We start from the raw sequence: 72,089 nt of genomic DNA on the forward strand, positions 1-72,089 counted from the left end.
ATACTCATATTCCTGATGGAGGTTGGGTTACACAGGTCCTCTGAGCCCCTGAGTCTACTAGAAAGATGGTATTGCCCTTCTGGGGTCCCAGTTTTAAATTTATCAAGGGCTCTTTTCCTGTTTCTGACCCCAGGAGGCAGAGACACTGACACCCCTATTCTGAGCTCTCCTGTAACTGGAAGACTTGGATGCCTTTTTGGCGCCTAGGGCAATCCCTTTTAAAATGTCCTTCTTGTCCACAGGAAAAACAAGCTCTTCCCTTACTTTGTACATTCGGGGGGGATCTTTGCATCCCCGGTTTTGTTAGTGCTCGGGGAGGTCCTCTAGGGTATTGAGTCCTCTGTCCTTTATATTTACCAGCACCGTTTCCATATCTCCCTTGTGGTACCCATGCCCTTCTCTGCCCTGGGACTCGTTCCCTCCCTTGCTTATTCACTTCCTCAACAGTAGCTATCATTAACTGAATCTTCTGCTTTTCCCGTTCTTCGTCTCTCCAAACGTATACTTTCTGAGTTTCCTTCAATAGCTCATTCATATCCTTCTCATTCCAGTCCTCCAACTTTTCTAATTTCTGTCTAATATCCAGCCACGAATGAGTCACAAAAAAATCTTTCAGCAATTGCTGCCCTGTTGTACTGTCCAACTGGACCCCCAAATACTGTTGTATGTTTTTCTTTAATCTTTCTAACCATTCAGATGGCGACTCATCTTTGGTTTGCTTTTCATCAAAAGCCTTAGCCGTATTGTGTTCTCAAGGGACTGCCTCCTTAATTCCTTTAATAATCCAATTATGATAATCAGTCATATTCTGTCTTCCCCCGTCAGAATTCTGGTTCCAATCTGGGCGTGCTATAGGCATTTTTTGTTCTCCGTCCTGTCCATTTATCCCCTGAGGGTGCTCCCAGTCCCAAACATGGATTCCCGTGGTTCTAATCATGTTCCTTTCCTCTACTGAAAGCAATGTTCCCATTATAGATTGCATCTCATCTCATGTGTACATATTTGGGCCTAAAAATTGATCAAATTGTTCAGCGAAACCCAATGGGTCCTCTAAAAATTTTTCATTTCTCTCCGAAATTCTTGTACTTCAGAGCAGGTTAGTGGGGCATTTACATATCCCACACCCCCTTGTACTCCCTGCATTGGAACCTCTCTAAGGGAATAGAGCCTTTCAGGTGCTTCTAACTCCCATTCTCTCCTGGTCCTTTCTCATGTCCAGGGAGGGCTTGGAGGAGGGGTTGTGTCTGGGTTTTGTGCCCCATTGCCTTCATTCTCCTCAGGATTATAGGGAGGAGGATTTTCTGGGAGGTTCTCTAAGGGGTCCCATTTTGGACCTTTCTTTGTCTTCTGGTTTTTATTAAGTCCATTTGTTACAGAGACTGGAAATAGTCCTATAGACTCCACCCAGCATGCAGCATAATCACTTTCCTTTGGATTAAAAGACTCCTTTCCATTTACATAGAGATTCAATGCTCCACAAATCCAACCCTCGAACGAACCAAGTTGAGGCCAATAGAGGTGGTCTTGCCTTATTGGCCTTTTCGTCCATTCGTACATGCAATACTGGATCGTGGTGGCCTTATCCTTTCCCCATGTCTGCCTTGTCTCCCCCCAGGAATCTAACATCCTCCCCAAGGGACTATCATAAGGAATATTGTAGGTCTTTCCCGACATCTTCTCTCCTTTCTTTCCTGCAGCGTCTTTGCTTGCTTTACCGCCTGTCACAAGAATGTTTGACTACTCTCTACCCTCACACAAACATGATGGTACGTCCCCCTTTTGTTTTTTTTGAACACACCTCTCACTGGGACTTTCTAAATCCTGGGCTCTGCCACTGTCAATTTCAAGGGGAGGGAAATTCCACACAGAGCCCCACAGCGCTCCCCTTGCTGTATCGCTGAGTCCCCAAACACCCCCCTTTTGCTCGGCAGCGGAGCAATGTAACGGCTTCCCATACGGGTCACATGTCTTCCCCCGCCTTTGTCCTGCTGGGGGTTCTGCCTAGCCCTCTCCCCCCCCTTCCCCGCTCAACCGCGGAGCGGCGTGGTGGCTTCCCCAGATGGGACCACGTGGGGCGCCACCTTTGTTTTCCCCGGGAAGCCTCTAACTAACCCCCCTTCAGCCACGGAATGGTGCAGGGGTTCCCCTATTCAGTTGGGGTTACCCACAACCCTTGTCCCATCGCCGAGACACATGGAGAATTCTTTTACTTCAGCCCACTTCTTTACCCAAGGAGCATCTCATTCAAATGACACAACAATCGCTTTGTTATTTCTCCGACCAATTCCCTCGTAGGAGGATGGAAACATGGTATTTCAGAACTCCGCTCTCACTCCGTACCCCTGCTATGTCTCAAACACACTCATGCGCACGCCTTTCCCCAACTGCCGGGAAAAATCTTTAAAATAAGTCCTTCCATTCCTCACGGGGTTTTGTGCACAAAGTTTAATGGTTTTCCATAGATTCCGGTCTCCTTTCCTTCCGCTTTCCTTTGTTTCACAGTCCTCTGTTCTGGGGTCTCTTGCCGCGGACGTCCGGGGGGGTGTCTGAGTCCCTGAACTGCTGAAATCATCAGGGCGCACCTCCCAGGGGCAGGGCTCCACCTGACAGAGCGATGGGTACTGGTTCCCCATACGGACCACCAGAATTGTAAGAAATGTCTCGTTATTTAATTTAGAAAGACTCAATTACCTGTGAAACAAGGGAACTGTAACGACAAGGAAAGTTTTATTTGCAGTGTGTGCTGGGTCCACCTCCAGCAATCTCCCAGGGAGGAAAGACCCTTTGTGTTCAAATTTTGTGCGTTTTATAGTTTTACAAAATCCCACCCTTTCAGATCAGTTTAATATATTCATTTTTGCCTACAAAGGTTGTTTCTCTGAAAGGGGGGGGCATTCCCCTCCCCCTGATTGGCTGCAAGGCATCCCCTGTCATAATGATGGATCCTCCTTTGTTCTCAGCGCATGGGGAGAAGCCCCTGTGCTCAAAAATGGCCAAACGGTAAAAAAAGGTTTTCATTTTTAGGAACTTTATATTTGCCTGAAATTCCCTATCCCGGCTGCAAGGAACCCTGGCACCAGGTCCAAGCGGGATTGGGTACCTTACAACTTCGCAATACACCTAAAAGTTTTCTAAAATAATTTGTTTGTAATAAAACCGTATTTTTATTTCTCATAAGATACAAAGACTACAAGGGGTAGAGGGACAGGCAGAAGAATAGAGAGGGGTAGGTGTCGCATGGGGTCTTTATATAACAAAGAAATGGAGTTAGCTCTCCAATGCAATGGTAATCAAAAAGACTTTATTCAAACTCGACGCTCTTTTTATCCCTTAAAACCATGTGACCTTGTGACCAATGAGGTTATCTATTTTGGAGCATGTCCCCTGGGCTTCCCTGCCCCTGAGTACTTCCCCTGCACCCCTGGACACGCCTCCTACATCACCCCCTTCTCAATTGTTTAAGACGGTCACTAAAACAGTGCAAAAACAATAGTGCAAACAACAGAACAGTACATTACAAACTACCAAAGCTTGCAATGACCCAGCACATCGCTTACTTATACATCTATTGTAAACCTTTTAAAACCTTCTTACATTTCTAAAGGGTAGTGCAACTTGGAAAAATAAACTGTATTAACTTAGGGGCCTTAGCCCAACCGTGCATAGACTTATAACCTTTATTAAACTGAGGGTTTAAATAACTGGGGAGTTCAACTTTATTTCAAAAACAGGCTAAGCTTAGTAAACTAAATTCTCTTAAAGTGACCATGTGGCGGAGGTAGTGTTATTTTTGTGAGGTGTTTGGTGTTTAAGACACTTGTCCAGTCAAACAGTTCTCTTATTCATTCGCTCACACATTCACTGATGGTCGTCATTTCATTCATCATATACACACTCATGGATTTTGTATAGACTCTGCATTTGCCACACCGGTCATCCTTAAATGTAAACCTGAAATGTAAACATAACTTTTTTATAACTTCTGCATTTCTCTGGTTCTTACTGCTGTGGTTGTGTACCTAGGTAGGGTCTAACACACCTGGAAGGAATCCATTTCAGCTCCTTTCCTGTAGCCACACAGGCATAGCCTTGCCCCCAAGACACGAGGTCCATCGGTCCCGTCCACTGCCCTGAAATCAGCTCTCTCACCATGACCGGTGGTTTGGGAGAGGCAAAAGCTTGAGGTCCGTGATGCCTTTCATGCCTGATTTTTTCAGCACTGTCACAATTTAAAAAATTTATGACATATGTGGCTTTCCACAGGCAGTCTTGAGAGTTACACACTGATTCCCCCTTTTTTTGTTTAGTTAACATGTCTTTCAGTGTGTGATGTGCCCTTTCAACAATTGCTTGTCCAGTAGGTGAGTGTGGAATACCTGTGGTGTGAGAAATTCCCCAATCTGACAGGAAGTTTCTTACCTTTTCTGAGATGAAAGCTGGCCCATTGTCAATCTTGATCTGTTTTGGGGTACCAAGGGTAGCAAAACAACTGAGCCAGTGTCTTATTACATCCTTGACCTTTTCCCCAGTGTGTGCTGTGGCAGTTATGTATTGTGAATGGGTATCTACTGTTACGTGTACGTATTTTAATGTGCCAAATTCGGCGATGTGTGTGATATCTGTTTGCCAAATCTCATTTACTATTAAGCCTCTGGGGTTAACACCTTCCTGAGATGGTATGGGTGTGATTTTCTGGCAGTCTGGGCATGACATGATGTTATGGGTTATAAATCTGAGAGAGGAATTTTCCCTTCCCCTGCTTTCCCTGTAAGAGAAACAGAGTTCGAAGGGGGGAAGGGAGTCGATTAGCCTTACAAAGGAACTGGCCGATCTGCTTAATGGGCCTTTAACTGCTGGGGTGATGGTGGAATGTTTGAGACAGAGACGGGGAGGACACGGGAGAGGGCAGAGTGTTCGGACCAGGACAGGGACGGGGACTGTTTTCAGGCATCTCTAGAGGAAAGTCTGGGAACCAGCTCTCTTCCCTGGTTTTTTTTCTGTCCTGGTGAGGCCTGACTACCGACCCTGCACTGCCAGTGTCGTGTGATTCCCGCCGGGGCCGGGACTACTCCCTCCAGACCCCTCTGCCCACGTGGTGGTTACCGGAGCCCACAGTGCCCCCTGCCAACCACGACCAGGTACTGCAGGTCCTGTACTTTCCAGTGATCCCACAGCGCCCCCTGCAGGCCACAACAGGGCACTGCAGACCCTGCACCTTCCAGCGATCCAACAACATCCCCAGCATGTCACAATTAGGACTGTGTTAACGGACAGAGGAGTATCCATTTAGACTTCTTGTTATTGTTGTTTCTTGTTCCTGTTTTTGCTAACATACATATATCTTTTAATAAAGGGTTGTTATTTCTTCTGTTTTTCCACATTTTCCTCGAGTAAAGCCCCTTAATTTGACATTACAATTGCAAAGAGAGAGGAGTTTGGTCTACCTCATAACTCATCCTCTTTAGCAAACAGTCCAGTCTCACTACGACTGCGACACATGATTATGTCTCGAGTTTGACTGTTATTTGAAATTGTCTCTTCAGTGAACATGTGTTCTGGTGGAAGAATGAATGAGACAATTTTTCTTGCTCTAAGATTTTAGGTACGGTGTTAAACATTGCTGCTTTGTCAACCTCTCGGGTCCCATCAGCTATTGGTCCTGGCATTTTAGTGTGTGACCTTGTGTGCATTATCTAAAAATCAAACTTTCTATGATTGACAAGAAACCATACAGAACGCATTTCAAACAACATACAACATCTCGAAGAAATGAACTTTCGAGACGGGACACTAACCCTGCAGCATAACAATATTCACAGGCTGTTCAGAAAATTTTCCCAAGGCAATACGTATGGTAACCAGTTCCAGAACCTGTACAGAACCCTGGTTCATGGTCTGTACCTCTCGTTCCCATTGTCCTGTGTCAGGGTTTACCCATGCCACTGCAGTTTTTCGTGTCCGTCCAGATGCATCTGTGAAGACCGTAAGGTCTTTCACTGGTTCGCGTTTGCATCTGGTTGTGGCTTTTAAAGGTAAACTACTGACTTCTGCCCACAATCTGTGCTTAGGGAGATGAATTGAAATGTCACCGTCAAAGCCTGCCAAGGTAGCCTGGAATCCTGCATCCTCAGCTAGCATCCAGTTGAGGTTGTCCTTTGTAGCTGGGATTTAGATGGTTGCAGGATCTCTCCCATCCAGTTCCTGCAGCCGTCCTCTGCCTTTAATGACAAACTTGGCAAACATTTCATTAGTAGTCCACACAGTTTTAGGTGGTGTGTGGGGCAGAAACAACCACTCTAGAATTTGCAGTGGGTCTTTTTCAGTCTGATCCCACTGAAACAAAGCTGCAAATGTCTGGTACCTGCTGGGTACGAGGGCAAGGTAGATTTGCAGTTCAGGATTTCTCCTTCTGCCTTGCCTGCCTTTTATTGCCTTGGCACAAATGTCTAATGCCTGCTTTGCCTCTGTTGTCAGAGACCTGCTAGACGTTAGGTCTGAGTCCCCCTTAAGCAGCTCAAATAGAGGGTGTAGCTCCTCTGTGGTTATGCCTAAAATAGGCCTTAACCAATTGATGGCTCCCAGAAGTTTTTGCAACTTGTGTAAAGTTAAATTGTTTTTTACCTCAAGCTGCAGTGGTTGTGGGGAAATTTCCTGCTGCGTGATTTTCCATCCAAGGTATGTCCAGGGTTGTGATCGCTGGATTTTCTCTGGAGCAACCTGTAACTCTGCATCTTGGACAGCATCAATTAGGGCAGTAACAACAATTTGCAGTTCATGTTCTGTGGTCGTGGTAATTAATATGTCATCTATATAATGATATATGATGGTTGAGGGAAAGCACCTTCTCATGGGATGAATAGTGTTTACCACTACCGTTTGACATGTTGTTGGACTATTTTTCATCCCCTGAGGAAGGACAACCCAGTGATACCTTTGCATGGACTGTGCATTGTTCAAGGCGGGGATGGAGAAAGCAAACCTTGGCGCATCCTCAGGGTGTAGGAAGATGGTAAAAAAGCAGTCCTTTAAGTCAGTTACCATTAGTGACCAATTTGCTGGAAGTATAGCAGGTGAGGGGAGTCCAGGCTGCAATGCTCCCATGGGTTCTATGACTGCATTTACTGCCCTTAAGTCCTGCAACATCCTCCATTTCCCACTTTTTTTGGGGACGCAGAATGCAGGGGTATTCCTGGGACTGGTTGTTGGCACATTATGACTTGCCTCAAGCTGCTTCCTCTCTTGCTTGCGAAAGCGGGTGGCAAAGAAGAGGAGGACAGCAAGCAGCACGGAGGTAAGCAGTGCAGTGCTCATGGCATGGCCCCTGCCTTGCCCACGGTACCCTTGGTACAACCCGGTCCGTTCCCCGCTGCTTAGGTACTTGTGGGATGTTGCTACTAAGGGTCTCCAAGGGCAATCCCTTTGAAAGTGGTCAGGGGCATCACATCTAAAGCAACTCGCTCTAGGTCTGGCCTCTTCCTGCTCTCCTAGTTGGGAGCTTAGGGCTGTGGCTAAAGAGGCAGACCGGTGCTCCACAGAACCAACTCCTTGGCAGGGTCGAACCAGTTCAGCAATGCTACAGTTCTCCCTTTTAGGAAGGACCTGCAAAGCTCTTTTACAGTCTGGGTTCACCTTCTCATAAACCAGTTGCCTATAAAACATCTCTCTGGTTTCATTGTACTCAACTTGCTTGTTTAAAGCAGATTTCAGCCAATCTAAGGATTGTGAATATGGTTCAGTAGAACCTGGTAACATTTTTGTGGATGACAGGTTGCTATCTCGATGTGTAGTGGGAAACTTTCTTATGGCTTTCAGGGTTTGTTTGGCTATTACTTCGTATATTTCTCTACGGTACCCAGACTGAGCATCTATTGAGTTGTAGTTCCCCTCCCTGGTTAGTTGGTGTGCTGTTATGCCTGCTTGTGGGTCGTCAGCATATGCAGAGCAATTCTCCTGAAAATCGGTTAACCGCACATTGTACTGAGTATTCGTAAGAGTTATTTTCAGTAAGGTTTTCCAATCGTGTGGTATAAAGACGAAGGTGGAACTTAGTGTCTCTAAATACTCAAGGGTATTAGCTGAGGACATGCCAGTTTCCCTTACCAATTGCCTCAATTCTTTTGTCAGCTCATGTGGCAGAGGCTGGAATTGAGGGGACTGACGTTGACGAAAAATGACTGGGCATGCTTGTATAACTTGCAAATCTCCCACTCGAATTGCCTCCTCCCGACATAGTCCCCACCTATCAACTGATGCCTTACGGCTCTATTAGTTTCTTATTTTTCTAATTTTGTAAGCTTTATAAGTTTTATAAGAAGTAGAAGCAGCAGCCCTTGTTCCCTACTCTGTAGTAGAAGTAGTTGACACATTCCTTAACCCTCTCACCCCATTCTATGCTCCCCATATCAAATCTACCCCTGAATTCAGTAGAAATGTTTAGTCTTTTGTCAAGGTAAGGTCTATGCTGTTTAGAGAACACTCATATCTTGGTCTGAACAACAGAACAGAGTCAAGAATTGGGTGACTGTGTACCCTTTGTGCTCTGAAGATGGTGATGGTGATGAAGAGGTGGTCCCAAAAACCCACAGACCCAATTCCCAGGGGGTGGACCAAGGGGTGGACCAGAGCAAAAGCAACGGGATGGACAAAACTTGGATTGGTCAAGCAGTATTACAAAATGTAACATCTCAGGCACAACCGACGTGCGTCCTGTAACATCTATTCCTTAGTACAAATTAAACCCTTTCCTTATCTCACCCTCAATTAACTGCTCCTGAGGTTTTTTCCTTAGCATAAGCTGCACAGGCATCACAACCGACCTTCCCCCATTTGCCTCCTCATTCCCTCCTGGTGGAACCATCCCTGGTCCCTCCTCCTCATCTCCCCATGCCTCCCCCGCTGTGGTCCCAGTAAACCCTATTCCTGGTGGAGGGGTGGTGGTGGGTGATGGACACGGCACGGGGGAGGGACCAGAAGAGACGGATTGACTTCTGGTCCATGTCAGTACACGTGACCGCTGATCATCTACAGTGCAGGGTGGCAAATTGGCTGGGTCCCCCCACCATGGGTCGGGATCCCGCATTACAGGCTCCGTTCCCTCCCGGCGACCCGTGTTCCCGTGGTCATCGACACGCGATCCGTAACTTAACTCACGAGCAGATCCCTCCCCTCCCGGTAAACCGCGTGTGTTTGTGTTTTTACACGTAGGAGTTGGACTGTGGCTAGTAGTGTGGGTGGGGGGTGGTGTGTTGGTGTTGGATGCTTGTACCGTCCGCTCGTGGGCTCTGTGTAGTGCAGACATTATGATTTGCCAGGCTGAAATGGCATTGTTAGCTTGGGGGTCTCCCCCTTGAGCTTTCAGTTTCATGAGGTCTCCTATCCTGTCCCATATTTCTATGTGCAGAGTTTCCACCAACGGCAGCTCGGCAACTGCTGTTTTAATGATACGCACAAGTTCTGTTAGTTCAACCCTTGTGGTTTGTATGTGGTAAGGTCTTAGCAGTAATGTTTCAGTGTCTTGTGGAATCTCGGTGGAGAAAAAACTTCCCATGTTTTTTACCTTACTCTTGCCGCTGTGGGCACACGTGTGCGGAGGGTCTTTTGTTTTGTGGCTGCTGAGTTTTATTTTCGGTTTCTGGATCGGTTGTTTTTCTTTTCTTCTCTCTTTTTCTTCTCTGTTCCTGTGCACTTTTCCCTAATATTTTTGAGCTCTCTATACTAACTGCGTTTCACAGATTTGGCTGAGATAACGACTTAAAGACGTCTAGGGTTTTTTCGGTGAAAAATTCCCATACTATAAAAATTAATCTGATAACCGGAATTTACCGATATTCCCCTGATTCAGGATATTCTAATCTACTTAATGTAGGTTCTAAGCCTCAGTTCGGGTGGCCATGTGTCACGTGGGGTCTTTATATAATAAAGAAATGGAGTCAGCTCTCCTATGCGATGGTAATCAAAAAGATTATTCAAACTCGGCGCTCTTTTTATCCCTTAAAACCATGTGACCTTGTGACCAATGAAGTTATCTATTTCAACGCATGTCCCCTGGGTTTCCCCGCCCCTGAGTGCTTCCCCTGCACCCCTGGACATGCCTCCTGCAGGTGGGGATAAGCAAGATAGAATTGCCAAGACTGAACAGACCAAGTGTCCTCAGATGCTTCTCATACAACTTCCCCTCAAGGCCCTTCACCATCTTCATTGTCCTTTGACTTTTTTTTCCTTTTTAGTAAAATTCTTATTTTTTCTTCATTCAGACTCCTCATCATTTTTTACTCTCTCTCTCTCTTTTTCTTTATGTTGGGAGGGAGGAACTGATAATATTGCCATTAAACTGTTTTAGTTTAACAAGATTACAACTTAGAAATTAAGAGATTTCAGGTGGAAGTGTGGAAAAGGAAAAGAAACAGCTTTTTATTAACAAAATCTGAATAAACAACAAATGGTGCAATCAAAACCTTTCAGAAGAAACAAAGCAAAGTCTCAAATCCCCAGATTGGGGGGGGAGAAACCTGTGGTAACCCAGGGAGGGGGTGGGGGAAAGGCAGGACTGTCCCGGCAGTTCAAAAACCACATGTGTCCGCAACCAGAAATGAAGGAGTTGTTTTTTTCCCACAGACAGTCTTGAAAGCATAATACCTCACTCTGAGATGGGTCGGTCTCTCTCTCTCCATCGTTCTCTGCGAGGTGTCCCATGGGGAAAAAAAACTTCCTCTCGGGAAAAGAAAAAAAGAGACACCGAAACCGGGTTCCCGCTCTGTCCGGTCTGCAGACAAAGCCCCGGGAACCTGACTCACAGCCCTCGCCGCAGCCACCGTGTTTCCCCCTGAGAGGTTGCCCTCCCCCCCCACTCCCGTGCTGCCCAACATGTGAGGCTTACCTCTGGCTCCACCCCCATCCTGGAAGAAACAGATGGGGGGGGCGAGATTGGGAAAAAATTCCAACATCTCTTTTCAAACCTATGACATACACCAAGACACCTTGTCATAGAAGGAAATCGGGTTTGATGAGTAGGAGTTTTCCCTCATGAAGTTGTGCTGGTTGTGACTGATGACAGCATTGTCCTTCAGGTGTTTTTCAATACCTCCCAGAATAACCTTCTACATAACTTTACCAGACACTGAAGAGAGAATGACAGGCCTGTAGTTTCCAGGGTCCTCCTTCTTTCCATTCTTGAAAATTGGAACAACATTTGCCAGTTTCCAGTCAGCTGGGACCTCTCTGGATTCCCAAGACTGCTCAGAAATCATAAAACAAGGTTTTGTGATGACATTAGCCAGTTCTTTGAGGATTCTTGGATGAATCCCCATACATTTGTAGGGATCCAGTCAGAGGAACTGTAGTGGGTTTTTGTGGCTGGGTTTTGGTAGCAGGGGGGGCTACAGGGGTGGTTTCTGTTAGAAGCTGCTAGAAGTTTTCCCTGTCCGGTGGAACCAATGCCAACCAGCTCCAGGACAGGCTTCCTGCTGCTGGTCAAGGTCAAACCAATCAGGAGTGATAGTAATGCCTCTGTGATAACATATTTAAGAACAGAAGGTATTGCAGAGAAAGAATTCCAGCCAGGGAAGAGCAGAGTGAGAACATGGGAACAACAAGGTAGACACCAAGGTCAGTGCAGAAGGAGGGGGAGGAGGTGCTCCAGGTGCTGGAACTGAGGCCCCTGCAGCCCATGGTGAAGACCATGGTGAAGCAGGTTGTCCCCCTGCAGCCCATGGAGGACCATCGGGGTGAAGAGACCCACCTGCAACCCATGGAGGAGCCCATGCTGGAGCAGGTGGATGCATGAAGGAGGCTGTGACCCCGTGGGAGGTCCAAGATGGAGTAGGGTCCCGCCGGAGACCTGCAGCCCTTGGAGAGGGAAGCCCATGCTGGAGCAGATTTTTCCCAGGTAGGACTTGTGGTCCCTGTAGGGGACCCACATCAGTTCAACTCATTCGTGAAGGACTGCATCCCATGGAGGAGTGACCCACAGGACAGCAGTTTGGGAAGAGCTGCTGCCCAAGGGATGGACTCACGCTGGAGAGGTCCATCAAGAACTGTCTCCTGTGGGAGGGACCCCACAGGAGCAGAGGAAGGACTCCTCTCTCTGAGCAGCGGCAGAAACAACAACAGACTGTAACCCCCATTCCCCATCCCCCTGCACCGCTGGGGGGGGAGGAGGGAGAACATGGAAGGAAAAAGGGGTGGGGAGAAGATGTTTTTAGGATTGTTTTATTTCTCACTCTTTGGTTTTTATCCTGTTAGTAATAAATTTAAATACTATCCCCACTTTGAGTCAGTTTTGTCTGTGAAGGTAACCAGTAACTGACCTCTCCAGGCTGTTAACTCATGAATCCTTAGCTGGTTTTTTTCTCTCTCCTCTGTCCAGTTGCAGAAGGAGAGTGAGAGAGTGGCTTTAGTGGGTACCTGGCATCTGGTCAGGGTCAACTCACAACAGGAGCAGATCCCACACAATTTCAGGGTCGACTGGGAGTTGATCATTCTTGTAGTCATGGTCCTCTAGCTCAGGGCATTGAGACCCCCTTGGTCTGTCATTCGTGTTGAAGACAGAAGCAAAGAACATTCTGCCTTGTCTCTGTCCCTGTTTGTGAGGTGACCATCCTCATCCTGGAAGAGGTTGATGATATTTTTAGACTACCTATTGCCATTAATATATTAGAAAAAACTCTTTGCATTGTCCCCCACATTTCTGCCCAGTTTCAACTCCAGTTGAGCTTTGGTCGCATGCATTTTCTCCCTACAGCGGCAAGCAGCATTTCTGAATTCTTCCCATGTCACCTGACCTTACTTCCACTGGGCATACGCCTTCCTTTTTTGTCTTATCGCCAAGAGAAGATCCCTGTTCAACCAAGTCGGCCTTCTACCTTGTCTGCTTGACTTCCGACATTTGGGAATTGCCTTCTCCTGTGCCCTTAGGAGGCGATGTTTAAAAAGTGATCAGTACTGATGGACCCCAGGACCTGGAAAAACATTTTCCCAGGGGACCTGACTAATTCCCTGAGCAACCTGAAGTCTGCTCTCCTCATGTCCCGAGTTGAGGTTTTGCTGGTGCTTTTCCTCCTGTCAACAGAGATTTTAAACTCGATCACTTTGTGGTCACTGTGGCCAAGACGGCCACCAAACTCCCCTTTCCTCACAAGATCCGCTCTGTTGACAAGTAGCAGATCAAGGAGAGCATCTTTCCGAGTCATCTCCCTTAGGACCTGTTCCATAAACTTGTCATCCAGGTTTTTTAGGAATCTTCTGTCCCAGGTTGTACTAGCTGTGTGATGCTCCCAGTTAATTTCTGGCAAGTTGAAGTCCCCCATGAGGACAAGGGCAGTTGATTTGGAAGTGTCTCTTAGTTCCTCAAAGTATAATTCATCAGTGCCATCATCCTTGTTAAAAGGTCTATAGTAGACTCCCACGATAACATCCGCATTATTTGTTTGCCCCTCAATTCTTACCCAGAGGTTCTCAACTGTGCCATTGCCAACTGTGAGCTCCATACATTCTAACCCTTCTATTACATACAGTGCCACCCCTCCGGTGGGTGAGAGAGCAGAAGAGATAATGGATGAGACTGAGAGGAGAGAGTAGGGGAGAAAGAGTGGATTGTTAGGTGGATTAGGAATTGGTTGGATGATCTCATCCAGAGGGTAGTGGTCAACAACTCAGAGTCCCAGTGGGCATCAGTGATGAGTGGTGTCCCGCAAGGGTCCGTATTGGGACCACTGTTATTTAATATCTTCATTACTGACACAGACAGAGGGATCAAGTGCACCCACAGCAAGTTTGCATATAACGAGTGATGTGGTTGACACACCTGAAGGACAGGATGCCATCCAGAGGGATCTGGACAGGCTCAAGAAGTGGGCCCACGGGAATCTCATGAGTTTTAACAAGACCAAGTGCAAGGTCCTTGCACCTGGGTTGGGGCAACCCCCGGTATCAATACAGGCTGGGGAATGAACAGATGGAGAGCAGCCCTGCCGAGAAGGACTTCGGGGTGCTGGTGGATGAGAGGTTGGACATGAGCCGGCAATGTGTGCTTGCAGCCCAGAAAGCCAACCGTGTCCTGGGTTGCATCAAAAGCAGCATGACCAGCAAGTCAAGGGAGGGGATTCTGCCCCTCTGCTCTCATGAGACCCCACCTGGAGTGCTGCATCCAGCTCTGGGGTCCCCAGCACAGGAAGGACATTGACCTGTTGGAGCGAGTCCAGAGGAGGCCACCAAGATGACTAGAAGGATGGAGTACCTCTCCTATGAGGAAAGATTGAGAGAATTGGGATTGTTCAGCCTGGAAAAGAGAAGGCTTTGGGGTGACCTAATTGTTGCCTTCTAGCACCTGAAGGGAACTTACAGGAAAGGCAAGGTTACTATTTACAAGGGTATGTAGTGACAGGACAAGGGAGAATGGATTCAAATTAAAAGAGAGTAGGTTTAGATTAGATATTAGGAAGAAATTCTTTACTGTGAGGGTGGTGAGGCACTGGAACAGTTTGCCCAGAGAAGTTGTGGATGCTCCATCCCTGGAGGGGTTCAAGGCCAGATTGGATGGAGCTCTGAGCAACCTGGTCCAGTTGAAGGAGTCCTTGCCCATGGCAGGGAGGTTGGAACTAGATGATCTTCAAGGTCCCCTTTCAACCCAAAGCATTCTCATCATCATCATGGCTAGGCTTCGCGAACGAAGATTTGGGAAGGGCTCTACCCACATTTGTTGCAAGCGCGCTGGTGGCTAAAAAGGCCAATACGAGATAGGCATGACCGGTTGCAAAAGGCACAGCAGAAAGACTCCTTAGATGGTGTATTCTGCAAGGCACGATTCTTTCTGCGTTGTCTTTTCTCCTCAAGGGTGATCCTGCATGCTTTCTCAAAAGCATCCGCAGCGTTATAGATGGTGTGTCTCCAGGCCTCCCGATTGCTCCTTTTTTGCATCTTCTCGTTTTACTTTTCTGCTCATAGTATCGAAAGCCTTGGTGAGGTCGACAAAGGTTACATAGAGACCTTTGTTCTGTTCCCTACACTTCTCTCGCAGTTGTCTGAGAACAAATACCATGTCTATGATTCTATGATTTTTAAGATTCTATGAAATAGAGGGGAGCAGGAATGTAGATGATGAGACAGAGGTCGAGAGAGCACGGGGCAGTGGAGGGGGGGAGCAAAACATAGTTGTGCAAGAGCAAGACTGAGAAACAGAGAGATTGAGGCAGGGGAGGACAGAGAGGGGGTGAGGGCAAAAGAGAGATTGAGAGAGGTAGAGACTGAGATCGAGAGAAAGAGAAGTCCAAAGGCAAGGAGACAGAGACCAGAAAGATGCTGAGATATTGAGGCATGCTGAGAGATAGAGCAAGAGGGGCAGGGAAGAGTTGAGAGACAGAGGGTAAAACTGAGTGAGGGACCACAAGAGTCAGAGATTGAAAGAGGGCAAGAGAGACCAAGAGCAAGTGAGAGATTGAAACCTGCTGAGAGAAAGAGAGGAGGGTCAGGAGGCACAGGGGGAGATGATGGAGGGGGCATGGGGGGAGCAGAGAGAGAGAGAGGTGAAAATTGCATACTCAGTCTTCTTTGCAGCAGTCCCCTAAGGCAATCAGTGACGTTGGTAGTGCCTCTGCGATAACATGTTTAAGAAAGGGTAAAAAAAGATCAGCAGCTGTGAGAGTGGAGTGAGAGAAAGAAACCTGCAGACACCAAGGTCAGTGAAGGAGGGGGAGGAGGTGCTACAGGCAGTAGAACAGAGATTCCCCTGCAGCCTGTGGAGAAGACCGTGGTGACACAGGTCATCCCCCTGCAACCCACAGAGCACCACACCAGAGCAAATATCCACACTGCAACCCTTGGAGGACCATGCACGGCAGCAGGTGGATGTGCCTTGAAGGAAGCTGCAGCCCATGGAGAGGAGTCCACGCTGGAGCATGTTTGCTGGCAGGACTTGTTACCCCATGGAAAGGACCCATGCTGGAGCAGATCATGAAGGACTGTATCCTGTGGGAGGGACTCCACACTGGAGCAGGGGAAGAGTGTGAGGAGGAAGGAGTAGCAGAGACGAACAGTTATGAACGGATCGCAATCCCCACTCACTGTCTCCCTGTGCTGCTCAGGGAGGGAAAAGGAGGAAGAAGAGTTCATATAATCATTGAATCATAGAATATCCTGAGTTGAAAGGGACTCACAGTGATGATCGAGTCAAACTCCTGGCTCTGCACAGGACAACTCCAAAAATCACATGTTGAGCATTGTTCAAACATTTCTTGAACTCAAAGAGGCTTGGTGCCATGACCACCTTTCCTGGGGAGCCTGTTCCAGTCTCTGTTCACCCTCTGGGAGAAGAACCTTTTCCTAATATCCAACCTAAATCTCTCCTGAGAGAGATTCATGCCATTCCCTCAGGTCCTATCACCGATCACCTGTCCAGGGTCCTGGGGGCACCACCAGGGATTTGTGGGGATACCTTTTTATAGATAGCTTTTCCCCACCCTGGAGATAAGTTTCCCACTTTCTATGAAAATTAGTTATCATGTGCAGTTCGTTCTTTCAGACCTTTCTGGAAATGGGTCAGAGGGCTTCGGGGGTCTTGGGTCATCTTGATCTCCCCCTACATTCCATGCCCACTTCTCAGTCTCATTCCTGTGCTTGTGCTGTACTGTGTTGTGTTTATCTCCAGGAACTAGAACAAGATTTGTCCTGGAAAAGTGCTGCCCTACCTCCGTATGGCCCCTTCTCCAGTCACATCCTGTTCTTTCTCACGGCATGTTATTACACACAATCCTTGGTTGGCTCCACAACCATCCAGTTACTGGTGTTTGAGATATACACATTAGCCCCTTATCTTCTGGGCTTCTACAGTTGGGATGGCTATTAGCTACTGGTCTTAGAGCTCTCGACTGTGAGGTTATAGCATTGCAGAGCAAAGTGAGAGAGTTGGAAAAGGAAGTCGGGACTTTACAAGATGCAAAGGCAATCGTGCAAGAAGTAATTACTACTCAATCAGAGCGGCACTATGAGCAGCAATGCACTGTAGAATGGCTGGTGGCATGTATTGCTAACAAACAAAGGCACAGAGGTGGGAAAAGTAAGGTTTCAATTTCCCAAGTTCGTGCTCTCACTATGAAATCTTGATGGGATCTCAAGGAGCGGGATGGAAATATCTGGAGTGAGTCCTCGGACTCCGAGATTGAGTTTAAGCCAGATTTAGCAGAGAGGGAGGTGGTAGAAGCATGAACCCTCATAGAAGTGGAGGGGCAGAGGGATCTGCCAGACAGAGGAGTACAGATCACATGCACTTATAGTCCGAAAGACTTAAGGGAATTTTTAGAGGTCTACCAGGAGAAGAGTGGGGAAAGCATACCGGCATGGATTTTGCGAGCTTTGCATAGTGGCACTGCATCTCTCCACTTATTAATGTGTGAAAAAGATCGATTAAGTCCTACAACCAGTGAGGATCAGATACAACAGGGATATGTTCGATTACAAAATATCAGGGGCCCCGATGGGCAGGATGCTGCTGCATCAACATTATATAAATGGCTATGTGCAGCAGTTTTAACAGCATATGCAGATGCTGCTGAATTAGTGCAGAAGACTGTTGAGGAGGACTGTAAATTGCTCAAGTGACCTTGCAGCTGGGAATAACCCTTTATAAACCAGTGTCAACAGCAAGCCAGTGATCCTCCAGCATGGACTGAGTGTAATGGTGCTTGCGTCTCTGCTCATGTGCCTCTGCCTGGACGTTGCTTTGGAGATCCCTCAGTTAGCGAGTTAACGGGAAAAAAATTACTCTTTGTGTTTTAGTCATGTATTTGTGGTTGTCCCAGCTCCCTTCCTGTGCTGACTCACACATAGGTGCTTCATTCTGAGAGACATGTGGACATGTTGGAGACAGTTCAACCAAGGGCCATGAAGATGATTAAGGGACTAGAGCACCTCTCCTATGAGGAAAGGTTGAGAGAGATGGGACTGTTTATTCTAGAGAAGAGGAGGTTCAGGGGGGATCTCATTAATGTATATAAATACCTGAAGGGAGGGTGAAAACAAGATGGAGACAGGCTCTTTTCAGTGGTGCTCAGTGACAGGAGAAGAGGCAATGGGCATAAGTTGAAACACAGGAGGTTCTGTCTGAGAATCAGGAAACACTTTTTCACCGTGAGGGTGACTGAGTTCTGGAACAAGTTGCTCAGTGGGGTTGTAGAGATGTTCAAAAGCCACCTGGACATGATCCTGGGTAACCAGCTCTAGGAGGCGCTGCTTGATCAGGCAGATTGGACCAGGGCACCTCCAGACATCCCTGCCAACCTCAACCATTCCACAATTCTGTGAACAGACAGGGGACCCAAGACAGAAATGCATGCACATGTAGACGCTTGGCTCTTGAGGCAAGCTAGTGTTTGTAAGAAATCTGTGAGTAACAGTCCACACCCTTAAATAACACACCCAAGATAGGTTAAAAAAAGGTTCTCATTTCTTTCAAAGACAGAGGGAGAGAGACAAGTTAGAGGTACTGTCAAAGCTCACAGTTCTTCCAGCCTTACTGCATGTCAGATGAGCAATCATGATGGCCCCTTTTGTGTAGAATGACTATGAGAACATTACCTTTGTGCACTGAGCCCAGACTGCTGACAAAGGCTAACAACATTATAGAAGTGAGAGAACCAAGAAACTCCTGTGGGAAGAAACTACCCAGTGAAAGTAGTGACAGCTATAAAGGCTTTCTACTGAGCACTTCAGTAGGTCTGACAGTCTACAGAACCAGTTATAATACTAATAATATGGCCACTTCCTGGCCACCTCATTTGACCTCCAAGTCCCCAGAGATGTTTAAGTTAAAATGTAATTTCATTTTGTCCCATGTTCCACCCACTTCATGCAAATGTCTGGTTCTGGCACAGTACCAAACAGATGAAAAATCTGGTTAAATCAGAAGAGTTGCAAATAATCTGAATTACACCATACATACTAAACATAAGTACTCACAGGCACCTAAAGCAGGACTTGTTTCCCAACAGTTTCAAAAAAGTTCATATCTCTTCCCATTTCTATACATGAATACGTCCTTATCTCCCCAGAAGGGAACATTTTTGCAGCACTTGTAAGTTCAATATCAGTATCACACTAAGGACAGCTACAGGGTTTTCAGTCAGCACAGAATGCAGGTAAAAGACCAAGTTGATCCAAGGCTCATTGGTCTCCAGAGCTAACAGACACACAAAGGTCGACATCCTCACATGGGTAAAGTCTCATTTGCCATCTTGCAAGACAGCCTAAGGGCACATGGGCACCCTACCTTCGCCTGTAAAATTCAACACAACTTCCATACTCCATAACGCAACATACAAATACTTGGTTGATTAAACAGAGGAAGCAGAAGCAAGCCACGTCTGAGCCCTGAGGTGCAAATTCATAGGAGAGTACACCAAATTCCAGATGTGTTCTTTTCATAGATGTAGTCTCTCTGCAAAGATTGTCACAGGTTTTTCCACATTTTTGGGAAAACAAACTTCTCTCACACAAATGCACAATATTCTACAGTCTTCATGTGAATGTCAGGTAAGCTGAATGCTAGGGACCTCTTTTCTGAGGCGGTGGTCTTAAGGCAGGAAAATATGTAATATCCCCTCTAGGTCTCCCTTGAAAAATTTTCAAAGACTATTTTCAGTATAGCCCACAGCATTACGAAATTAATCATCAGTAATTTAAAACTAACAAAAATATAATTCTGGGAAACATTCTTTTACTGAAGAACACTTCCCTGTAAATACTCATCAGCAGAGTGCTGGAACAACACTGTCCCAGTCACTGTTCGGCATTATTTCTAAGCTAACAAAATCTAACACACACGTGATTCTTAGAGAAGTTAATGCAGTGACTAAATTTAATTTTAAATGCAAGCCAGTTGATACTCAGATTCTGATAATAAGCATGGACAATAAGAGTTCGCTGGCTTTCCAAGTAAAAGCACAATGTAGTTTGCAAACTCTGCAATGTAAATGTCCTCGGTAAACCAACTATATAAAGATTTCAAATAAAAAATTAATATTTATTAAGATACTATTTTTAACCGCATCTTTTCTAGAAATTCAATGCATCATTGCTATGTGCACTGCACCGAATATGCACTTTTAAAAAAGTGTTGTGAAGGACAGTTTAATTCCAGAATTTCTTCTACAGATATCTGGATAATACACCATCACCAAAGGATCAACTGAATAACAGCCCTTAAAATACTTTATTGAATGGAGTCTTTCTGTAATGTGCAGAAGATATGTCCTAAAAGACTGAAGTCTGAATTTTTGGTTTTTTTTTAATATCCTCAAAATCCATTAAAAATTAATCTTTATTGAGGGTAACTCCTGAGATAAACAGAAGACTAGTGTAAAAATTTCCCCTAAAACATTTTCTGTTGCAGATACTATAAGAAAAACAATGCTAATATACTACTAAATGGAAACAATTGGAAGTTGAGAATTGAGAAAATGAGAATGGAACTTAAATATCAACCTATGGGGTAACTTCTTTTGTTGCTGTTATCTTAGATTAACATACATATCACAGTTCTCTTAGGAACATCATCAGGTTTTCAAGCCTAATTTTCAGAAGTTGTATGCTTTTTTATCCTTATAAGCTAACTTTACATTCCAAATAACTAGTCTTGCTGTCCCTTGCTTTGGGACTATTATAGTAATCCATAAAAAACCCCTTATCGGATTAACACTATAGGCAAATAGAATGACTCAATTAAAGAGGTTTTATTTTTTATGTCAGAAATATAACCCAAAACTCCAATAAATAAAGGTTGATAGGAAGTTAGCATTAAGAATCCAAATTGTAACATATGGAGATATCTGGGACATCAAATCCTCAAGCTCTCCTAATACTAAGGAGTGTCTGTAAACTATGAATACATAAATAACTCAAAATTATAAGGACTATGAACTCTTAAAACTAAAACAACACAATCCAGGTTAACACCTCCCCACCACCACTGGATCATTTACATCTAAATAGGGTATATTTAACACAACAAATAAAGTTTTAAAGAAAGTTGAACAAAATTTGGTGTTAGGGCACACAGAAGCCAAGCCCTTTGTGATAGATTCCAGTAGTGGCCCTTGTTTTTTGTCTCCTACAGATGACTACAAAGTTCAATTCCCTCTGGATATGATGTCTAACAGGGTAACACAGCAGTCACAATACAGCAAAATGTCACACTGTAAGCAAAAATATATCCCACTGCAGAGTTTTCATTAATACGCAGGGAGAGCACATGTTACTCAAAGGCTACTTCACAGCCGCAAACTGCTAGTGAGCATTAATCTTTTTTTGGTCACATTACCTTTGAATAATAGGAAAGCTTTGGTGTTTTATAGTTTTACTTCTTGTACTTACATTTTTATAAATGACAAGGTCACTAAAAACTCATGCACACTGAAAAAAAATCATGCAGTAGTTAAGGTAAACCATCCAAGCAAGTTTTATTCATTAATATTCATAAATACACACAGCAGCTTCATTAGAGATTTTTTCATTTTTTCCTCTTCAGTTTGAATGTGGAGTATTAGGAGAGCTTTTTTGCACGTCAAGCTACAGGACACAGAGCTTTTTTTCTCTGCACTTCAACCTATATTTACCTGCTAAAAGTAAAAATTGGTTAAGTGGAAATGATTATCGTATATATCTTTTCCCTCTTCCTTTGAATGTACACAATGTAACAAGAGTGACAGACCTGAAATTACAATCACCAAAACAAACCCAAGATAGTTGTCCACTTTCATTGGCAAATACAGCACAGAGGACATCACCTGCAAAGTGGGATGCCATCAAAGAGGAGGCTCATTTCCTTTATTCTCTTTTAAATTTAGGTTTTCTAAAGCAACATCTAGAGGCATAATATCTACACAACCCATAGCACCAAAATCAGCAATCTCTCCCCGTTCATCCTCATCTGAGGAGGAACTTTCTTCCTGCATCAAAGTGGACAGTAGAAGCTCTTGAACAAACAAACTGCGATCTGCCTGTTCACTTTCTTTTGACTGACGTTCTGCTTCTGACATCTTAGGATCATTCAACCTGCATAGCATCACAGAAAGAGAGAAGATGGGCTTAGAAGTATCATCAATAAAATGGGCTTTCACTAATTGCCTAAACAGCTGGACTGATGCATGCTGAATAACATCTGAAAGCCATTCCTTTGAGAAACAACCTAGGTACTGCTGCACTTCTTTTGACATGTACAGATCTGACAATATCTGACACTCCTGATGCAAGAATACAAACATTTAACAAACTTGTTCCTAGATGCTTAAAAAAACACCACTTCATAAAAATACATTCTAAGGTTGAAGGGGAAAAATAGCTATTTCTCAAATTTGTTTCCCCTCAGAGGCATTATGTTTTAAGGAGCATTAAAATTCTCTACTCATCTCTTAAGTGCTCATTTTGTGCCCAGGACAACTTCTAAATGCAAGCATGACACAAAATACATTACTAAACACATAATGCCCAGAGATTCCCAAAGCGCAGTAGACCATTCCCTTCACTTATCAGTGCATGCACCACCACCATAGAAGCAAGAGAATTGCTTGTTTCAGTTCTATCCTAGCTCACAAGATCAGTGGCTGACATTTGCAGATACTTTCCTTAAAGTTATGATTTTCAAAAAGCTTTGGATTGAGATATCACAAGTTTTGATAGAAATCAGCATAACAGCAATAACTTGTCCCAAACCCAGTTTCTAGACACAGAAACTGTTTAAATGTTTTTGTTCTTTCTCAACATGCAGCTGAAAAACATCCTCCCCCTTGAATCCAGAAAATCAATATTCTAAACCTCTGAAAAGAGCTGGAATGAGAGTGGGTAACTCTTCTATAGTAGAATGGACTAGATGATCATTGTAGGCCCCTTCCAACTGAACTATTCTATTCTATAGATCTTCAGGATGTAACTATACTTTCTGAAACAGATATGCATACTGTTTATTAAGAGCACAATTGTTCTTTGCTTTTTTCATACAAAATACTTTATATATAAATCTCTATTGAACCTTCAGCCTTCATTAAAGATTCATTTCCTATTGAATAAAAATACCTTTTAAGTTCTCTCCCTTCACATTATCAGCATAAAAGTTTAAAACATATTATTGTAAAGGTTCTTGTTTTATCAGAAGTAGTAGGGTAAACAAGCACAGTTTAACAAGGCAATATCCCTTATGTTTCTCTTCAAATTGAGAAACAGCAAGTAATATTTATTCATTGCCTAGGAACAAACACTCACCAGGGTTGAAAAGGAGATGTTACCAATGCAAACAAAAGCATAGTATCTCAACTACAAACTTAATTTAGTGATCTGGCAGTAGTTTCACTGAACTCTATGATCACAACAGGACCAAGGAAAACAGAAATGGCAGAGGAGTTAAAACCACAAACCGAATTACCTCATAAGAAGAAACTGGGAATTCTGTATAGTCTGATGATTGTTTTCTGTGTTAGATGTATTGGTTGCTGCTATAGATTGTGTAAGAGTGGTGGGGATGCTGCTTGTGTTAGTGCGTCTAGTTGCATTGCGTGCAGTTTCCAGTTGTTGTCTTGCTGCCTGTGCATGCTGTCTCTCCAACTGCAGTTGCATCTGCAGTTGCTGTAACTGAGAAGCAGAAGGACCAGAAGAATTGAGCTGGCCTGCAGAACGTCTCACGCCTGATAACTGAGATAAAAGCTCTGCCAGAAAAGAGAGAAGTTTCTACAGTGAAATCTGCTTAAATACATATCACACAACAGCATAATTATGTTCTCAATACCAGTATATAAATTCCTTTGCTTTCTAATACCTTTAATCAATGAAATTCATGAACAAATTGTATTGATTTGAAAAGCTTCATGGGCTATCCATTACAAGCACCCCATGTCTCAAAGCCCATGGGAAGATTAGAAATCATCTAAAGAACTATGCATAAAAAAGAGAGTCAAAGCTTAAAGCTTTTTAAACTAATAAGAACCAACCTATGGGGAATACCATATAAGCAATATCCTGTGCAAGAATTCTCTAAAATTTTATCTTCAACTTAAAATAGTTTTGACCACTTCAATTCTGACTGCAGTTGATGGTTTTATGCACCTTAAATGCATATTCCAGAGGGAAACTGTGTTGCAGAAAAGACAAATAATTACAGCATAATTTCAGACATTTTTAGAAAATATTCCATTCAGAAAGGCTTTTAAAATGCTGTATTATATGAAAAATATTTGACTATAGGAGGGATTTTTTTGTGAGACTTTTGACCTTTGCTGGAAAAAGAGAAATTATAATGATAAAAAAAGTTAGATAAATCTAGCCAGGATTCCTTTCCTCCAAAGTTCAAGACTGTGACAAATTCTGTCCATGCTAAACATTTCCCAAAATAAACATTAATAATAAGTTATTGCCTGGTGATTTACTACAGATTATATTCCACACAAAGTTGTGAGTACTACTTTGTTGTGTATTATGCAAGGAGGGCAGAAGTAGTAGATTAGCTTTTTCCCCTATCCATCCAATCCTCGTTAAAGCTGCAAGTCATTATTATAGGTCATGAAAATTTTCCTTCCATCTTACTTTCATGATATAATTATTTGAAACTAGGCTTTTCTTAGGGGAATAAAGCACAATGTGGTAGCTCTTTGCATCAGGAACACTTGGAATACCAACAGTAAATGTTCAAGTAATTTTTAATCAGCACAGCTAATCATTATCTACCAAAAATATTTTATTTCACTAATTACTGATAACCACCACAAGGAGAAAAATAAATAAATAATGTTTACATGTCTGTTACAAGCACAAGTTCTAACTTCTGGTAGTATATACTAATTATTACCCCAATACAAAGGAAGACTTATAACACTGCCAGGTAAGACAGATGTATTTTTCCTTCCTATTTGTAAGATCACTTTGAGTACAGCTTAACAGAACCCTGGTAGCAGATGTGAATTCGTAAATTTGAGACACAGGATTGGCATGACACAGACACCCAACCAGGTTGCACTACATTCTCTGAATGCAAAAAACATTGACACAAAAAAAAAAGCCAAAATCCCCCCCAAAACCCCCAAGACTCAAAGGAATACCATTTTATTACACATGCTTCTAAATGGGAAGGCCTTGTGAGGCTGAAACAAACCAAGGCAACCACTTCATGTTTAACTCAGCTAAACTAACACCCAGCACGTTGGTAAGAGGAAGTATTGCATTCCAGGACACACAAACATCCTCCCTTCTTGCAACAACTCTAGTGCTTTCATGACCTAAGTCATTAAGATGACAGAAAATTTTTCATCCTCTTTTGCTGGGATGTTTTTAGTAGCAGGAGTGCATCCAGCAGGTCCCAGGAAGTGATTTTCCCCCCCTCTATTTGACACTGGCAAAACCACATCCAGAGTTGTGTCCAGTTTTAGGCTCCCCAGGACAAGAGACACATGGACATAATGGAGTAAGTCCAGCAGAGGGCCACCAAGATGATCAGGAGGCTGGAACACAGTCCAGGAGGGGAGAACTGGTTTTGTTCAGACTGGAAAAGAATACTTTGGAAGATATTGCTATCTGAATCTACCCACTTGGAAGATACAGGGAAGACTAAGCTAGACTCTTCTCAGAGGCATACAGCAATAGGACAAGAGTCAGACAAAGAAACATGGGAAATTTCAATTCCATCCAAAAGGTTTTATATTTTTGTATCCCACTCACTTCCCTCCCCCCCCTCCATCCCCTTTTAAAGCATAAAGGTTTTTGAATACTAGAACAGGTTGTCCAGAGATGTTGTAGGACCTCTGTCCTTGGAGGCATTCACAACTCAACTGAATAAGGCCTTGAGCAACCAGATCTAAATAGATCTCCTTTGAGAAAGGGGTTGGTCAATTTCAAACTAATTTTTTCTATCCTTTTTCTGCCATTTCAATGAGTTAAATCAGCTCACAGAGGGCCTGAAAGGCAGACAACACAACAGAGGCAAAGGAATTATGCCTGTGGGTGGGTGGAGCTGCAACTTCCTCTTTCAAAAGCAAGACACTCTTAAGTTGGTTCACTGCCAAAGAATCATATCCGAACAATAAGTTCCAGTTGAAACATTCCCTTCCAGGATCTGAAGCAAAGACAAATAATAGCAGGAACTTAGATAAGTGTAGGAAGTTCTGAAGTTTCCCTGACACTTATCATTTTTCACTATAAAAGTGTAAAATTGATATCTCTAAGATTTTACATTAGACCATCTAGTCCAACCTCCCTGCCATGGGCAGGGACATCTTTCACTAGATCAGGTTGTTCAAAGCCCCATCCAAGTTGACTTTGAACACTTCCAATGATGGGGCATCCCCAACTTCCCTAGGCAATCTGTCCCAGGTATGATGAGTTACCTTCATCATAAAAAAAATTCTTCATTACATCCAATCTAAACCTATCCTCTTTAGGTTCAAAACTTTTGCCCATTGTCCAGTCACTATGGGCCCTGATAAAACAAACAAACAAACAAACAACCAAACTCTTTGTCTTTCTTATAAGCCCCCTTTATATCTTGAAAGGCTGCAATAAGGTGCCCCCAGAGTCTTCTCCAGGATAAACAACCCCAACTCTCTCAACCTTTCTTCATAGGAGAGGTGTTCCAGCACTCTTATCATTTATGTGACCCTTCTCTGGACCCACTCTAACAGGTCTGTGTCTTTTTTGTACTGCTGACCCCAGAACTGGATGCACACTGGATGCAGGACCTTACACTTGGCCTTGTTGAACTTCATGAGGTTCCCACGACCTCACTCCTCAAATCTCTCAAGGTCCCTCTGGGTGGCATCCCTTCCCTCTAGGGAATCAACTGCTCTACTCAGTTTGGTGTTGTCTGCAAACTTGCTGAGGATGTACTCAATTCCACTGTCTGCATCATTGATAAAGATATTAAATAGTACTTGTCCCAGTACAGACCCTTGAGGGACACCACTCGTTAATGATTTCCACTTGGACATTTAGCCATTGACTGAAAATTCTTTGGATGCAGTCATCCAGTCAGTTCCTTACCCATCTAACAGTACTTTTGTCAAACCCATCTCTCTCCAATTTAGTGGCAATAATGTGGGAGACTATATCAAAGTCCTTACAGAAGTCCAGATAGATGACATCCGTAGCTCTTCCCCTGTCCCTGATGCATTCCCTCTGAGATAGAAGGTCAGTACATTAGTCAGGCATGATTTGCCCTTGCCTAGGGCATGTTGTCTGTCTCTAATCCCTGCCTTCCATATGCCTTGACATAGAATCATAGAATCAGACAGGTTGGAAAAGACCTCTGAGATCATCAAGTCCAACCCTTGATCCATTACCACCGTGGTTACTAGACCATGGCACTAAGTGCCACATCCAGTCTCATCTTAAAAACCTCCAGGGATGGAGAATCCACCACTTCCCTGGGCAGTCCAGTCCAATGCCTGATTACCCTCTCTGTAAAGAATTTCTTCCTAATATCTAACCTAAACCTCCCCTGGCAGAGCTTAAGACCATGCCTTTTTGTCTTACTGATAGTTGCCTGGGAGAAGAGACCAACCCCCACCTGGTTACAACCTCCTTTCAGGTAGTTGTAGAGAGTGATGAGGTCTCCTCTGAGCCTCCTCTTCTCCAGGCTGAACAACCCCAACTCCCTCAGCCTCTCCTCATAGGACTTGTGTTCGAGTGTCTTCACCAGCCTTGTTGCTCTTCTCTGGACCTGCTCCAGCACCTCAATATCCTTCCTGAACTGAGGGACCCAGAACTGGACACAGTACTCGAGGTGTGGCCTCACCAGCGCTGAGTACAGGGGAAGAATCACTTCCCTGGACCTGTTGGCCACACTGTTCCTGATACAGGCCTTCTTGGCCACCTGGGCACACTGCTGGCTCATGTTCAGCTTCTTGTCAATCCAAACTCCCAGGTCCTTTTCTGCCTTTCCAGGAGTATCTGTTCCATGACCTTACCAGGCACAGAGATGAGGTTGACTGGTCAGGAGTTCCCAGGGTCCTCGTTTTTTTTTTAAATTTAATTGGTTGCATATTTTAACATGTACTATAAGATTTTTCCTAAAGAAGCATTACATAATACATGGGTACTGTAAAAAGATCTGATTAGTTAAAAGCAACAAGCATTAACACAGATACATATAAAACTCAACCTAGTTGGACTGAGCGCTGAACTTGCAATGAACTATGGGTAATGAGCCTTCACAGGGAAAAACATGAGAATTAAAATGTATGTAACTTGTTACACAGATTACCTGCAAATAGTTTCTCTCCTTTGGACACCTGGAATTAGATGCAGTTCCAACCATATATGAGTTTCTATTCTAAACTAAGAGAAAGGTCTGTTACCATGAAGTGTGATGTGGATAGTGTGGGGACGTGAGCTCTGAAGTGCAGGTCTCAGATGCTCATGGAAGATGGGTGGATTTTGACAGCTGGAGATGGAATTTTTTTTTTAAATTTCGTTTTAAACACAGAAGAGGACCTGTGTGTTTGAAGGCCTAAGTGTGATATTTGTTTGTGAAGGACTGTGCTCAATCCCTCCCTTTCCCCTCATCAGTTGCAACTCTCCACAGAAGTCTTCATTCAGTCAGTCTTGTCTAGTTTGATGGATTCAGGGAATTCATCATAAAGTTACACTTCAGTTTCCTGTTTAAGTGCATGCAATTGTCTGTAAAGGGTGTTCCACATTAATGGTCTCCTTGGCACTGTTTTCAAAGTAGGGGATGTTGTTTTTACTGCAGCACTAGGCTTGCACCTGTTTTGTGGTGACTTGTCTGTTTTCTAGATCAATCTTGTTTCCCAGCACAAAAAAAGGAAAGTTCTCAGGATCCCTTGGATTGGTCTGAATGAGGAATTCATCCCTTGTGCTGTCTAGGGTTTTGAATGTGTTGGAGGCCGTGACATCAAACACCAGGATGCAGCAGTCTGCTCCCTTGTAGAAGGCAACTCCCAGAGACTGAAATTGTCCTGTATCCTATATCTGTATTGTCACTAGCCTGTCATCTACCATGACCTCTTTTGTCAGGAAGTCTGCACCTATCATAGCCTTGTACTGGTTACTGAATTTCTTGTTCACATACTGTTTCATGTGTGATGTCCTTCCCATCCTAGAGTCTCCAAGGATGATGACTTTCAGTAACACTTTCTTCCTAGAAGTCATCTTTTACACCGGTGTGTGTGCTGCAGCGTCCAGCCCGAGACTTGCTTTTACCCTTCTAAAAAATGGGTGTGATGTTTCCCTTTTTCCAATCACTGGGGACTTCACCTGACTGCCATGACTTTCCAAATATGATGGAGAGTGCCTTGGCAATTACATCAGCCAATTCCCTCAGAACTCTGGGATGCATCTCATTGGGTCCCATAGACTTATGTACATTCAGGTTCCTCAGGTGGTTATGAACCTGGTCTTTACTTACAGTGGGAGGGACTTTTCTCTCCAAGTCCCCATCCTGCTGTCCATCCACTCAAAAATTAAAAAATACATGCATACATATCATATGAGGAGAGGCTAAGAGACCTGTGACTCTTCAGCCTGGAAAAGAAAAGGCTCAAGGGGGAGGAATTTTAACAGTGTATATAAATACCTGATGGGAAAAAAAAAAGGAAAGGGACCCAGACTGTACTGCCCACTGACAGGGCAAGAGGCAGAAATTAAAACAAATGAAATCCATCTGAATACAAGAAATCACTTTTTACTGTGAGGGCGATCAAACACTGTAACAGGTTGCTCAGAGAGGTTGTGGAGTCCATCTGTAGGAATATTCAAAACCTGACTGGACATGGACCTGAGTAACCTGCTCTAAGTGGTCTTGCTTGGGGGCATGGGGGGGAGGGAAGTTGGATGGGGTTGTACTAGATGATCTTGAAAGGTCCTTTCAAACATCAACCATTCTTTGATTACCACCTGTGAACAGGTCAGTCGTGGGAATGAGCCTAGAAGTCTCTAAATTTAAAAGCACAAGCTAAAGGGGCAGTGTTTTTCATTTCAGTAGTTCCAGGTTCGATCCCTGTAGACAATCCAATTAAGGATACTTTTCATCAGTAAATACCCATCAATTAAAACATTAGAAAGTATTTTTTTATTTTTAAAGACAGAAAAACAAGACAACTATTATCATCTTGGATTTTGTTTCAAAGTCTATTTAAGGACTCTGAGCTAAAATCAGTGGTTACAGCTCTTACCAGCTATAGGATCCATGGTTTCTCTATTGCTTGGAGAATATGAACTCTGAGAAGATGAAAGGCCACCACTGGAACTGCTAGTAAAGTGCATGTTTGATCTACGTGCACGGGGGCCTCCCAAACCCCGGCCTGGGTGAAACATTCTACGTACGTGCCGGACACCACTAGATTCATCATAACCAAGCAGTTAAGAAAAGTCTTTTGCTATCAAGTATTAAACAGCAAGAACATTTACTAGATTGAATAATTGGGCAACACACTATTCCTCATTCATAAAACAATGATTCAACTTTATAAGTGCCATGCAATCATAGCTATGGTGCCAGTCAGACCTATAGATGTGAACCCAAGGCTCCTTGCACTAAATTCATCTTTCCCAGGCTTTTTATCATGTCTAAAAAATGTCAGGATGGATTTTCTGCCTTATGGATTAAAGTTTCTACTAGGTAATGCTACAACTGATGATGCATATTCAGCAGAACACATTACTCGATAGACATAAGGATTTTAGCATAAAAATTGGGAAAGAAGGGTATTTAAATACTGAAAATAATCTACAAAGTTTTATTGCTATTCTTACCACACAAACGTGTGAGTTTTACTCACTGAGGTCTTGCTGGGAAAACTAGGCCTAGAAAAAACCCAATGTGAGAGAAAAATCTTTCCCATGAATAGTGCTATCTATTTCTCTGCCTGTCTGTTTAAGAAGTTAACTTCCCTTTTGCAAGAAGAGATTAAGTTCTCACAGACATGCCTGAGGCCTCTGCTAGGAGAGAGTGAGACCATAAAGCACAGGGGAGAACACAGCCTTGAAGTTATGCGCACGCAAAAGATGTTGTTATAAAAGCACCGGAATGGGTTTCCTGGGCTGCTCTTTTGCCTGCTGCATGATTTAACAGTGCATTTAGGGTTTCTGATATTGGAATAAACTTTTCCTTAATACCCTAGTCATGGTTTGGTCATCTGCATATCAATTCTTATGGGGGGGGGGTAATCTCCTTTGAGACAGAATATAGTTGTCTAGCAGAGATTGGTTTGTTCCTCCTTTGTATCTGTTGATACTGGATACTGGAAGTGATAGAACATTGTCACTAATATTTTACTGATTGACTACTGCTCTCATGCAGTTTGGGAAGCTTTCTATAGCTACATCTGACAGAAAAATGCCCCCATTCTGAGCCTTTTTTTAAAGTAAACTTGGAAAATAAGATAACTAGACATCCTTAATATAAATCCTTTGAAAAATTCCAGCCTTGGTCTGATTTAGAAAAGGGTCATAGTAGTTTGCTAGTTGCACCTTTCAAAGTGTTTTTAAGAAAAGCAACATTATTTAAATATACTAGTTAAGAGTATATTGATGTCTCACCCAACTATGATGGGGTTAAAAAAGCATTTAGAACTCTTAACTCATTGCAAACATATACTGAAAACAACCAAGTTAGAACCATTTACAAGGTCAAGACTAAAGCCATATTTTAAACAGTAAAACAGTTGAAAATTGTTTAAGAAAGAAACTGGAATTCAAAGAGCTGTCCAGAGTCTCCAGGGATAAAGGTGGTATCTTGCAGTGTCTGCACAGGATTCTTCACAAGAAATATGTGCAGCCATTTAAAACAGCTTAAAACACCCTTCTGACTGTTACACACAAGACCATATCCTTTCCTAAACTGATAGCAACTGAACAGAGGGAAATCTCTCCCCCATTTCTTCCTTTTAGTCTTAGCTGTCAGAAGACATGAAATAGTACTCAACATGGAAAAACTAGTCCAGAAACTCTATCAAGTTTTGTGGACTTGGCAACACTGATTGCTAAAGTAATGTTGTACAGAGACTTTCACATGCATTTCCTATAATTATTTATAAAGACTCCCCCCATCAGTTTTGTGATGACTGACACTGTGGCCTTACACAGAAACTGAAAAGATTATTCTGATTTCTCTAGTTCTTATGTAGCTAGTAATAAACAGACATTTTACAATTAAAAGTTATCTGACATCACCGATGTGGGAGGGGAAGGAAAAACTTCAGAAGCATGAATTCTAATCCAACACCTCATCCACTTCAATAGGAAGTCAATTTCACTGTGTAATTCAGACTGACAATTTAAATGCTAACAAATTTAAATACAGACCACAACCAAGGTGAAACCATTTCCTCTCATGTTGCTAGCAGTAGATATAATGAGTTTGAGTTGTTAGGCCTGTTTTTTTTTTTTTTTAAGAAGTCCTGAACAAAAAAAGGCACTATTAAATTACGCCAGAAGTGTATTTTTTTAAATGAGATACAGAAAGATAAATCATTTCAAGATCACTTAATGAGTTTTTCATGATAGCCTGTACTTCCATGAAGAGTATCTTCTGAAATTATGTTGCAAGTATTTGTACAGCAAAAAAAGTGCTACATTACTATTCCTAAGACCAAGTAACAGAAAAAAGATTGTACTTAAAAGTGAAAAGAAACTGACAGTTTGAGCTCTTCAGTCATTGAGAGTAGTTATATCCCTACAATTTGCAGATAACAAAGATAGTCCTAATCCCTAGGAAGTCTCCTGATAGGTCTTCTAGTTATATCTTTAAAAAAGTCAATAAATCACAAGCTGAAACTACCCTATTGAAATACAGTAATAAAACTAATCAAACACTTAAGATCCCTCAGTTTCAAAGTTCAAAGCATTCTCTAACAAACATATATGCTTTTGGTGAAATCTGCTTTCAGTCTTGTGATTATCTATAAAACACTATCGTATCTGGATTGCTGCTTTCCCATACACAAAATGACATCAGAACTAATAAGGGTAAAAAATGCAGAAAGAAGCAGCTGGGTGTCAGAAACATCTTTACAAGGTTTCACTATCAGGAATAAAACAAAACCACACATCCACATTGTCAAGCAACACCCAAAGCCCATTCACAGTTTGATAGATATAAATATATATACATATAAGCAATTCAGACTTATAGTTCTCCTATAACTAAACACCAGTTCTAAAAAATAAGCAAAACTGATGTAGCCATTTGACTACAGAAGTCAGAACAAGCAGTTACAGCTATCATAAGGAACAGTCTATCCCTTTTCCCTCAACTTAAGAAAGGATATTAAATCTCTAGGAGCTCTGTGTTCCAGTGTAAGATGAGCTGCAAAGTCATCTGTGACATGATTAGGATCCCCTCCAGGCAATGCTGCACATATTGGACAGATCTGAAACAACAAAGTGAGAAGAAAAAAAACCCACAACCAACTTTACACAAATCACAAAACACAATTCAGAGTTGATCACTTGACATGGATTCTTATACTTACTTACAATTACTTTTCCTTGTAATTATGCTTTTAATAATATCATGGAAACCAAAAAGTAAAATTTTAAAATCCTATCTGCAATGTTTCAGTTTTCAAATTTGTCTATGTCAATTCCAACACAGACAGTAGGTCTAGTTACACAGGATTACTGCTTGAATGTACCTACATATAACATTATCAAGTTCATTGTCATAAGTTTGAAAAGAGATGTTGGAATTTTTTCCCAATGTCTGCCCCCCCATCTGTTTCTTCCGGGATGGGGGGGGAACAGAGCAAAGCCGCACGTGCTGAGCAGCGCGGGGGTTGGGGGGGGGAGAGTGAGTTCTCTCGGGAAAAGGAGGTTGCCAAGGGGAGTGCTGGGAGTCTGTTTGGGGGCTTTGGGGTTTTGTCCGCAGCCCGGTTTTCGGCCGCCTCCTTTTCTTTTCCTGAGAGGAAGTTTTTTTTCCCCATGGGACACCTCGCGGAGGACGACTGAGAGAGACCGACCCATCTCAGAGCGAGGTATTCTGCTTTCAAGACTGTCTGTGGGAAAAAGGACTTTCTTTTCATTGCTGGCTGCGAGCAACCCCCCCGGGTTGCTACGGGTTTCTCCCCCCCCCCCCCCCGGGGAATTGGAACTTTGTTTTGTTTCTCCTGAAAGTTTTTGATTTGTTGTTTATTCAGATTTTGTTAGTAAAAAGCTGGGTTTTTTTCCTTTTCCACACTTCCACCTGAAGTTTTTTAATTTCTAAATTGTAATCTTGTTAAACTAAGACATTCATTTACTGCTCTTTGAATCCCCAAGTGACTTCTTATTCATCTCACCAGTGAAGTGTAGGAAGGAGAATGAAACTAGATGTGAATATTCATTCAAGTATCACAACTGAGACCATCCACTGTGGTAACACACAAGTAGAGATTTGGCAAAGAGAAACTCCTCATTCCTATCAAGTATTTTAGGAGATGGCATTATGGTTTTCTTTTTTTCTTAAGCCTAAACACATATTTTAAAAAAGTCTAGGGACACTTACTGCCTTAGCAACCTTCATTTATTATTTTGATTTTTCCTGCCAATGACTTTGCAACCACTTGAGAGAAGTGTGCCTTAAAAGTCCTTTGCAACAGTTTTGCAGGCCAGCCTTAAAGTTTGACAGATCACATGTTAAAAAGCCAGAAAGGAGAAACTTCAACACAGTATATGTTGGGTCTTAACTATTCTTCCAGGAATATCAACCTGGACTTTACAACTGATAAGACTGTAAATTAGGGGGGACACCCCAGACTGGGAGGGGTGAGGGAATCAATAGAACCATGCAGACCTATGAAGAAAAATGCAAGGAGAAGGGAGAGCAGGGAGGAACAACAGGGAGGGTAGACAGAAATGGGTATAAAGTGGACTGGTCACACTTAAGACAGAGCTGGTCAGTATGTTTGTCTGACTGAGCCTGATCACCACAGTCTGTCCTGTCTTCCTATATCTTCTTATTAAATCTTAACAATCTCTGTATAATCTCACTGTCTATCCCATGTGTATGTATGCTGCAAGGACTAAGTGCCAGCTACTGGTGAGACCTGTGTATGTATGAACAAAATTTGATGCCAGATACTGGAGTCAGACTGGGGCTGTAGGTGTCCCTGTGGCTTGTGGTGTCAGCTACTGCTACAAGTGAGGTTCCTAGCATCAGTAGTTGGAGGGACCATAGCTCTCTAGACCTAGGGTGGGTCCTACAAAGTTTGCGTCTGGAGTGCCCGCTACTGGGGGAACTGTCATATGTGGATTTGGTGCCAGTTATTCCAGTCAGGCCAGGGGTGCCTGTGGTGTTGGCTACTGGACTGAGTGGGGTCTTAACATCAGCTACCGGAGTGAGTTGTGGTCTCTGCCTTCAGCCACTGGAGCAGAAACAGTATGTATTCCCAAACACAGCTAATTGGAGGGAAATCAGCATGAGTTAGGGGTCCAGCACTGGTAGGTGAAGCAGGACCACCAGTCACAGCCCATGTGGTGCCTGGTGCCAGCTACTGGGGGAAAGGGGGAGTGGTTGTCTGCAACTTCCCCAAACCTGGTGTGCATGCATATTGGCTAGTAAACTTCAATCTGGACTAGCAAATGAGTACAGAGGAGCCTTGAGTCTAGACAGAAGTATGAAGCAGGCAAAGGTCTGTGCTGGTATGCCCAGGGGAACATGCAAATGTGGAGTGCTTGTGAGATGAGTGCATGAGTGTTTGCTAGTGAGCATCAAGCTGGACTAGCTGGCAAACAGGAGACCAATGAAGCAAGTAAGAGTGCCTGGGATCCAGGCAGGGGTACTGGACAAAGAGGGTCATGCCAGTACTCGAGGAATCACAGTGAACATGTGTGTGCTTATGAATCTAGAGAGTATCATGTGTACCTTCACTATAGCAACAACCTTCTATCTCTACCAGGTGAAGAGGAAGGAGGGAACGTCTGCCCTATATTTATGTTTTATGCAAGTCCTACATGTAGGTGCTGCTGAAGGCAGCACTATGTTGGTGGTTATCTGTGATGGGCCATGTGTCAGAGTCCTCCGTGTGTGTACAGGTCTCCGAAATATGTGCTCGGCTTCACTACTGGTTGAACCTGCAAACAGGAAAGTGGCAACTGCATCCCTAGGCAGAGGTCCTGGGTCCCCAGACTGGGCTTCAGTAGCTGAGCAGAAGGGATTCCTGGTCTGGATAAAGCAACCATGCTCTTAACATCCCTTAAAATTAAAAAATCACCATATTACTTGGAATGAAATCCAGGATATTACTAAAAAACCTTAAGCCAGTTAAGCTCCAAACATCACAGTTGACTTAGTTTCTAGATTTGTTCCCTTATTACCATCACCTCCCCATGTATACAAGTATACTGATTTTGGCTAGGATAGAGTTAAATTTCTTCATAGTAGCCCATATAGTGCTATGCTTTGGCTTTGTGACCAAAAGTGTGTTGATAACACACCAATGTTTTAGCTATTGCTGAACAGCTCTTACACATCAAGACCTTCTCTGTCTCTCACACTGCCCCAACAGCAGGTAGACTGGGGATGTACAAGTAGTTGTGAGGGGACGCAGCTGAGACAGCTGATCCCAACTTACCAAAGGGATATTCCATACCATATGCCATCACGCTCAGCAATAAAAAACACAGGGAAGAAAGGAGGATGGTTCAGAGTTATGGTGTTTGTCCTTCCCAAGAAATCATTACATGTGATGGAACCCTGCTTTCTTGGAGATGGCTAAACATCTGCCTGCCAATGGAAAGGAAGGAATGAATTCCTTATTTTGCTTTGCTTGCATAGGCAGATTTTGCTTTCCCTATTATCTCAACCTGCAAGTTTTTGCACTTTTACCTTTCTTATTCTCCCCTCCATCCTATCCTATCCCATTCCACTAGGGCCAGGGGACAAGTGAGCAAGCAGCTGTGTGGTGCTTAGTTGCCATGAGCACTGGACCATGACCAGTATTTTTGGCATGCAACCTAGAACTCAAAGGGTTTGAGATAATGACAGATTTGACCAGAGCATATTAGAGGGAACATATAATTATTACATTTGCTTAACCATTGCTGACCACGATATTAACTTATCTGTTCTCAATATTAGTTTATCCGATCTGTGCCATGCTCCTTCTTTTCTGTACATGTTAAAGACTTTTTGGCTTGAAAAGACAACAGAAGCTGTCCCTATAGCCAAGAGAGCCTGTTCCAATCAACTCCAAGACAGACTTGCCCCTGGCTAAAGCTGAGCCAATCAGTAATGGTGGTAGCACCTCTGTGATAATATATTTAAGAAAGAGTAAAAAAGCTGCACAGCAGCAGCTGTGAGAGGAGTGAGGAAATGCAGAAAAATAACCCTGCAGACACCAAGGTCAATGAAGAAGGAGGGGGAGGAGGTACTCTAAGCAGTAGAGCAGATTCCCCTGTAGCCCATGGAGAAGACCATGGTGACACAGGTTGTCCCCCCTGCAGTCCTTGAAGGACCCCACACCAGAGCAGGTGGATGTGCTCTGAAGAAAGCTGCAGTCTATGTTGAGGAGCCCAAGCAGGAGAAGATTTTCTGTCAGAACTGTGACCCTGTGGGGGACCCATACAAGAGCAATCTATTCCTGAATAACTGCAGTCTGTGGGAAGAACCCATGCTGGAGTGGATCATTAAGGACTGTATCCCATGGGAGGGACCCCATATTGGAGTAGGGTAAGAGTGTGAGGAGGAAGGAGTGGCAGAGATGAAGCATTGTGAACTGACTGCAAGCCCCATTCCCTATCCCCCTGTGCTGCTCAGGGAGGGAAAAGGTGGTAGAAGAGTTGAGAGTGAAGTTGAGCCAGAGAAAAAGGGAGAGAAAGGTGTTTTAAAACTTGTTCTTATTTCTCATTGTCATACTCTGTTCAATTGGCAATAAATTTAGTTTCCCCAAGTTGAATTACTTTTGTCCATGATAGTAACTGATGAGCAATGCCCCTCCTTATCCTGACCAATGAGCATTTTTCCATATTTTCTACCCATCCTGTTGCTGGGGAGGGAGGTGAGATAGAGCAGCTTGATGGGCACCTGGCAACCAGCAAAGGTTGACCCACCCCACCCGGTCCTTTCACTTCAGTCTAGTTGCTGCATTACTAAATACAAAATTAATCCACTAAGTGTGACTGAGTAGCAGAAAACTGATGTATTCATTCTGAAACTTGATTCAAAGATGATATCTGATTGCATTTCTTACAATTTTCAGAGCTACAACCCTAAAAAAACCCCCAAACTTCTACCTAAATGCTGTTTTTGAAACCCAATAGCAACAGTAACAATCATCATAATGTCAGTCACATATATCTGTTGCCCGGTATTGCTGACCATTACCCTTGATCATTTGATGGAGAAATAATAATTACTGTGCTTTCAACTCTAAAAATGAAGAAATATACACCAATAGTTCATATGTTTTTAGGAAAAACCAGGACAATTTTGAGTCTCAGAACAGGTTGACCAGGTTTACCTCCTCTGCTACTCCTTGATATAAGGCCCTTAGCAGGCTCTAAGAAGAGAGATTGTCCTTCTCCCACATAATTTCTCAAAAAAATTTTCTTCAAGCATGCACATTTTTATAGGAATCTACAACAAAAATAACTAGACAACATTTCCCTGAATGTCCTTCTGTAATCATACGTTCCTCAGGCATGCACAGTATTCACACACAAATATGAATATATTCCTCACTGCTGGAAAGATACCCAAACTTCTTAGTCAAGAATTTAACATAGGATTGCTAACACACATAACTGTTGAATTAGTGGACTTTAGAAAGAAATACAAAACATACCTGCACCATGAAGATAAATCTAAAAACAGGGCTACAGACTTTTCTAAAAAGAAAATTGTCTGAACACTAAGCAATGCAAGGATGTAGTTTCTCAACACTGTAATGAGGGTTGAGAACAAAATATTTCTAATAGTATCAAAATCCAAGTTATTTATTATTTTATTGTTTCCATAGCAAGGAATTCACTTGCATTTCAGAAAAATTTCAGACCTTCTGCCACAAGCAACAGTAACATCTAGATATAAAGACTTGAGGAAAACACTTACTGACAAAAGCAGAAGCAAAACAATTGTTGCAGTAGGCTATTATATGGTATGTAATTGCTCTTCACCAATTGCCACTGTTGAAATCATCAGAAAAATCAAGTGGGAAACAGCAAGAGCCACTTTATTAAAAAAAAGGTCAATATATTTAAAAGTTATTTATTTTTACAAGGGTTTAATCCTCTCTGTAACACCAGGATTTAGTGGGTTGCACACCAAGGATCCAAGGACTCAGCTGTATAACCTTGACTCAGACTGATGGGAGAATGCTGTGAGAAACTCTGCAGAGAGGTAAAGGTGATGATGTAGGCAGATGTAAACTGTTGAATTAGGCACTGTTAGTAGCTCAAGGAGTCAACAGGGAAAACACCAACATAGTGTCTATGTATGTATGGTACATACCTTCCTAGTCAACATTTAAATTAACACATACTTCAAGGAAAAAAGATACTAATTTCCTGGAAATTTTCATAAACTTTCATTGTAATTGAAAAACAATGCTGAAGTGGCTTACCACCTCTGTTGATGTTTCTGCGTGTTCAGAAGCGACATGTTCTTGAAGAGATGTTTCTGTATAACCCATCTTTCCACAATAAGGACAAGTAAAGGACTGTGGCTGCTCTACAGAGAAAGCTTCTCCACCATAATACAAATCTGGAAAAAGATGATGTTTTAGGAAGGGTTACTTTCAAGCAGCATAGTTCATTATTTTATTTATATGACCTCTTTATATATACCTATGTGCATGTAATCACTGTCAAATTAATTCATTAATTAATCAAAATAAACATTTTACTTCTCCACAGTATATATGCCAATACTATAAAGTTGTTCAATGACTCAACTTTCAAAGGAATAGACAGACTACCTAATTTTTACACTAGCAAACAACATTGTTCTTCCTGAATATTAGAAAGTTAAGTCTGATGGTGCTGCTGAACCCATCACTTTTCCCCCATCGTTGTTTTTACCTTAGGTGAGCTTGTATTACAGGTAAGATCACTGTAGATGTACTGTGGTCTCACAGCAAATCTATGTTAAATATTGTAATTTAAAATGTCTCAGTGACACCATCAGTCCATATGTTGATACTGATGTCATAGTTGAACCAGTATTTAACAATAAGGGGAAATTTTAGCAAAGCAAAAGGAATGAGATGTTACGTACCATTTTCAATACTTCAGCACTTCTTGACTACCAAAGTAGCAACCTTCCTTGAGCTACTAATGTAGCAATTAACATGAGCCAAACTGATCATGAAAATTAAAAAAACCATGCTAAATTCATACTAAATTACATTACTCCAGGAAAAGCTTCCTTCACTGCTTATACAGGAAGAGTACTAAGATGATGTTTAGGTTCAGAACACTCTCTAAAGGGGACTCGATGGCATACTAAATTAGATTTCAAGCCTAAGGGTATTTATAAACTGTAGTGTTTCCTAAGGAAATGGCTTTAGGACATCTGACAATCCCAGTGGGGAAGAAAAAGAACAATTTTGCTTCATCAACCACAGAGCTAGCACATTCTTCTCTCTGGTTGCAAACCTCCTGGCACTCATTCAGAAATTCACTAGCATTCCTCAGACAAAACCAGTATTTTGAGGAACCAATTAAGAACTCAATGTAACAATTTGTTCTTGTAGACTGAGGAGACATATTACTTTAAAAAGGTACACGGAAGGCAGGAATTTTAACAACACATCTTCATACAAGTGCAACTTCATTTCAATTTAATATATATAAACTAAAAATGTTGACACCATACTGTCATTGTTGGGATGGACGCCACACTGGGATTTCATGCAGAAAAGCCTCTATTTCATACAAACATTGTTAATTTATAGTCTCCCCTAGCCAGCGTGTTTCACCATCATTGGTGCCCTTACTACATAAACATGTCAAGATTGGTTGCTCTATAGCTTCTGCAACTCATGGTGACTCAGCAGTTTAGGATGTCCGGCTGCCTCTGTGGTTCAGTAGTTCCATCTTCTTTGTTTATCTTCTTCTCACTTCGATGTTCACATTCCTTTACAATCTCACAGCTGCAACCGCTCAAACTCAAGGTCCAAGCTGTCCACAGCCCAGTCGCCTCCCACAATTCCCCCTCTTTTTGTTTTTAAACTGAAAAACAAAGACCTGGGAGAAATTCTGACCAATCACTCATTGAACACAGGACATCAAACAGGGAACACATAATAAAATGCACAAAACTCTGAATAATGTTACAATGACTATCTTTCCAAATCTAGCACTAACATTAAAAACATTTAAGCAATCAAAAAGGACTATCAAACATTTGTTCGATATCTAAATTAAACAACCATGGATTCATATAAAACATGTTTACTTAAACAACTTACTTAACTTATTCGCATTATTCTCTATCAGAAATTAGTCTTATTTAAGTTATCCTTTTAACACTTTATTAAAACTGACTTATACGTAAATGGTTTTGAACTAAAACTTAATAACTTGATCACTTTAGGGTTTGTGCTCTTTAACTTTTGCCTAAGGGTGTTTCTAAAATAGGGTTTGTTCTTGAGAGCTTTGATCCAATCTAAAAACACTTCTGCAAATGGAACTTCATTCAATTTAGGGTTATGTGTTTTCTGTTATTTATTTAAGGGTGTTTGTGTATTTGTGAGCAAAACCAAAACATACACACACACACAAACTCTCACAGTGGCCACTGTCAAACATACTTTCACACAGACATACTTCTAAGTTTCATGTCAGTGTTTTACAAACTAAGAAATTATCATTCTTGTGTTTTGCCCTCAGATGAGTAAGATCTAATTATGCATTTCTTGTTTTTATGAAAGTATAACTTGGAAAACACAAACATATTTCTACTTCATGTTCAATTCAAAACCCAAATACATACAAACATTCTTTATAGTTTAAAGATAAATATATACTCCTTTTAAAGTAAAACCACACACTTCCCCCGCTAATGGGCTTTTAGATATCAAAGAAAGCCTATCAGTAGTCACTACAAAAACTTTTAAAACTCTACTTTTCCATTACATTTATGCATATATCTTAAAACAATTTTGGCTATTTAGGCAAGCAACTTCAAGAAACAGTTATTAAGACCATCTCATGAACCTGTCTTTCCTCACTCCCCCCTCCTTTTTTTTTTTTTTTTCCAGGAGTCTGTCTTAACATCATCTTCTTTTTCACTTTTTCTTTCAAATGTTTTTGGAGGGTTGTCAACTAATAGTAAAAAAACAATTAATCTCAATTTATACAAGATGGTTGTTTCAGGGATGAAGTTCTTGTTTATCAGTGTTTGCATCATCTAATTAAGCACAAATACATTCCCACCGCATGGTCTGTGGTTGGACCATGCCATTGTTGAACAACTTAAACAGCATATTGATGAAAAACAAGGAAAATAACATAAAATATTCACAACAAATGAGTAATAGCAAAAGTGTAGATGATAATATCTTTGTAATCATATCTATCTTTAGTGAAGAGATCGGAATAGGTTCTAGCTGTTCTTGCTTCGTTGGGTCAGCTAGGGTCACCTGCATGCTATGCTGTGGTTGTGGGTAATAATAATCTTTTTGCAGTCAGTATACAGGGGGTCAGCATCCTACTTTTGAACATAGACTGAGTCTCCAAGTTGGAACAGATGAATAGGAGCGCTTAATCTCACAGGTCCGGACTACAGAATGAATCTGTGGAATTTCTGCAAAGTAGAGCTTAGACTATTAAACAATTTTCACAAAAGAACTTCAAACTTCAGAATTTTTGTAACTTGGCTATATGAGGCTTCATAGTATGAAATGGTTGGCTGCCAGTTACTAATAAAAGGCTGCAGAGAATCATGTAGAACAAAGCAGGTAGTGTGATATAATCAGGCACCAGGCGTTGTCACTGCTTGTGTTAAATGCTCAAAGCCTGTGTACTGTGAAGAACCCAAGAGCATTAAGAGCATGAAGAATATCCAGGACATGATCAAAATTCACTCAATTAAGGCATTCAGTAAAGCAATGCACAAGTTAGACAAAGCACTCAACTTAAACAAACCATCATGCTATGATGTTAGCAGTCTATCAAAAGATTGCAGGCATGATGTGAGCTAGGGTCTATGGGGGGAGGGGGGGAGTGTCCGAAAAACATCAGTCCTTCATTTACAGCCTTGCTAACTAGCCACTTTCTTGCTTTCTAGCACTGTTGGGCTCTTTTTCTGTGAGGCTCAGCACTTCATGCATTGTTATTTATAATCTTGTGTGGATTTGTAAACTAAAAGGTTTCTTTCATATGTTGTAGCAGTCAGAGAGGAGAGAGAGATATTCCAAACAGTTCTTGCCACTCCCTATAAAACTATTGGGACAAAACGTATACAAACAATACCAATTTTCATGAAAGACAATAGAAATATAATATCAATAACTATAGTATTGTCTGGTAATTTGACAGTATTATTCAAACTATACTAGCAATCCACTCCTTTAAAGTTTTTCTAGTTTGGATATGATATAGAATTTTGAGTTTGTTTTCAAATTCCAGCCAAATTCATAACACAAATTCGATCATATTATGACCTTCTATATTGGAGCTAATTTCTTTCTCCAACCAGAAGGTTGCAAAGTTGCAGTTTCTATAAAGCAGGAGGGTTCCACCCCCTCCCCAGCCCCGAGAAACTGGTATTTTAAACTTTCTTAGGTTTGGCTGGGGGAGGTATAAGCCTCCCGCTTGGTTGCTAAGCAACAAACTATCTCTATTGTGTGAACACACCTTTATCTCTCCCCCTGCTAAGGCTAAGGCAAGGGGGGTTTTTTACCTTTCTTTTTCTTTTCTCTCCTGGCAAAAACTTTGTCAGGGGTTTACTTGTTGCCAAAATTCTGCTTTTTTTCTGCTGAATATGCTATTTTGGAAGAAGGTTTTTACAGGGGTAAGATACAACTAAGAATAAGGCATTTCACCAAAACTTTCACACAAAGATCCATTCCTCGGGAACCTCCTAAAACTTTCTGCATACCTGTTTTTAGTAAAACACAATTCTTTGGTTTTAAGTTACCCACAAGCGATTAAAAGGAGTAATGAGAGAGAGACCTTGCTTCTCTTTCCTGATCACTCACGTACAGTCTCCGCGGGCCCCCTCCCGAGCTTGTCCCCCATCCCCTTTCTCTAAAGTTATCAAAATCAAAGTTATAGATACTTAAATTATTAAATAGGTCTAATGGTTTCACTGCTGTGCATTTACTCTGCAGAAGATTCATGTACTTAAATTCTCCTCACTTCTCTCTCTTCCCCCGCATTCAAGTTATCCCCCTCTGCCATGCCATGGTTCTGTTGGCATGCGTGAGGGTTCGGAGACCTTTTATCTTATGCTGCCGCAGCCAGCATCGGGTCCTCGCTGCCTTCCGTATCCTCCGCATGGCAGCTTGGCCCCGATCCGGCGGGGTGGCCCCCGGCCCCGACGCGCGACCCCCACACGCCGGACTCAGGCAGCAGGTTGAGCAATCCCAAAGCAAATTCCTATGCTCCTGCGTCCATCTGAGGCACCTCTCCCGTGTAGCAGGAAAATGGGCACCTTGTGAACAATCCATATTGCTAGCTCTGAGGAACAGTAGGCCTCACTTGACATAACTTTGGAGGTTATTAAAAGACTAGTTTATAGTTGCAAACTGTGTGAAACTCTGTGTGTTTATACTTGCAAGTTGTGTGAAAACTGTGTGTTTATAGTTGAAAGTTGTGGGAAACTGGAGATAAAGAGAAAATTGGAAAGTCCTGGGAAAGTCCCTAAAGGCAGAGGGACTTTGGGCGGCACGAATGACGTCAGGACGCGTGGACAGAGCATCGGGACCAATGAGCTAAAGGCATGAGACGCGTGCACAGACTGAGTTATCCAGTCGCTTTGTTGTAATCACGTACCCGGAAAAAGCTAACTGTATTAAAGTTAACTCGTTTAAATAATAAATGGGACATCGTTCGATCACATTGATCGTCTGTGCGGTGTTTCGGAACTCCTGCCGTCCATACTCCCGGACCCTCATCCCTGGGTTTTAACAGTTACTAACAAACTCATGCGCGCTTTTCCACACACACACACAACCCCCAACACACACACAACACACACACACACTAGCACGGTACCGTTAGCAACACTGTGAGCTCACAACAACACATTGGACACACAACACAATTAACACGAGTTAACAAAAATACGGTAAGGCAGGTACACTATCTAGCCTGCTCCCTCTCTCAACGAGAAGTAGCATTTCTACGGGGCTGCTCCATTCCTGTTTCCTTCTGGGGCCACTCCATTCCTGTTTCCCTCTGGGGCCGCTCCATTCCTGTTTCCCTCTGGGGCCGCTCTGTTCCTGGTTTTTTTTTTTTTGCACTGCTGCCGCCAGGCTGCTCTCTTGCTGGCGCTCAGGCGCTCTTGCCTTACTCGCGCGGCGCTGCCTCGCTCTGCTCTGCTACACCATTAGGGTCTTCCGGTCATAGTGGCTCTCTGGTGTTCGTCTGCACCACGACTCCACACGGTTCGAATTCACACAGTTCGGTCGGTGCAGTGTGTGCCGGGCAGCGATGCACTTCCCCCTTCAGCAGGGCGACTGCTGGGCTGAAAAGTCTCGTAGTAGTGGCGGGGGATGGGGGGGGGGGGGGGCTGGCTTCTTCTTTCACTGCCTCCGGGGATGACTTACTAGGTTTTTCTTAATTTTCTGGCTTGGAGGGAGGTGACCTTTTAGAATCACGATCTTTTAAAGTTTTAAAGACAGTTCGCCACAGTTTCAGAATGCTGGCAGCCTGCTTGAGAGGCTCAGTGGCTGCATCAAGCACTGTGACAAGAGGTTTCTCCTTCATGGCTATCTGCGCCCCCATTATTTATTGTTCCCAGCAACTCACCTTCTTCCAGGTGTCGGTAAGGTAAGGTCGGACCTCTGGGTCTCAGGTCTGTCGTCTTTATAGCTTTACTGGGTTCCGTGGAGCTCCGCTGCTCCACAGACTCTTCTCAATGGCTCACCTATCCGGGTGTCTTGCGTCTGGCCGGCCTGGCAACTCCCCGTTGCTTTCAAGCTTCATTGAGCTCCGTCCCCACCGTACATCACCCTACAGTTCAAACTCTCTCTCTAGGAGATCACTTCAAACTCTTTCTCTAGGAGATCACTTCGACGCAATATCATATCGGCGTCACCAAATGTCGTTGTCGGGACGGACACCACACTGGGATTTCATGCAGAAAAGCCTCTATTTCATACATTGTTATAGTCTCCCCTAGCCAGCGTGTTTCACCATCATTGGTGCCCTTACTATATAAACATGTCAAGATTGGTTGCTCTATAGCTTCTGCAACTCACGGTGACTCAGTAGTTTAGGATGTCCGGCTGCCTCTGTGGTTCAGTAGTTCCATCTTCTTTGTTTATCTTCTTCTCACTTCGATGTTCACATTCCTTTACAACCTCGCAGCTGCAACCGCTCAAACTCAAGGTCCAAGCTGTCCACAGCCCAGTCGCCTCCCACACCATACAAGTAATATGCTGATTTCACACTAATATTTGAATTAAAAAGTTGAAGAAACTGGATGCTGACAAGCTTCCCCCCCAGGTGGTACTTCAACACTAATCAATAAACTTCATTAAATCAGAACCCTTAAAGCTTCCTTAAATTTATGTTTTGCTTCACATTTTCTAGCCAAAAAGCTTCCCGAGCCCTCCAGCTAGGTACCCTGCCAAAAGCATAAATAAACAATACATTCCTGTTTAGATCTCCCCTTGCTTTGTAAACAATCAGATAAAGACATATAATAATGTACTACATCATTTATATAGACTAACATTTTTTCAAACATCATTTTTTTTGTCCCACTTTACTGAATGGAGTGATCTAATCCCAGCAGTTAGAATTTCTAGTTACCTTATTTGGAACTCTCTAACAGAAACCTCCCTTTTCAATAAAAATACAGCACAAGAGCCACGCTTTCTAGAGTAAAATGTAAGTTTGACAGAGTCTGGAAAAAGTTGCAAATTGCTTCCATATAGCACATCAATATGTCAACCTTTTTGAAATATCTCACAGTATAGCCATGTCCAGTAGCAAGAAACAGCACGTTCTCTGTTTTTCTTCATACAAATTCATCAGTTTCTCAGTGTTCAGCTACAGAGCTAAGTAGTGCTTGCTGGGCTAACCACTCGAGAATCAGAAACACTCTTCTGGGTCTAACAGAGACACAGTGTCAGGGATTCAGTTAATTCATCCAGCACTAGCTGGATGATTTTTTTTGTTGATACCAAATACCAAAGCCATGAATACACACAAGTGATGATGCAGATTACAAAAGATTTGATGCCCAGTTGTCAACACCTAACACCGCCAACACAGCTGTCACTACTTGACATGCAAGACTAAATGAATCATCTTCTAATAGTAAAGCCTCAAGCTGAAATCTAGTCAATCTATCCAGACCTCAGTATCTCCTGAATTACAACACTCGTGTTATAAATATGATGATAGAATCACAGAATCAAGTAGGTTGGAAAAGACCTCTGAGATCATCGAGTCCAACCTATGATCGAACACTACCTTGTCAACTAGACCATGGCACTGAGTGCCACATCCATTCTTTTCTTAAACACCTCCAGGGACGGTGACTCCACCACCTCCCTGGGGAGCCCATTCCAATGCCCAACCACTCTTTCTGTGTAGAATTTTTTCCTAATGTAGGAATAGATACATTTCCAGAAGAATTCATAACAGGAAGTTAGGACTCGTTTCCCTAGGAAGGCTTTCTGCCTAGGTGATGGCTCTTTCTCAAAGGCAGTTTCAATGTTTCCCCCTCCTTCCCCCTCCTCCCCCCCTCCCTTGCCACAGCAAGAAAAGTTCTCAGCCTTACTTTCCTTGCTTTCTGGTATGCAGAGAGATAAAATGTTTGCAGACATGTACATGTACAAGGACTCCTTGGGTCAGAGAGAGTGGGGGAGGAGAGAGAGAAGATACAAAAAGCCTTTTGCCCCTGGGGCCTGATGCGTGCACCATCAAAAAAGTGGTCCTTGCATCTGAAATAAATCTTTTTTTTAATCCTTCCACTGCCGTGGCATTCTTGAGAAGAATATTTGCGTATGTTTACCTTACATTTTTGGTGTAGAATCAGCAGATCCCCAGAATAATCATGCAGTGGTTGTGGAGAAGATCAAGGACTGGGGGGGCTGTGTCAATGACCCCCATGTTGTCAGATGGCCGGACAACGACCCTTGGGGCCCTGTGGCTGCCTTTTTTGTGATGATGACTCCCCATGACACCTGGTTCAAAGTGAGGTCTGTGACAGAGGCTGGCCCGCAAATGATTGAGGCAGTTCCACGTTTACTGCCATGGGGTCCAGCATGTAAATCTGCTTGGGTGCTGGCGGGCCAGGTGGGATGGTTTCTGCTGACCAGACTCAGAGCCCTTGACCAGGAGATTGTGGCCTTGAGGGGCCAAGTGGCAGCCCTGGAAGTGCAGGTGGGTGATCTGAGGCGGGTGTGAAGCTTGGAGCGGGCAGTGTTGGCGGCTCATGAACAGCACAGTTGGGAGCTGCAATGGCTTTTGCACCATTTGGTGTCCCACATTGCTGATATATAGCCAATGGAACAGGCGAAGGGGCGGGCTCCGCAGAGCTGGGGCCCCATGACACAGGAGGCCTTGCCCCCGCTCTCCGCCCCCGCTCTCCAGTGCTGTGTTACCTTGGTGTTGAGGGGTCCTGGCTTTCCTGTATTGATGGGGTGTGCTGACCCCCTGGAAAGTTTTGTTTCAAATGTTCTGTTAGAAAGATGGTTATCTATGGGTTTCTCATTTCGGTCAGCGGGGGGGAGGCTAACACCAGTGCTTGGCTGACAGGTAGTGATGCCTTGGTCATTCCTGCAGATTTTGTTAAGCCTGCTCAAAGTTCATATAGTGTTTGGGGGGCAGCCGTTGTGTATAACACTGGGGGCACAGTCCCCCATTTGCTCCTAGCTGCGATATCAGCTGTATTTACCTCACCACCTGCTGATGCAGGGTGGGTGCAAGGCCCTGCTAGCTTATACAGATTCTTGGGGTACTGGCTTCGCCCCTGGCAGCTTTACTGAGTGGTCTGCTAGGGTTGGCCAGAATGACAGCTGTTTGGCTGTGGGCCAAACACTGGCAAGGGGCTTTGTACCATTGTAGACTGGCATTCATGGCATCTGCACGACTGTATTTTATTGTATTTGAAGGAATTATGTGACCCTTGGAGGATGTTATGGGGGGTCAGTAGGTTTGCTCCTTGGCAGATGCCTGCCTTGACAGCCCCCCCCCCCCCTTCTGTCGGGAATACTTCTCATGCATTCTTTGCTAACATTTGCTTCTCAAGTTTCCTGTGTTTCAGGTGTTTTCCACAAGCCCCTGGGCCTTCTCCAGGAGGGGAGGGGATCGACCTGTGTTTTGGGCTTCGGGCTTGCACTCCAATTGACTTCCTGCTGAGCACAACTGACACAGAGCACCTGTGATGTATGTATCTGAGTACTTTCCCAGTTCAGCCTTCTGCCTCACTGCTGTGTGCTGTTCGAGCCTAATGGCTTGTACTGCTCCCACATAACTGCCAAACTGGCTGCATTGAGATGGACTCTGACATCAGCAGGACTCCATATGACGGTTAAGGCACCTTGCTGCCTGAATGGTTTAATACCACAGCAGAAGGACTGAGACATTTGCCTCCATGTGCCTTTTTACACTGTTACGTTCTATGTTTTTGATCCTGGTGAGGCAGCCTTCCTAAATGAAGGGGTGGAGTGTAGGAATAGATACATTTCCAAAAGAATTTGTATCTGTCTAGGTGATGGCTCTTTCTCAAAGGCTGTTTCAATGCTTTCCCCTCTCCCCCCCCCTTCCCCCCCCCGCCACAGCAAGAAAAGTTCTCAACCTTGCTCTCTGGTATGCAGAGAGACAAAATGTTTGCAGACATGTACATGTACAAGGCCTCCTTGGGCCAGAGAAAGTGGGGGAGGAGAGAGAGAAGATACAAAAAGCCTTGGAGGAGGAGGGGCTTTGCCTTTTGCCCCTGGGGCCCAATGCGTGCACCATCATAAAAAGTGGTCCTTGCATCTGAAATAAACCTTTTTTTTAATCCTTCCACTGCCTTGGTATTCTTGTTAAACGTACCTGTGTATATTTACCTTACACTAATGTCCAACATAAACCTCCCCTGGCGCAACTTAAGACTGTGCCCTCTTGTCCTGTTGCTAGTTGCCTGGGAGAAGAGACCAACCCCCACCTTGCTACAACCTCCTTTCATGTGGTTGTATGGAGTGATGACGTCTCATCTGAGCCTCTTCTTCTCCAGGCTAAACAACCCCAGCTCCCTTAGCCACTCCTCATAGGACTTGTGCTCCAGACCCTTCACCAGCCTCATTGCCCTTCTTAGGACATGCTCCAGTACCTCAACATCCTTTCTAAACTGAGGGAATGACTCAGGGAAAACAGCAATTAAGAGGACTACTTCCTAGCCCTTGCCACTAGTCTTCCACATTCAGTACAGCCTACCATCCCTGCTGCATTAACATCCCTTGATGTAACTACAAAACAACATTTTCCCCAAACTCTCACTGCTATTTCTCTTCTTCACCATGGTACTTTCTGGTACAACATATTGGGAGAAGGAGGGGTGGGTGCATGCATTTTTGTGGCACTTTTTGAATTGGAAGTTAATTTACGAGTGAACTTTTTATCATATATCTATTTAATAGTCTGATAATTTGCTGTGTGGGCACGGCCCGCCCGGCTCGGCGAATCATTGGCGAATCACTGGCTAATCATTGGCAAATCAGTGTTCAGTTCAGTCCAGCAGTTTAATTACCTAGGTAGCCTCATCTCCTCGGATGGTAAGATTGACGGAGAGATAGAAAACAGGTTAGCAAAGGCATATAGTGCCTTCGGAAAGCTTCATAAAAGAGTTTGGTGAAATAAACACTTGAAGAAAAGTACAAAGATCAGTGTTTACAGAGCCATAGTGCTGTCTACTCTCTTATATGGATCTGAATCATGGGTCATCTATTGCCACCACCTGTGACTCCTAGAACGCTTCCATCAACGCTGTCTCTGCACAATCCTAAACATCCACTGGTCAGATTATGTGACTAATACATCTGTTCTAGAACAAGCAGCAGTCACAAGCATTGAGGTCATGTTGCTGAGAACACAGCTGCGTTGGGCAGGGCATGTCTCAAGGATGAAGGACCACCGCCTCCCTAAGATCTTGTTTTATGGTGAACTTGCCACCGGCTGCCGCATGAGAGGAGCCCCAAAGAGAAGATACAAGGACTCCCTGAAACAACATCTCAGCCTTGGTCATATTGATCAACATAACTGGTCTACTCTGGCCTCCAACCGGGAGGTCTGGAGACACACGCTGTTGATGCCTTTGAGAAAGCACGCAGGATCACCCTTGAGGAGAAAAGGCAACGCAGAAAGAATCATGCCTTGCAGAATTTACCACCTAAGGAGTCTTTCTGTTGTGCCTTTTGCAATCGGACATGCCTATCTCGTATTGGCCTTTTTAGCCACCAGCACGCTTGTGACAAACGTGGGTAGAGACCTTTCCCAAATCTTCATTCGCGAAGCCCAGCCATGATAATTTGCTGTGTGCCAAAACACTTAACCTAAAAGAATAAAGTATATTTCATATGCTAGAACCAAAGACAGAACAAGCTTTTTATCAAGAGACAGGAACTTGTTATGATTTTCAGCATGCTATTTGGAGGGAAAAAAGTTCCCAAGTGGTGAAATAAAATACAAGTTTTTAACTACTGCAAACAGCTCTAATATAAATTAAATTATTACTTACCAAAATCTACTCTTGTTAGTATGCACTGCATTGGATGGTCAGTTGTATGCCTCGTTGTCGTTGCACCACTCTCATAACAAGTTGCACACAAATCGTAATCGTAGCAAATTAAACACTTGTATCTGCGACCTCGAAAATTTCCTTTTAAACATGCGTCACAGCTGACACCTGTGAACAAAGAAAATTGCTTGAAAACAATTATTTCACATTGGTTTAATGATACAGATTTGTTGCTATGGCCCCCAACAACGAAAGGAATTCAACCAAGAAGCTTTTATGGAGCTTATGCACAATAAGACTCAATTTTAAGCATATTTATATCTTCAAAAAGGCAATAATCATCCAAAGTGAAAGTCAAACTCAAAGTAAAATAAAAAAACAGTCAAGCACTCAAAATGATAATTTGTTAGGATATAAATTCTTTTTAATCACTTTTTTCCACTGTTTGAAAGCTTGGTTCAAAACACTCTCGAGGTTAAAATAGTACAGTTTGTGAAAAAAACAAAACAAAGAAAAAGTCCACAGCAGACCATCCCGCAAGTCACACAAAACCACACACCACCACCACCACCACCACATAACACCACCTCTCCCTGGATTTTGTGTTTATTTTTATACTTTCTCATAGTTAAATTCTGAAGAATGCCACAACCATTTTTCACAACATAAACATATCTGAGAGCAGAAATTTAGGTCTTCTCTTTTGAAGTACAGAACAACTTTGAATACATCTTAATTTTACATTGCATCATCTCTTCAGTTTCTTCCTTTTGTTCAATCTTTGCACTGAAAATCAATCAGTCATACTGCCTGGGTCAGGAAAAAACTTCATTATCTTCTCAAGGTTTTTGCAATTTTCTTTATTTCAGTTCTCTGCTGTTAATTTAGATAAGGGCAAAGGAAGCATCATCCAGGCCCACAAAAACTTCCTTTGCTTGCAATAGTAAATTAAAGGCCTTCATGACAATAACTAGTGTGTACAACATGCGATATTTTGATCAAAGTCCTCTTTTATGATCAATTTAAAAAAGCTTTTCTTAGTTCAGTGCAAATGCAGAAAATGTCCTAGAAGCAATATTATTGGAAGAAAGCACCAACATTGACTCCAAGAGGATTAGTAGAGAAAGATCATCAAGATCTCAAAACTGCAAATATCCCAATGGTCATTTCCTAATTATAAACGTTATTATCAGATAAAAATCCAGTATTAACACAAGTCACCACTACTACCCATGATGTCAGGTCCAGAGAACAAAATTAAATTACATAGAATTCTCACAACATCTCTCCAAGCCAGTATTTCTTCATATCATTCTAAAATACCGTTTTCATTTTGATAACCTAACAGCAGGTGGCATAACATACTACTTTCATAGCCTTTAATGTAACAGGAGAGAAAAACATCAAGAAAAAAAATCCTCATAAATTCAGCTCTGTTCTTTTTAACCTATACATTTCGTTAATTAAAATTTTAGGAGTTTGCCTCTCTGCACCTTAAAAACAAAAAAATATAACCCCCCCCCCCCAAAACACTGGAAGATAACAGAATGACAAACTGAACGGAATGCATCCTTTGAGGAAAAACACACACTTGTGAGGGGTTCAATTATAGGCAGGGAACAGAGAACAAACGAATAAAAAAGTTGTGAAAAGAATTCAGCTTTGTCATGAAGTTCTGATTTACATGATGGGATGGTGACTTTTTAAAAGTTTTTAAAATTATTTCCTATTCAATGGAAACTGTTTTCCTGCACCTTCTTCAGAATGGCCTTATGGAAATTATCACAAAAGAGAAATAATCTGGCTTATTTTTAAATAAAGTTTTTGATGCATTTTACTTTGAAAATAGCAAGGAGACTTTTTAAGTTTTTCTACTGTCAATTACCAATACATAAATATACATGTAGACTGATTAACAGGTCCAAATAATGACATTTATACCAGTGTACCCTCACCTCACTATCAGAATAACTGGGGCTACCAAGTATAATTAAAAAACTTGTTGCTCATGGATAAAAATATGCTTGCTTTTTAATGCAACAATATTCCACTAAAGGGTAGTATTAAGCTAAAAGCCTAAAGATTTTTGACTCATTATACCTTTTAATGATTAAACCTCATTCCTAAAGCCATTTTCAACAGTATTCCCTTCTCAGTAATATTAATCAGTTTCTACATATAAGCATTTTGAACTTATGGATGAATCAAGAGATGCATAACAGTCCCATGAATTAAAGAGGAAAAAAAAGGTCGTTTTGCTTAAACACATTGGACTCACTATTCTGGTATATCAAGTTAAACACACTTTCTGCCTCTACCATGGCTAAAAATTTCAGAGAAGTTATCATACAAACATTTTATATGCAACATGCTTAATATTAACATATTAAATATATATAGTCCCATATTTATTCTCATCTTCCCAATCAAATATAATTTATTCTTATGCTATAACATTTGGTTAATCCCGAATAAAACTAAACAGAAATGAGGAGCTAAGTATTCATCAGACTAAGATGAACATCTGATCTAATGTCTAGAAACGGAGACCAGTGCTACATAATATTAGGGTTAAAATATCACCTCACACTGCGATTGATTTTTAAAATTACAAACAAAACTAAGGTGTGAAATCCAATAAGATAACCTGAATACCTAAAATGAAAAACTGAGTAGCCTTAAATAAGCAGAGATAACAACTTGCTTTCTCTTTGAACAGTAAAGACTTTTCCATTTGACTCCCCAATAATATTAGGCACAGGTAAAAATAACATTGGAAAGTTCACATTACGCTTACACAGGATACACAAGATTTCAGGCTTATGAAAAGACCTCAGGAATAGCATTTCAAGGACATCAGTCTGAGATAAAATTTTAAATCACTTGCTTCCTTTGACAGTCTTATCCAAGGCTGGCTCTATCCTGTTTCAGTACTTCACAAGAAAAGCACAGAAATACTGACTTCCACTTAACTACTAGACAAAGTAGGAACAACACTTCGATGTAAATATAAAACAATTACAGAGAACATATCCACTGTAAATAAAGAAGCACTCTTGAAGATGTTAAGCCACAATTACTTCCTACTGAGAACATATACCCAAGAAAGATAACAGATTTTAATTAGAATAAGTAACAGGTGCAAAGTAGAGAGTAATAACTCATCTCTTCACAATCAAATTAAAATACATGGTCTACAGCCGCCAAGACGAGCAGCTCCAGTGACAGCATGATCTGCAGTGGAGTGCTTGTGCCCCTGTGCACAGGGGGGTTTCCTGAACCAGGGCTCATGCGACAGCAGCTGACAAGACCCAGGTTGGACCAGGAGCAACAGTAGCCAAGTCCACACACTTATAAAAAACTTCTAGGGAGTGCTAGTGATTAGGGCAGGCAAACAGGACATGGCGTGGCAGTTTGCATGGAATGGCGCTGTAACACTGCCAGCCTGACCAGGAAGCAATGGTTCTCTAAACACTGCACCTGCTACAACTGACACAGCTCCAATGGGAACACACTGATACCCAGGTGTCAGGCTGCAGGATGTGCCCTACTCTCATGCCAGACAGCAGTAGTGAGCATGCCAGTGGGAGATGCACCAAGGTAGAAAAACTCCTCAGTTTAGTAGCAGAGCTCCAGCAGGAGGTGAGTAGGTTGAAAAGTATCAGGGAGTCTGAGATAGACCACAGGAATTGCACCCTATCTTCCCTGGGACAGGCCTATTAGGCAGACAGGACACATGATGCAGAGGATTCCCTATCCTCTCTCCACCTGGCAGAATGCAGTGATTTAAGGGATAGGTGAGAATGGTCACAAATTCCTGCCCGGCACAGCAGGCATGTCTCCTCCATGACTACATCACCAAGCAATAGGAGGACGAATGGTGGAATCAAACAATGACAAGGACAATAGATCATTGTGGTGGTTTGAAAAAAAAGTCTTTCCCCTGAGGTTTGTAATAGTTTGCTCCAGGGGTGGTATTTTGATACTGGACCAATTAACAGCTTGTACGCTCTTGCAGAAGTTACATGCTCACAGAAACCGAAGAGAAGAGGTTAATTTTTGACTGCGTGGCTAGAAGCAGAAGCAGCCATGCTCTAAATGTGCCCCCCCCCCCCCCCCCCCCCGCTCCTGCCAGCTGGGCCAGGAGCAGCCAGCCATGCAGTGGAGCCCCCTGAAACCGGTGACCGAGGAGGACCCCGAAAGATCGGGAAAGGCCCCCGGGTCGCATTTTTTCCCCTCGCAGTGGCAGGGGAAGAAAACGGTAACCAAGTGTCCAGCCGACCAGCTAGAGAGCTGCAAGCGGCAGACACACAGCGCTGGAATGGAGCCAGCGTGAGTGGAGGGGTGGCGAAAGAAGGTTAAGCTAAGGAGCCCTGACCTTTGGAAAAGCAGCTACAATATCCAGTCATGTAAGTGCCGAAGAGAGTCTTTCCCCCCCCAAACTTGGGGGGGAGTCTTTGGGCCTCCACTGTCCTAGTCCAGCTAAGACTATGGGGGAGTTAACTCCTCAGGAGTTTTCCAGTCAACTTTGCAGCCTTTTCCTACTGTGGAGAGGAGGAGTGGGAATCTTCGAAGAAGCCCCCCCGAAAGGGGGGGGGATTTTCCCGAGGGGGCTGGGATTTTCACGAAGTAAGAGCAGGGGATAAAGACTTTAAAGAGAAGTGGGGGTCGACTCCCCCATACCCCTTAGAAAAGGAAGAATTCTAGCTGCAATAAATTAAAACTGTTGCCTTAAAAAGATAAGAGACACTTAACAGTGCCACAGGAAATTAATTTGGAAGAACTGTAGCTTGAAAGTGAAAAAGGACTTTTTCTCCTTTCTTCCTGGACTCTTTTTTGAAAGAAAGGAGGGACTTAATCTAATGTAATATATTACTTTACTATAGAAGAGATAGTTAAGTTGTTACATGTATATATATGTGTATAATAAAATTTGTAAATATTTCCCCTCCCCTTATATCAAGTTGTGTGTGTGTCTGAAAACTACTTCTCTCACACACATTTGAACAAATTGTAACAAATCTTTTAAATTAGCTTTTTAAAATTCCTTTTTTTCAAACCACCGCAATCATCTAGGTCAGAGGTATCACCAAGGTTAAGTCAGCCTATGAACCGTGTCAAAACCACTTCCATAAAGAAAAAACAGATGAGTTCCTGTCAGAAGACACTCTCTTCTAAAGGGAACAGAAAGTCAAATTTTTTAAGGGAAGTATGCTGCCTTCCTGGGACTCAGCTTAAAGACATGGTGAGGAAACTTCCTACCCTGGTACAGCCCTCAGATTATTATCCATTATTGCTTTTTTATGTAGGCAGAGATGAAGTTGCAATAAGTCCAAGGACAATCAAAAGAGACTTCAAGGCCTTGGGACAACTGGTTGAAGGATCAGGAGCACAAGTAGTGTTCTCCTCTATTTTTCCAGTTGCAGGGAAGGATGAAGGAAGAAACAGGAAGAACCAGCAGATCAATACCCAACTCCGAGACTGGTTTCACCAACAGAACTCTGGGTTTTTTGATCATGGGTTGATCTACATGACACCAAGCTTGTTGGCAACAGACAGGGTACACCTTTGTCAAAGGAGGAAACAGATCTTTTTACAGGAGTTAGAAAGGGTCATCGAAATAGTTTTGTCCTGGTTCTGGCCAGGACGGTAAATTTTTGTAGCAGCCAGGAGGGGCACAGCCAGGACTCTTGAGTTATTCTATACCACCTCACATCACATGCAGGGGACGGATGGGGGTGGGTACCCTTCTGGTTTGGCTGGTGCCCAGACTGTGCGGTTACCTCTCTTGTAAACTCTGTCATTAGTATTGTTGTTGTTACTGTTCATTTTCTTATTTCATTGTGGTTCCTAGTAAATTGTTCTTATCTCAGCCTATGATCTTTACCTTTTGTGCCTCCAATTCTCCTCTCCAGCCCATCACAGGGAAGTAGGGGGGAAGCAAGTGAGCAGTGCGTGCTCTGGGGTGTTTCAGTGGGAGCACTAAACTGGTAAATACCATTCCTAAACCATCACAACCTTATTCGGCGCCCAATGTGCAGCCCAATGGTTGAGATAACAACAGATCTGATCAGAGTGGGATGGAAACAAATTTGATCTAAGCATTCGTTGTATTAGGTACAGAACCACTGGTCACAATGTCGCTTGGTCTGTTCATGTGGTCGAGGTACCTAACCCTGTATATATTCCTGTACATGCACTATGTGCTCCTCGCAGTGCTCTTTTTCAGAGCAGGGAGAGGGATCAGGATTGTTTTATTGCTGTACTGTGTGATTTCAGCTTATGACATGATAACATCAAGGGCAATGAGGGTCACTTGCGATGTGTATTCAGTGTTGCTCTCCTGCCCTTACCTCAGGTGCTACCTCTGGGAATTCATTAATAATCATACACAGTCTGTGGGGGGAAAAGGGGAGGGTGATTTTCCCCAACTTTTTATCTCCCTTTCCTCCTTCAGGCCTGTTACAACAGCTTTTGAGAATTTTTAATTCCCTTTGGATGTTAAGGAAAGCATGTTCTTGTTGCTAAACCTGCCAGGTCTCTTCAGTGTGGTCCACACCATGCTTAGAGTTGCAAAAGACATTTTTTGGAAGGTCATTCAGAGATCTGCCCCAAGGGTGGATAGTCATGAGTGGCATGGGATGTAGGAGGATATGGGCCAGTTTTTGGAGGACTTCTCCAATGGTTTGGAAGTTCACCCCTGAACAACTACAGAATCCTGATAAAGTGTCAGAATATTTGAAAGGAAAATGCTGTGGTAGTTCCAGAGGTGCCAAGTTATGCAACGTGCTGGGCCCTGTCTACTATTTATCGGATACTGATCATCACTAGACAGCACCCTCAGGGGGAGGAGGAGGAAAGCAGACTAACAGGCACCATGGCCACTCAGACTGCAGTTGAACCAGAGGAACAACCCATGCTGGTAGCAGTCACCCCTGCACAGAGGAAGAAATCCAAGACAAAATCAGTTCACTTAGTGAGGGATGAAGAGGAAGTAGGGCTCTCAGAACAGGAGGAAGAGGCAGGGCCAGAGATAATCACCAGATCCCTATCCCCAGGTGAGCTGCAAGATACATGAAAAGATTTCAGCCTCCTGTCGGGTGAGGCCCTGGTGACCTGGCTGCCCCAATGCTGGGATATCGTGGCCCATGACATGAAACTAAAGGGTAGTGAAGCCAAGCACCTGCGATCCCTGTCCCAGGATGCGGGTATTGACCAGGAGATTGGGATAAGGATAGAAACTCTCAGCCTCTGAAGGTGATTCCTGTCAAGCGTGAGAGAAAGGTATCTTTTCGAGGATGACCTAGTAGTGCACCTAAGCAAGTGGAACACCATGGAACAAGGTATGCAGTACCCGAGAGGATGAGATGTGCTGGAGGAACTCTAAAAGGATTCAAATAACGAGCAGTCCCCTGTAGATCCAGATGAAGTCCAGTGTACACAATCCATGTGGCAGAAGTTTGTACGGAGTGTGCCATTGTTGTATGCCAACTCATTGGCAGTGATGCCATGGAAAGAAGGAGAACAAATGGTGGATGATTTGATTGCCCAACTCCAGCAATTATGATGAAAGTCTCTCTTCCTCCCTACGGGCCTGCTCCTCCGCTGTGGAAAGACTGTCCAAGGGCTTCCATCAATTTAAAGAGGAAATGTCCCATTGCCCTGCCAGTATGGACCATAGTCTCTGCTATTGGGAGCAAGCACCCCCCTGCTCAAGAGAGAGGGGACACCACGAGGTGTGTTTTTACCTGCATGACCACAGAGAGGACATGAGGAAGTGGGATGGAAAACTCACCTCTTCCTAGCAGCACGGGTATGTGAGTTGAGAGGAAGAAACTCTTCAAGGATAAATGCTGCTCCAGTTTCCAGTGGGCAATTCCTCAGACGGAATAGGAGGGCTGATGTTACTTACAATCCTCTTGAAGGGACCTCCAGGGCATATTTACAAGAAGTGAGCAATGAGTACTATAACAAGGACTAGAGGGGCTCTGCCTCCAGCCAGGAGGAGGAAAGGGACAATCAGATATTTTGGACTGTGTGGATCTGATAGGCTGGCACATTAGACCCACAAGAGAATAAGGCTTTAGTTGACACTGGCACACAGTGTACCCTGATGCCACCAAAATATGTAGGGGCAGAATCCATCTCTATTTCTGGGGTGACAGGGGGATCCCAACAGCTGACTGTACTGGAAGCTCAAGTGAGCCTGACTGGGAACAAATGGCAACAACACTTCATTGTGACTGGCCCAGAGACCCTGTCTATCCTTGACATAGATTACCTCAGGAGAGGGTATTTCAAGGACCCAAAAGGGCATTGTTGGGCTTTTGGGACAGCTGCTGTGGAGACAGAGGAAATTAGACAGCTGAATACCTTGCCTGGTCTCTCAGAGGACCCTTCTGCTGTGGACTGCTGAGGGTCAAAAAACAACAGGTACTGATCGCTACCACAGTAGTGCATTGTTGACAATACTGCATCAACTGGGACTCCGTGACCCCCATCCGTGAGATGATTCGTGAACTGGAGAGGCAAAGAGTGGTCAGCAAGACTCGCTCACCCTTTAATAGTCCTATATGGCCAGTAAGTCCAATGGAGAGTGGAGACTGACAGTAGACTATTGTGGCCTGAATGAAGCTTTAAACTAGATTTGAATAGGGAAAGGGATAAAATCAGGCTCGCTAGAGATAACTCTAGGGGCAGCATGCTAACGATTGAGGGACAGTGTGCTAGCTTCCAATTCAAAAGGTGCCACAAAAATACATGCACCCACCCCTCCTTCTCCCAATATGTTGTACCAGAAAGTACCATGGTGAAGAAAAATAGCAGTGAGAGTTTGGGGAAAATGTTGTTTTGTAGTTACATCAAGGGATGTTAATGCAGCAGGGATGGTAGGCTGTACTGAATGTGGAAGACTAGTGGCAAGGGCTAGGAAGTAGTCCTCTTAATTGCTGTTTTCTCTTCCCCAAGTAATTTCTATCACATTGTATTTATAACATGAGTGTTGTAATTCAGAAGATACTTCCATAGCAAATCTCTGCATTAAAACATTGGATGCTTATTTCTTCATATACCTTTTAAGCCTACAAGGCTCATGTTTTAATAAAAACTGTTTGTATCAATTCTTGATAGGTTGGAGAGCTGGGCAGAGAGAAACATAATGAGATTCAACAAGGGCAAGTGTAGGGTCCTGCACCTGGGGAGGAATAACCCCAAGTACCAGGACAGGTTGGGGGCTGACCTACTAGAAAGCAGCTCTGCGGAGAAGGACCTGGGTGTCTTGGCAGATGATAAGTTGACCATGAGCTGTCAGTGTGCCCTTGCAGCCAGGAGGGCCAATGGTATCCTCGGGTGCATTGGTATGAGTGTGGCTAGTAGGTTGAGGGAGGTGATCCTGACCCTCTACTCAGCCCTAGTGAGGCTACATCTGGAGTGCTGTGTCCAGTTCTGGGCTCCTCAGTACAAGAAAGACAAGGAGCTATTGAAGAGGGTCCAGCGGAGGCCACAAAGATTGTGAGGGGTCTGGAGCATCTCTTTTATGAGGAGAGACTGCAGGAGCTGGGCCTGGTTAGTCTAGAGAAGAGAAAACTGAGAAGAGATCTCATCAATGCGTATAAATATCTCAAAGGCGAGTGTCAAGAGGATGGTGCCAGACTCTTTTCAGTGGTGCCCAGTGACAGGACAAGGAGTAATGGTCATAAACTAAAAACACAAGAAGTTCCACCTCAACATGAGGAAGAACTTTACGTTGAAGATGGCAGAGCGCTGGAACAGGCTGCCCAGGGAGGTTGTGGAGTTTCCCCTCTCTGAAGACATTTAAAACCCACCTGGACATGTTCCTGTGTAACCTTCTCTAGGTGACCCTGCCTTGGCAGGGGATTGGATTAGATGATCTCCAGAGGTCCCTTCCAACCCTAACAATTCTGTGATTGTAGTGTAGATATTATTTTTAAAGTTTTTCAGGTTTTAGTAATTTTTTTAGCTTTTTTATTAAAAAAAGTATTGAATATACACATTATGCTATTTCCTATATGCATTTAAAACTCAGAACAGTTGAATATACCAATATAAAGCTTCTTTATCAGAGTTCTCTGAGCAGAGAAGTCTCTCATTCACATGTAATTCTCAAGTAGCTGCTTGCCCTAAGCCTGCCTTTGAAATCTGTGTTCTGAGAATCCAGAGTTTGAAAAGACAAATTTAAATATACAAATATAGTTTTGAAAATCACATCATTAAAGTTTCTAGATATTTCTTCTTAAACTTTACTTTCTCTGCTTATTCACAAGGTAAAAATATTTGTGTAACAGTATATATTAATTCAATGTTCTGGCCACTATTTGAGATATATGGTTTAAACTTATTTGTGCCCTGATGATAGTTATTCCTGTATATTACATATAGGGTTAAATGACAGCATCATCATAAAGTGTACATGATTCATAAGGAAAAGAGGACTGATATATCCTTGCTTATGGAGCTATAAGTTAACATTCAATGTTAACTTTTAAAAAGTCTTTCCAACCAATCTTGTGAATGTTCTGTGCATCTAGAAAACATCTAGGAAACCTCAATATTTTGCTTTGAAAGCCTCTAGGTAAACACAGCTTTGGATTAGGGTGTGTTACTCATATAATTTCAAAAAATCCATGAGGGATACATGTGGACAAGTAGGGGCTTGTCTGAACAAGAGGTGTTCCCCAAGCAACTGTCCCCAGACCCACTGATCGGAAGAGACAGCAAGGGGCAGAGCCTGCACCAGGCAGCACAGGAGATTTAAGCAAGGAAAAAGAATCAGTCCAGCTGATTGCAATGAATGAGCATATATATTCCTAGCATGCAGGCATGCGGCAGCATGGTGATCACCTGGCAAAAAGCAGTGTCCTCTGCTTATCCTGAGCTTCTAGCATCTAGGAGAATCAACAGAGCTGCACAGAGATCCTCAGAGCTCCTATTCAAGGATGCAACCACCCAGGTTTCTGGCTGTGGGATGTGTGAAGGGATATTCCTAGAGGTGGAAAGTGATTGCAAGCAAGACTGTGGGAGCTGTGACCAGATTGATGAACTGCTCTGCTTGGTGGCTGAGCTGCATGAGGAAGCGAGCAGCAGACTGAGGAGTATTTGAGAGTCTGAGAGGAAGATTGATCAATAGAGCTGTACTCTGCCATCTATGATGCACAGAAGCCAACTTGATGTGGCCACTATGGAGGCAGGACCAGGATATGCTTTGTGCCTGGGTACCGTAAATGAAGTGCATAATGACCTCCTTACCCTCTGAGTTACCCTCTCAGTTACTCTCTCAGATACCCTTATAGAACAGGTACAAGGTCCTGGGTACCGTAAATGAAGTGCATAATGAGAAAGAGGAGGAACCTGTGCAAGCAGTCTTGTCAAGGTCAGAGAGACAAAGCCCTTGCAACAAAACCTGTATTAAGACCAGCACCAAGAAGAAACAACACTGAGTTATGGTCATTGGTAATTCCCTCCTATGTGGAGTGGAAGCACCTGTTTGCAGACCAGACCCTCTTTTCAGGGAAGCTTGCTGCCTCCCTGGGGCCCAAATTAGGGACGTTGCCACAAGACTGAAGAGCCTAATCCAACCTTCAGACTACTATCCATTCCTGCTCTTTCACATGGGTACAAACGATGTCACAAAAAAAGTCTGAGATCAATCCAAAGAGACTTCAGAGCCCAAGGAAGAATGCTAAAAAATTCAGTAGCACAGATAGTAAAACCCTGAGATTAGCTCACTTGGTTAGAGCATGGTGCTAATAATGCCAAGGTCATGGGTTTGATCCCTGTATGTAGGAGTTGGGTTTTAGGAAGGATGCCAGAGGGGAATCCTGGGAAATGAAGTCCCGAAGTACTCCCATGCACATAGGTAGTGAGATACCCCATGGTGGTTGGTCAAGGTAGTCACGTGTTGCTTTGAGGTGCATATAAAAGCTGTTGTCTCATTTGAATAAACGGATTTGGTTGCCGAACCCCCAACCAGCCAGGTCTGTATGGGTTTATCTATTTATTATATTAATAAGCCATACCTGTACAGGCCATTCACTTAAAGGTTGGACTTGATGATCCTTGTGGGTCCCTTCCAACTCAGAATATTCTGTGATTCTGTAAAACACTAGTGTTTTCCTTAATCCTTCCAGTAATGGAAGGAGACTTCGGAAGAAACAGGTGAGCCCAGGATATCAATACCTGGCTCCAGGACTGTTGCCTGTGCCAAAACTTTGGGGTTTTAAACCATTGAAGAGCCTCCTAGAGACAAGGTGTGCTGGGGCCTTAAGGGATCCACCTCTCCTGATGGTGAAAATAGGTCTGTGGGCTTAAGCAGGTGGTACTGATCAAGAGAACTTTAAACTAGAATCAATGTGAGAAGGGGGATACCTACTGCAATCCTGTTGGTAAGCCAAAGATGGGCATAAACAAGTTGAGAGTATGGGGATAAAAATCAAGGACCAGACCAACAAAGGACACCTGGTGGTGGGGGTCTACTACAGACTGTCTGATGAAGGGGAACCTGTTGATGAGGCCTTGCTTCAGCTACAGGAATCATCATGCTCACAAGCTCTCATCCTGATGGGGGATTTCAACCACCTGGATGTCTGCTGGAAAAGCAATACAGCTGGCTGTAAGAAATCCAGGAAACTCCTGGAGTGCATCAATGACAACTTCCTGATCCAGGTATTAGAGAAACCAAACAGAGGTGAAGTGTTACTGGACCTGGTGCTCACCAATGCAGATGAGCTCACTAAAGGAGTTAAGGTTGGTGGCAGCCTGGGCTGTAGTGACCATGCTCTGGTTGAGTTTGTGATATCAAGAAGTATGAGCCTGGTGAGGAGCAAAGTCAAGACCCTGAACTTTGCAAGAGCAAACTTCCAGCTGTTTAAGGAGTTGATGAATGAGATCCCCTGGGTAACTGTCCTTAAGGACAGAGGGGCTGACCAGAGCTGGCAACTCTTTAAGGCCACTTTACTTAGAGTGCAAACAAGGCAGGCTGGAAAACGGCATGGCTGAGCAAGGATCTGCTCTTTAAACTGAGGAGTAAGAAAGAAATACACAGCCAGTGGAAGCAGGGACATGTGACCTGGGGAGAATACAGGGATATGGTTTGGATGTGTAGGGATGGGGTCGGGAAAGCTAGGGCACAGATGGAATGGGACTTGGCAAGGGATGTGAAGAATAACAAGAAGGGATTCTAAAAGTACATAGGTCAGAAAAGAAAGACCAAGGGGAGTGTACACACACCCCCTTCCCCCCTGTAATAAACGAGAAGGGAGAACTGGTGGCAACTGATATGGAGAAGGCTGAGGTACTCAGCAAGTTCTTTGCCTCAGTTTTCACTGGCAGTCAGGCTTCCCACTTCTCAGGTCCCTGAACCTCTAGGTGGGAGTTAGGGGAGCGAAGTTCCTCCCACTATAAGCAAAGAGCAGGTTTGAGACCACTTGAAACTGAATAGGCACAGGTTTATGGGGCCTGATGAGATGCATTCCAGGGTTCTGAGGGAACTGTCTGATTTTGTTGCCAAGCCACTCTCCATCATTTTTGGAAAGTCATAAAAACCAGGCTCACTAGAGATAAGTCTAGGGGTAGCATGCTAATGATTGAGGGACAGTGTGCTAGCGAGGTCCTTCAGCCTGTTGCATGATGTGCTGAGTGCACTGGAGCGCATTGGAAATGTCCCTGTACTAATGCACACAGCACCCTAGCCATCTCAGAGGTCATAGGGGGTGGAAATCCCCAGGACAGCAAAGACACAAGGGTTGTTGATATGTTAGAAACCATGGAAGTGCCTGAAAACAGTTGTTGATGTAGGAATTGGGGCTTCTCCCCCCAAAAGGTGGCAGGATCAATAGCTCAAGTAAAGTGCATCTATACCAATGCACATAGCATGGACAACAAATCAGAAGAAATAAGCCACTGTGCAACTGGAAAAGTACACAGATATGTCTGTATTCAGACTACTATGGACCTCTGCATTTAAGAAAAAAAATAGGTATCTTCTCAAAATATTACATTTAACATCTCTAAACATTTAGAAGATAATAGAAGTCATAAACTGTAAGCAAAATTTACAAGAAAAGTTTTTTTCATACCTAATAGAATTACATAGTGTACAATGCAAGGACTTGTAATCAAGAGACTTTGTTTTAATTAAATATCTGATACTATCTCTCAGTAGTTTTATCTTTCCATTAATATAATTTAGTCTTCAAACACTGTCACGTATTGGGTTTGTATGGCAAGGTTTTGGTAGCAAGGGGGCTACAGGGGTAGCTTCTCTGAGAAGCTGCTAGAAGCTTTCCCTATGTCTGATGAAGCCAATGCCAGCTGGCTCCAAGATGGACCCGCCACTGGCCAAGGCTGAGCCAATCAGTGATGGTAGTAACGCCTCTGGGATAACATATTTAAGAAGAAAAAAGCAAAAAGCTATTGTGCAGAAGCAAATTGCAGCCAGAAAAGAGAGGAGTGAGAATATGTGAGAGGAGCAACTCTGCAGGCATCAAGGTCAGTGAAAAAGGAGGGGGAGGAGGTGCTTCAGATGCTGGAGCTGAGATTCCCCCACAGCCTGTGGTGAAGAGCACGGTGAGGCAGCTGTGCCCCTGGAGGCCATGGAGGTCAACAGGGGAGCAAACATCCACCTGCAACCCATGGAGGACTCCACACGCTGGAGCAGGTGGACGCCCAAAGGAAGCTATGACCCCACAGGAAGCCTGTGCTGAAGCAGGCTCCTGGCAGGACCTTTGGACCCATGGAGAGAGGAGCCCATGCTGAAGCAGTGTGTTCCTGAAGGGCTGTACCCTGTGGAAGGGACCAAAGATATTGTGGAACTGGACGAGCACAGGTGGGGGACTATTTCTGTCAGCACAGCCAGTGCGGATAAAAACCAAGGGGAGTGTTCCACCTGCAGTAAAGCAGTATCCTATCCAAAGGGAAGCACGTCCAAGTATTCAAAAAATAATTGACAGGGTTTTAAGAAATGGTATTCTAAGAGAATGTGAGTCCCCTTATAATACCCCATTATTACCAGTTACCAAAACTAGAATTGATGAAGAAGGTAGTCCGGGATATATATTTGTACAGAACCTAAGAAAAATTAATGAGCATGTGACAGTGCCATATCCAGTGGTACCAGATCCATCAACCATTTTATTACAAATTCCACACTGGGCAAGGGTATTTGCAGTCATAGATTTAACCACTGTGTTTTTTAGTATCCCAATGGACGAAGAAAGTCAGCTGCTGTTTGTCGCTGATAATGTCGGAACGGCCAATGCGACACAGATATCAGAGTCAGACGTAGTCCAGGTGCAAGGTGATCAGGAAGCTGTTTATTGCTCTCAAGTGTTTCTTTTATACTCTTTGTACACTATCGTGCCACAACACAATTGGTCAAAAGTCTCAAGCATAAAACACTGCACACACTCTTATTGGTGACACTGAAGACACTGTGCATGCTGTGACATGCTATTGGTGACACTATACTCATTTTGATTGGTGACCTTTGGTCTGGGCTGCATTACGCTTGTTCCGTCCGGCATTACAGTAAATATTTCCTAAAAGTTGTTTAAATTCCTCGTCACTAATTGCCAGGCTGCTGACAGGTTCTCTGTCAACCCCGACAATTCCCCCTCTTTTTTTATTTTATGCCGCAAAGATGGCTTTGACAGTCTGTTGCAGGGCCCTTTGCAACAGGTTGATCAAGCAAGGCACCAGCATTGGCAACCCCTGATCCAAAGCTAAAAAGAAACACAGCAACAACATCTCACTAAGAAAGTATCCAGAGAGCTCATCCACTATTCAAAACAAGGATTCACTACAGTCCAAGAGATCTATGTAATACATTCCCCCATAGTCTCAACACTCCAATACAAAAGTATTGTTAAGTTCGCACACACATGTATTGTAACACATATATATATCTGCACAGTCTCTCTCTCTCACACAATCTCTCCTCAGTCATTCATTGGTGGCCACCTCAGTCACTCTTCATTCACACATAGCTGGAATTTCTATTATACTTTCACATTTTAATTACACAGTTTACATTTTAAGTAGTTATTGGCTGAGTACTTCTCAGTTTGTCATCTTTGGCATTCATGTCTAACAACTGTACCTGGCTTGAAAAGGAATACATACAAGGAATATAAGGCCTAACAAATTTAAATGAGATCTATTCTGATTTAGCATCTGTTTATGCACCTGCATAGTCTCTTTCCCCCCTTTTTATATTTTAAAATGTTCATTTGATGTATAAAATATTTTCTTGACAATAATTTGTCCTATGAGTGAGTTAGGAATCTCTGCATATCTGTACCTTGCAGTAATTTGATTTTTCTACGCAGCACAATGAAAACAATGTCATTTGAGTTAAAAGAATATAAGAAAGTAATGCCCGTACACCTTCAATGTCCAACTGAAATGCACCCAATTTGTTTCACAACCCAAGTTCCACTGTTATAACCATTATTTGTTATTGATGCTATTTCATTTTGGGTACTAACTTCCAGTTAAGTCAAAGTTAAGAAGACAGTATTACATACAGAGCATTCTAAAGGAGATGATCAAGGAACATCAAGAGAAATTACACATCATGCGTTATATACGCTACTTGATCTTATTTTTAGTTCCACTTGTCCCGTGGGCTTATTTGCATAAGTGTTTAAGTCAGTTCACTGTGGAGAACACGTAGTCTTGATACTCAGGCCACACAACTGACTTAGTTATAAAAAAAAACCCCTTATTATTTGGCTGATAGACTTCTTCAATGAGTTTGCTGCAGGGAGACACAAATGTGATGTCAGGAAGGGGGAAAAGGAAAGAAAGAAGGTTTAGTTTGAGCACATCATCTAATTCTATATTTTTGTTCATCTTTTAGCAACATGCTGTAAGAGCTGTAAATTAATACAAATGGTATTTCACTTCTTGAATTTAGCTACTCATAATTCGCATCTTGATTGAACTGAAGGAATATTGTATCAAATATGGATTAAATTAGCCTGTACAATACGTTATCATGGGATCATCTACTCAACAGTGTTAATACTGAAAAAGAATTTCTGAATGTTTACATTAAGTATATTAAGAGAAGCTTCACAGCAGTAGTCACTAAAGGAAAACAAAACAGTTATTAGAATTCATGCAGTACATTGCAAATAATTCTGTTAAAGAGGTTCATGCCCCCTCACACTGAGTATAATGTCCTAACTTTTAGAAATTTATGCTGGATGTCTGCAGCATGACATAGACTCCAACCTGCAAGAATTGTTTTAGCTCTGGAAAACCAGCAAATTACAACATTACTTGTCCTTACAGTTTTTCAAAACTTCCTTAATTGTGGAGAAGTTAAACCAATGTCTGAGTTACGTGAGTAATGTGTGATTGGCAGCAACACATGATTTCTGTCTATAGTCGGTACCTAGAAAAATGAATAGATAAATCACTATTACAGTCTGCTAATACAGCTTGAAATTCAGTGTCTTCTTTGAGAAGTCAGTCCAAGTTGTCTCTGATGTCTGGGACGTAATTAACTCTTGGCTCTTGTTCATCTGCTTCTTTTAGTTGTTCTTCACCTTTAATTAAAAAAAACTCGCAAATTTGTTATTAATAGTTCAGTCAGTTTTAAGTGGGTATCGTGGGTAATTTTGCAGTTTTTCTTTGAAGCTGAAGGCCTAGTGATGATTCTTTGCAGTGTAATTCTCTCTGTTGGAGATAGGTTCCATGGTTTGGTTCTTTGAATTTTTCCAGGAGCATTCTTCAGTCCTGCTTCTCAAATAACATTGGTTAGAACAATCACATTTAGTTTTAACTTATCTTTTTAGGTCTCTAACTTCTGTATTTCCTTTTACTTGCTTTTATCATTTTGAGCAGCATTTTATCATGTTGTACTGCAGAAAAATTCTCTCCTATTGTAAAGTAAAACACACTGAATTTCAGGAAGGTCACTGTAACTTCAATGAAAGCAAATAGCAGCTTTCATTATGAAGAAACAATTGGCTGTTCAAAATCTCAGCATATGGAAATCTTTCAGAGGATGGGATTACTGATTTTGATAAGGGTCTTAGTTGCATAACTGGATTAAATATAGTTTTGCATCTTTTGCTTTTCTTTCATCAAGCCACACATGGCTTGGGATTTGCACAGGATTCACAAATTCATAGGGCAGATTCTTGCCTCTCTGAATGTAAAAAATGAAACTGGAGAACAGTCACATCCTTTTAAAACTTAAGCAGTCTCACCCAGCCTCTGAAACTATATGATCAGCTAGGATTTATAAGCAGCCAATTCTGAATTTTTGCTGATATTTATGTATTTTTCTGGGATATGCGTGAAAACTTTAAACATCTTATTTAAACAAAATAGGTGTAACAGTTTAACTTACATGGATGTATTTAAGAAGTTAACACTCGTAAAGTAGCTTTCAACTTACATAAAGCCACAGTAAAACTCACTTAAGGTGCTTTAAACTAGGGTTTTGCTCATAAGAGTATACCAGGGGATCCAAAATGCACACCTGGCAAAGCAGCAACAGTTCTGGTTTAAGCTTGTCACCTGATAACAGGGACACACCTCTGCTGCTTAGCACAAGAGACTAGGACAGAAACGCTGTCTGTTGTTACACAATTTCCTGTATTACATCTTTAGATTTTATCTCTCTTTCCACAAAGGTGGAGACTTCCAGCTAGAAACAGTTTATTTATTTTTCCCTTTTTTCTCTGGCAAAAACTGCCCCTGTCAAATAAGATATTTTTGAGCTAGGTATTCCACCAAATAAGTCTACCTTAAAGCTTCCGCAACAATCTCAGAAAACCTATTTGTAAAATACAGAAGCAACAAAAGAATGTTTACAGAGCTGTTTGAGCAGGGGGGGAGAGAGAAGGTAGAGCAACTGTGCTTAGCAGCTCTGCCGGAGAATCACTGCCCCCACATGCCTTGGAATTTTCTTATCACAGGCAGTTGTCAGCAGTTACTTTAAAAACTCTATTTCTCCACTACATTTATGTATGTATTTTAAAACAGTTTTGGTTATTTTAATGAACAACTTCAGAAAACAGTTAGTAAGACTATGTTATGAAATTGTAAGACAATTTCTTTCTCCAATCAGAAGGTTACAAAGTTGCAATTTTTACAAAGTAGGAGAGTTTCACTCCTGCTTAGTTGCCAAGCAACAGACCTTCTCTATCATGAGAAATATACACTGTTTTTTCTCCCCAGCAAGGCTGAATCTTTTCAAGGGAGGGTTTTTTACTTTTGTTTTTCCTTTTTCTCCTGGCAAAGAACTTTGTTTCTTCACACACACACACACACACACACACACACACAGTAACAATAATATTGTGAGCTCACAAAAACATTCAACAGACACTACAGTTAACATGAGAATTAACAGAAATATCAGAAGGCAGTTTTTTGCCCCCCTTTTCTCCCCCCCCCCGGTAGGGATCATCGTCTTCAGGCTTCCATGACACCAAACCTGATCTGTTGCATATTTTTCTGTGTTTCATCTTACACACATTGTGAGACTGAAACAGCCAATTAGTACATGAACAAAAAATAAGTAACTCAGGCTGCGAAGAAGCAAGAAAAGAAGGTAGATGCTGACTTTTAAGTTCAAAGGCTTATACAGGGATGGACCTTGCTGTCTTGTTTTCTGCCCAGCCCCCACTGTTCTAATTTATCTCTGTCCCTCTCAATTTGCTTATATATCTTGACTTGAATTTCTTAGTTGTTTTCTCGGTGGAGTTATCTGGTGGAAAAACTGCTTTTTCTGCAGCGGTGACAATGGGGGGGGGGGGGGGTCCTTACTTCTTTTCTGTCTCCAGGAGTGAATTATTAAATTTTTCTGCATTTTCTTGCTTGGAGGTGTAGTTCAAGAACAATTTGTTACATCGGCAACCTGCTTATCTTTCTGGGCAACTGCGTTTCAGAGTTTTAGTTCTTATATGAATTATTGCATAGATTGTTGCCTCCCGTACGCTTCTAAATCTTTCAAAGTCTCACGGAGCAAGTGTTAGGCAAACACACAAAATGCAACTTAACGTAGTAGCTTCAAAGCCTTATTTTCAGTACTATAACAGCACACGTCGTAAATTAAATTCAGCAACCTTGACATTCTTTCGGTTAAGGAGGACTTTCCACGTAGATAGAACTACACTTTCCTCCTTCGTTATATGCTGTCCCGTCGTTAAAATATTGTCCCCGGTGGCACCCCCGTTAGCTTACCTAATGAGGGTTTGAAAAAGTTCAGGTCCAGACCTTTGGTGGGAACCACCCCGCTCTCAAGCTTCACCGG

The 72,089-nt window shown here is 42.8% G+C and overlaps 1 protein-coding gene and 1 pseudogene across 1 annotated transcript; both read right to left on the reverse strand.

Annotated features, from left to right (window-relative positions):
- Window positions 1–21,788: 21,788 nt before the first annotated feature.
- On the reverse strand, window positions 21,789–54,120 carry LOC116779960 (E3 ubiquitin-protein ligase KCMF1-like). The gene is made up of 7 exons (XM_032674473.1): window positions 54,078–54,120; window positions 51,800–51,967; window positions 39,519–39,658; window positions 33,249–33,350; window positions 30,153–30,327; window positions 23,402–23,681; window positions 21,789–22,038 (listed from the first exon to the last, which is right to left on the reverse strand). The coding sequence occupies exons 1-7, from the start codon at window positions 54,118–54,120 to the stop codon at window positions 21,789–21,791; spliced, it is 1,158 nt and encodes a 385-aa protein (XP_032530364.1).
- Window positions 28,524–29,164, reverse strand: LOC116780082 (annotated as a pseudogene).
- Window positions 54,121–72,089: the final 17,969 nt, after the last annotated feature.

Source organism: Chiroxiphia lanceolata, chromosome W, assembly GCF_009829145.1.
Source record: "Chiroxiphia lanceolata isolate bChiLan1 chromosome W, bChiLan1.pri, whole genome shotgun sequence".
Lineage (NCBI taxonomy): Eukaryota > Metazoa > Chordata > Aves > Passeriformes > Pipridae > Chiroxiphia > Chiroxiphia lanceolata.

Coding starts and splice junctions, on each gene's coding strand:
- LOC116779960 (XM_032674473.1), bottom strand. CDS start 54,120: ATGGTAGAGGCAGAAAGTGTGTTTAACTTGATATACCAGAATA. Junction 39,659..51,799: donor ACTAACAAGAGTAGATTTTG/GTAAGTAATAAT, acceptor ATCTTTTTCCAG/ATTTGTATTATGGTGGAGAA. Junction 33,351..39,518: donor CAGAAACATCAACAGAGGTG/GTAAGCCACTTC, acceptor TTGTTGTTTCAG/ATCTGTCCAATATGTGCAGC.